The 71799-nt window shown below is 38.4% G+C and overlaps 6 protein-coding genes across 7 annotated transcripts; 3 read left to right on the forward strand and 3 right to left on the reverse strand.

The window, feature by feature from the left end:
• Nucleotides 1-2057: 2057 nt before the first annotated feature.
• LOC136763068 (vascular endothelial growth factor C) lies at nt 2058-11046 on the forward strand. Of its 2 annotated transcripts, none has more exons than XM_066716788.1 (7): nt 2058-2682; nt 5898-6075; nt 6792-6982; nt 7094-7230; nt 7526-7629; nt 7897-8233; nt 9217-11046. In XM_066716788.1, exons 1-7 carry the CDS (start codon nt 2581-2583, stop codon nt 9326-9328), a joined length of 1161 nt encoding a protein of 386 aa, XP_066572885.1. In that variant the 5' UTR covers nt 2058-2580; the 3' UTR covers nt 9329-11046. The 2 variants fall into 2 exon arrangements, with proteins under 2 accessions (XP_066572885.1, XP_066572886.1); XM_066716789.1 differs by lacking the exon at nt 2058-2682 and adding an exon at nt 5471-5551.
• A 1228-nt stretch (nt 11047-12274) lies between these two features.
• hmgxb3 (HMG box domain containing 3) lies at nt 12275-26986 on the reverse strand. The gene is made up of 21 exons (XM_066716790.1): nt 26925-26986; nt 25678-25832; nt 25375-25549; nt 24773-25273; nt 24412-24510; nt 23755-23886; nt 23034-23383; nt 22667-22794; nt 22234-22326; nt 21742-21830; nt 21400-21501; nt 20994-21134; nt 19889-20190; nt 19485-19612; nt 19000-19131; nt 18573-18757; nt 18064-18283; nt 17828-17961; nt 15840-15959; nt 14645-14854; nt 12275-14415 (listed from the first exon to the last, which is right to left on the reverse strand). Exons 2-21 carry the CDS (start codon nt 25821-25823, stop codon nt 13960-13962), a joined length of 3843 nt encoding a protein of 1280 aa, XP_066572887.1. The 5' UTR covers nt 25824-25832; nt 26925-26986; the 3' UTR covers nt 12275-13959.
• Nucleotides 26987-27231: 245 nt separating this feature from the next.
• sra1 (steroid receptor RNA activator 1) lies at nt 27232-30741 on the reverse strand. The gene is made up of 5 exons (XM_066716792.1): nt 30661-30741; nt 29947-30075; nt 29549-29775; nt 29206-29314; nt 27232-29040 (listed from the first exon to the last, which is right to left on the reverse strand). Exons 1-5 carry the CDS (start codon nt 30683-30685, stop codon nt 28868-28870), a joined length of 663 nt encoding a protein of 220 aa, XP_066572889.1. The 5' UTR covers nt 30686-30741; the 3' UTR covers nt 27232-28867.
• A 5962-nt stretch (nt 30742-36703) lies between these two features.
• Nucleotides 36704-60643, reverse strand: apbb3 (amyloid beta (A4) precursor protein-binding, family B, member 3). Its single transcript, XM_066716793.1, has 12 exons — nt 60322-60643; nt 51317-51504; nt 50903-50979; nt 46451-46511; nt 45966-46112; nt 45433-45560; nt 41561-41675; nt 40928-41015; nt 40421-40504; nt 38539-38654; nt 37992-38171; nt 36704-37800 (listed from the first exon to the last, which is right to left on the reverse strand). Exons 1-12 carry the CDS (start codon nt 60368-60370, stop codon nt 37576-37578), a joined length of 1458 nt encoding a protein of 485 aa, XP_066572890.1. The 5' UTR covers nt 60371-60643; the 3' UTR covers nt 36704-37575.
• A 6065-nt stretch (nt 60644-66708) lies between these two features.
• Nucleotides 66709-69112, forward strand: LOC136763073 (SLC35A4 upstream open reading frame protein). Its single transcript, XM_066716795.1, has 3 exons — nt 66709-67163; nt 68288-68386; nt 68689-69112. Exons 1-3 carry the CDS (start codon nt 67149-67151, stop codon nt 68884-68886), a joined length of 312 nt encoding a protein of 103 aa, XP_066572892.1. The 5' UTR covers nt 66709-67148; the 3' UTR covers nt 68887-69112.
• Nucleotides 69113-69828: 716 nt separating this feature from the next.
• Nucleotides 69829-71651, forward strand: LOC136763072 (probable UDP-sugar transporter protein SLC35A4). The gene has a single exon (XM_066716794.1). The coding sequence runs from the start codon at nt 69943-69945 to the stop codon at nt 70912-70914; it is 972 nt and encodes a 323-aa protein (XP_066572891.1). The 5' UTR covers nt 69829-69942; the 3' UTR covers nt 70915-71651.
• The last annotated feature ends 148 nt before the right edge of the window (nt 71652-71799 follow it).

The following is a 71799-nucleotide window of genomic DNA, read 5'->3' on the forward strand; positions in this document are numbered from 1 at the left end:
TCTTGGTGGTGCAACTGTCTTTCTACATTCTCATTCTTGGACAATGAGTTGCTGTTTTATCCCATCTGGATTCATTGAGGTTTACCTCAGTATTGCAACTTAGAAGTAGAGCAAAATTAACAGTACAGAGAGCCACCCTCTCCAACTCATCCACAACCCAGTGCTTGTCTGCTGAGTAATAGGCACATGCTACTCCAAATCTCGGTTCTTCAGTGGCTCCCGATCACAGCTAGCCTCGAGCTCATGATGTTACCCACCATTGTCTTGACCGGACTGCCCCCAGCCACCTCTGTGCACCCTCTTGAGACCACCCCACTATTCCCACACACCGGAACACTCACTTTTCTCCCCTGCCCACTCGTTCTTCATCCTCTCCCCCAAATGGATGTATCGGTATGGCTGATGCTTGTCACCCATAGCTTTCACTCTTCCCCACTCTCACAGAATAGCAGGGTGCATGTTTTCTATTAAATCCCATCTTGATGTCTGCAAAAGAAAGGGAGAGAATGTATCATGTCAAAAACACTTTACACAGGAGAGTTAATTATCTTTTCCACTGAACTTAATCAAGAAAACAGCCTAACTGGTACTGGATTTACAATATATATATATATATATATATATATATATATATATATATATATATATATGTATATACTGCTCTTTTATGATTGATAACAGTGTTGTAGCCAATGACAGTGAGCACCATTAACATATGGACAATAATGGTTATGACCAGTTTAAAATAGTTTACTAACACGTGTTACTTTGCACTAACCGCAGATGACAAATTGATTAACACGTTTAACATTATGTTTATCTGCTGCAACATGAAGAATATTTAAAAATTACATTAATTCCCCTACAAATTATTTTATTTTTATATTTAAACAATGGCAAGATGTTTTAAATGAACTATTAAAACTGTTAATTAAAACATATTTAAGTATCAATTTTTAAATTCTGAAACACTGAACATGTTGGTTGAAAAACAGTACATTTAAGCATCTCAAATGAGATCATTACAGAGTTCCTAAATATTTTACAGAGTATATTAAACTATCTGCATTGACAAAAAGTGATACTCTGCTACCTTCCTTTAAAGGTTTTAATAAAACAAGAACACCTATTGTAATAGCACACGTAGAGGTAAAGCACTTCTATTTTTGTGGTTTGTGTGACTTCCTTAACTTCGGGGAGGGAGTGTATCATAGATATACCGATTACTGATGAGTTCTATTTTATACCAAATTTGTCTATCTTCATAAAAATCTAAACAGGAAACTAGGTATGTAGGTCAGCTAAAAACATGTAGATGTTGAAACAAAATTCTGTGGAATCACGAAAACAGGTGAGAGGTATCTGCAATGCGTAGTACAAATGTAAACCTGAAAATAATCCAGCATTCAATATAATGCCTTATCCTTGGTGTTTTATTTCTGGGAAAATGTATGCATGTTTATGGTGAAATTCTGAAATACATTTTTATTTTGTTTCTGCTGATGATGTCCAGAAATAATTTATAATACTTTAAGAAGTTAATCTGTCGCCTTATTTTTAAAGTTAACCCAAGGACTCCAAAGTAACTATGATGTCAATTAATTACAAAGCAGTGACAATGTTTTCACAAATAATGTAATTTAAGACATAATGAGACCACATAGGGTGGGTGGTTAGATAATGACGTCAGTGTTGTTCCTTTGAAATTATTGGCAAACTTGTGTTGCAGAATAGAATAATCGGTACATTATAAGCCACCAAAGAAATCACTCACAAAGAATGCATCATAATATAGTCCCCTCCGTTATTTTGGAGTGAAGACATTTAGTGTTATTTAGTGTTTTCTAATGTTTTATTTCACCCTATTTAAAGTCAACAGTGGCCAATAGGTTAACTGATAAGAAACAGGAGTCGAGAGATAAGAAGTGCCAAAACCACTGCACTGTTTGAACATGTTCTCTGTAAGCAGGGGGGTGGGGAGACGTAATAAAGAGGATGAGAGTTTCTACACCCCCATCATTCAGTCCACCCATTTCTTTAATACTCGCAAACACACCCTTTTGAAAATGGAAAGGAGCTCCTCCCAACAACTTCTCTACCCACGCCTGAACTCAAAAGCCAAGTGCAACACTGAAAGAGAGCTCCCTGCCGCAAATCCTTTAATGCATTCAGTCTGCCTGACTTTCTTTCACTTGCTCTGTGAATGAGACTCCTGGATTTCAATTCAGCCACAGCCTGGATAAAGACATTTGGAAGAGTGAAAGCCAACCAAACTGGCAATTTTTTTTTTTTTTGGTTTCCTAACCAAAATATTTGGAAACTGCCATGGATTTGGATACAAAACTGCCAGTTTATGAGTAGGGGGGAAGAAAATAGGAGATTGTTTCTTTACATACCGGTATTGAAAGAAAAAACTAACTGAAATTTGTAAAAGTATTCCTTATTAGTATTCCTGAACAGCTGGTATTGTTTGATTTTGAACCACCCTCTGTCAGGAAGGAGGCTTCTACTGCTGGCATGACACAGCCGTCACAACTATTTCATTGATTGTTCATTACTGGTCACAGCAACCGATGCACTATGTGGATGTTTTCTGTTTTTCTATGGATTCTCAGTGTTTTGTCTCTCAGTTTTGGATATGAGCCTGACCAGGATTATTACCACGACATGGAAGAAACACAGGTAAGACACCAGTGAAACTTTCCTATTAAAGGAGTTGTGTAATCTGTTGTAAAGGAAGCTTATATTTACAGATCTTACTAGAAAATGTAGTTACAAAACTGTCTGTTAATCCACTGGAACACATTAATCAAACTTACTTTTTACATTTGTGTGTGCGTGTGCATGTGCATGCATGTGTGCGTGTGTGAAAAATTGGATCTCACTTGAACTTGAATCAAACCATTGAAGATTCCTGTTCACACAACGGTTTACTATAAGACTGGAACACATTTGATCTTTCTTCATCAAATATAATTGAATATTTAAAGGGAAACATGGCTTGACTTGAATATTGCAAATGTGGAAAATTCCTACCCATTCTAATCAAAAAGCTGTTTAAACATAAAATGTTTAAAATGGAGAAGAGTCTGGTGAGCTACAGTAATAGCTGCCCAGTAATCTTCTTGATCTTGGCAGTTGTCATTCTGAGTTCAGTTCAGTTGAGTTTTGACTATTATGTGGCTACTATTGTAATTGACAGCCAATTTAAGTTCTGCTGAGAACTGTGATGCGCTCTAGAATCTGTGTGCGTGACAGGAAGCGGAAGACGGGCAGGTGCATGGTTGATCTTAGTTCAAGATGTGGTATTCCAGCGAATCCAGCTGATTGAGCTGCCAAAATTCAACATATGTCTAGCAATATCTGCGCCAAGCAAGGCCACTAACAATGCCTGCAGAATTGGACACTGCAAACTGTTCAAATTAAGATTATGTATGGGGTCTTCTTGTAACAATTTTGGGTTTGTTAGATAAAACTATGTACTGACCTTACACATTAGTAAATCCTATACCAGCGTTGGAAAATCAACCTCAATGTTCTGTTACTCTATAAATACTAGCTTTCCAATAATAATAATAATAATAATAATAATAATAATAATAATAATAATAATAATAATGGAATAATGGGAACTAAAAGTTCAGAGACTTACAAGGTCACGTTGTCATGTGACATATACTCACTGTATTCCATATTCGAGCACAGGTTCAGCTTCTTCATTGCATAGTTTAGTAAGAGTTCAGCCCAGTTTCTGAAAGGACATAAAGGTCAGAACCTCAATGCATGTGTTAAACAGGCTGTTGTCTTGCTGCTTTCAAAAAAACTGATTAAAATTGCCTGTTAATGTTATACACTTTCAGTCAACTTGTGGCATTTCATTTTTTGTTGGGAACAGTGCATTTTCATTTCATTTCAAAATACATATCACTAGCTACTGATTACAGGCTTCCCAATGAGAGAAAGAGTTTCTAATGCAACACGTGATACCTACTGGAGCCAAATACTGAGTACGCCCTATACAGGATTAATTCATAATGAAATGTACTGCAGTCTGACTATTGCCTGTTTTCTAAAGTGGAATACCAGCCATACAGAATGTATGACCATAAGTCAACATTGCCCCCTTTTTGTGCATCTAAAATAAATGGGATATTAGTTTGTAACCCATGTCTTTATTTTATATGTTAGTAATATATGGTGAGCAGTGGCTGTCCAGAACATTTTAAATAGGGTGGCCATATGGGTCCAGTAGTTATTTTTAGGGTGGCACAATTGTCAACAAAAATACTCATCAAAAATGTGTTCAACTGCTAAAGGGAGCTATTTAATACATTACGTATGCCAATCAATGTAACCTATAATAGGGTGATTTGGAGAACAAGGTTGCACTATAGCTGGCCAAATCAATGTAGAACTGTGACTAAGTAGACAAGGATGAAAATCCCTTAAGTCCTCCCTCCATGTCCCATTACCCCCCGCCATTTTAAACATCTCATCTAAATCTGCACAGTGCACACCCCCATGTGTCACCTAATTACGGTCCCATAAACCCTCCGTTCATCAGCACAACAGGCCAACAACTGGTGGCAAAGCTCAAATATCTGCAGTGGCTGGTGGAACTAGAGGCACGGTATATAGAAAACATGACCTCTACTGTTCACGGGTCACTAAACACTCAGCTGTAGCATAACCTCCTCCTCTTATCCCATCTTTAAAAGATAATGAAAGTAGAGCGCCCTTTCATCAGAAAGGCAACCATAACTTCAAATGAGTAACATCAAATTCGTCAATCTCACATCTCAAAGTTGACCACAGTATCCCTTACTACTGCAAGTGACACAGACAAATGTACACCTTACATTCAAATTTGAATGTTGTATTTGTTTTGGGTTATTAAAGTGCAATATGACAATAGTATCACAATGCATCCCTTAAATTAAAATAGTAAACACAATACTGTTACCAAGGAAATAAATCACAAGTTTCCAACACACAACTCAGACATAAATGCAGTTATTCCATGACAGAGCACTTGCTCCTCTGTGGATTTATATTTTTAAATCACTGAGTAGAGAGCAATTTGGCTACTCTTGGGCACAATAATTGCCGCAGGTAGATCACACATCACCACACCTTGTTTCATAATGTATCCAGTGAGGGGGCAGGCAGGGAACACAAGACAATCATTTGAAGCGCTCTACCGGCACAAATATTAACAAATTCATCCAAAGTCAAGGCCTTTGACCTTCTAGACTCTACAGGCGCTAAGCTTGCACATTCATATAACACCTATACACGTGTTAGGTTCGCTTGTTTCCAGAGGTAATGGTCCTGGCCTTCTAGCGCAGCTTTCCGCAGTTCTGCGCGGCTCCACCAATGGGATCGGTGGGATTCTGCAGATCTGCGCAGAACTGCGGCAATCTGCGCTACAAGACCGTTCAGCGGCATGTCAGTGAAGCGAGTCCGTCCCCTTAAAGTGTCGTCATTCCGCTGCTGATTTTCTTTTGTTCCACTTTGTCCCGAAAATTGGGGTGACCAGCAGACCTCAATGGTGAGGTTAATTTCTACTATATATTTGCAACATAAAAAATAAATGCATGAACTACAGACTGAAATGTATTTAAAATATAGAAAAAAAAGGTAAATTATGGCACAATAAATATATATCACACATATAATAAATAATGTATATATTTTTGTTTGGTTTTGTTGTTATTTTTCCCAATGGCTGTGGCTGAAAATCTAAGGAACCTGGGATATTACCTGAGTGGGACACAAATGTATTTTCGTTTGTATCCGTGCTAATGGAGAAAGAATTGGAATTCAGTATTATGGAGATGTTTATTATAATTGTATTGGCTGGATTGAAGTTGAGCTTGCAATGTGTCTGTCTACAGAGACAGTGGGAGACAGTGTCCACTATTGAAGAGCTGTTGGACCTCATGTCCCCCGAGTATAGCCTGGTCCAACACTGCCTACGGAAGAAGGCACTGAAGGGGCCCAAGACAAAGGAAGAGGACATTTGGAGAAATCCTAGAGAGGCAGCCTTCCACACGTTTGAGGATTCATTGCACCGTAAGTCTAATTAAGTATAATTCTAATGCCCTTTATTGTTAATGTACTGAACAGGCTGAAGGATGTGTTATGCATGGAAACAGTTGGACATGAAGATAAAAAAAAAGGGTGGAAACCACAGTTAACTAAGATATAGTTAATGACATTTACGTTACTTGGTTGTTGTTTTGTTTGGTCTTTGTTCTGGCTTTTCCATATATGTGGCTACTTCAGCCAAAAAACAGCTTAAAGAAAATAAAAACGACAATTCAACTCCAAATAAGATGGTTGTAAAACCTCAGCAGTCACACTGAATAAACACGTTGCACCAGCAAAGCCCTTTTGGCAGCTGTTCTTGGCATTTAAAGAAACACAAAAAGCATTTTCGTCAACAAAAGAAGTCAGATTCCTTTAAAGGAAATTCAACCCACATGGGACAATAGGCTTAAGTCATTTTAAAAGGTCAAACAGAATAATACATTTGATTATTTCTTTAGTTTCTCATTCAAGCCTTTGATTTCTACGTTCTTTCTGAATCGTTGTGTAGGTTTCAGGATTATTTGTAATGTATGTTAAAATCAACACAAAAGTATACATTCCTACAAAAGTAGACTCAATTGTAGGCTTAAGAATTACATTAGAGTTAATTATGAGTAATCATAAGCCTAATATTAATATTAATTTTGCTGACCTTTACATTCAATCTTGCTGTTGTTAATGTTTCTTTACCTTGTCAGTTATCATAAAGGAGATGCAGAAGACCGGCTGCAGGCCAAGAGAAGTGCTTCTAGATGTCTCCAAGGAATACCCTGAAAGTACAAACACGTTTTACATGCCTCACTGTGTCTCTGTGTATCGCTGTGGGGGCTGCTGTAACAATGAGGCCTTCCACTGTGTCAACACAAGTCACACTTACATCAACAAGACCGTAAGAAACTCCTAATGAAACTCCATTGATGGCTATAATTGTTAAACCTTTGTTGAACCTTATGATCAGCTGATCTGCCGAAGCTTCACAATGTCATTTATTTTCTTGTAGTTGGTCGAGATGTACATGCCACAGACCTCATCATCAGTGATCGTGGTCAACTTCATCAACCACACAGCCTGTGAATGCCAAACTAAGCGACCGATTCACTCCATCATCAGGAGGTCGGCAGCCACTGGCCATGCTAAGTGAGTAACTGTTGACTGTGTGACCAGATTGGGAGCAACTGCAAAGCCAAAGTGTCCAGAGTTCGTTGTGCTTCTTGTGTTCGCTGTGTGTTCAGAGGAATTAAAGTTGTCCAAATTGACTGAAATTCTCAATGGTTCACAAGCAGCTCACTAGATAGGTAGATGTATGTGGCTGTCATGTCATTTTAAAAACAAGCACATTTTCCTTCAAACTATGGTTGGAGTATATGGTTTGGGTATAAGACACTGCGCATGACTCATATTTCCAGAATATTCCTTGTTTTTTGCTTTCTAGATGCGCTGCGACCGAAACTCAATGTGCTGCTGGGCTGTTAAGGAGCCCTGTCACCTGCCAGTGTGAGCCCGATGACATCAGCCGGGGGCCTCTGACCGAATACGGTACGTTTGCCTAGGGTTCTGAAACTTGGTTCCAAAGCAGTAGTGTTGACTTGGACATTTAGCTAAAGAAAATCCAGAAATCAAGACAGAAATGGATCTGTACCCAGAGAATGGGGTACTGTAAACTTCCACACAATATCGTAAGGTTAGAAACTAACCAATCTGGAGCAGTTCTTAGGGAAGGTAACTGACAAAACCCAGCAGATTCTTTCATTTTTTTTCCATGCTGTATCTGCACTTCTCCCTCTTCCACTTCACTAACCACAGACCCCCTGGCTGGTGCGCTGTCTGACTTCTGCGGTCCGAACAAAGTGTGGGACGAGGAGCACTGCGAATGCGTGTGCTACAATGGGCTGACCCACTCCGCCTGCGGGGAAGGCCGGAGACTCGACGGCGCTACCTGCGAGTGCGTGTGTGCGGAGCAGGTGGCACCCGAGTTCTGTCCACCCAAGCAGAAGTGGGACGAGGAGCTCTGTGGGTGCGTTTGCACGGCAGACTGCCCAAAGAATCAACCTCTGAATCCGGAGAACTGTCAGTGCGAGTGCAAGGAGAGTCTGGCCACCTGTATGATGCAAGGGAAGAAGTTCAACCCTGAAACCTGCAGGTAACGTCCCAGGAATCTTATTTGGATGAACTCCAAAACTCCAAAGCCATTTGAGGATATTCTGTGTATGTAACTCATTTCAGCTGAAGAGGGCAAGTTATTTTTCTGATGACCTCATCAAATATCCCACATGCTTTAAAAAGGGAAACCAACCCTGGTGTTACTGGAAAGATAATTATGTATTTTCCCATCCTGCTTGTTGTTTACTCGAAATTTACTATCCCAGTGTGACCTCCTGATAAAAAATATTACAATTTCCAGCATTACCAGAAATACAGAATATCTGTGAATCAAATTCTGAGAGCATTGCCTCATTATATGCACAGTAAATATTCAGACCTTGTGTATGTTTCTACCTGTGAAAACATTTTTTACTTGATATCATCCAACTTTTTTTGGGCAACCAGGTGCTCCATTCCTGTATTTCCAGACTAATTCGTTTTTTTTGTTTTTTTTTTTTTCAATCTGATCCACTTTTACGAACCTTAAATCTCCGAGAGTGCAACCACTGCAACCCAGGCATTGGATCTGATTTCAAATATTGCACTGACTCTTAAATAGTCACAGAACATATTCCTGTCTTTGTTGTTGCTTCCGGTCACGTTCCTCCTTTTCCAAAACACGGCTCTGACAGGCACCCGGAATGAGTTTCCTCCCAATTCTAATGCTGTGTTCATCTAATTGTCTCATTACACAACTTGGCAAATGTTTGTGGAACCATATAATGTCACAATTTAGGAATATTCCCTGTACTGGTATTAGTTTGTTACTATGCAAACAGTGCTGAAATTTAAAACACTCCATCACAAATTGCAGGAAATACTTGAAGTGGTTTGGATTGAAATTCTTTTCAGGAACCTGACCAAAAATAATGTACAGTAATGGGAAGGCCTGAACTGTCTTTTACAAGATGGCCTTTCAGTATATATATTCATTACAAAAGTGCAACCATGGATAATAAATGCATGTTTCTTTCTTTTCAGCTGTTACCGGTTCCCCTGTCGGACTCAAAGAAAATGCACATCTGGATATTATTACAGCCACTACGTCTGTCAGTGCTTACCAAATTTCATGAAGTCAGAGGAGAGGTACTGAAAAGAATAGTCACTGGAAGTTCAAACTGAAGAATCTCACAGACAGCTGGCTAGAAAGGAACAAAGACTGGAGAACAGTGTACAGATGTTCTTAATACAGATACTATACTGTAAATGAGAAAACCTGTTTCTATTTGCTCAGTAGTGAGACATCTGCATAATTCATAATTCATAATTTATCTTGAGGTGGAAGCTCAAAGAACATTTTAGTTTACTGAAGAAAAATATTCATATCTGCGTTACTTGTGCTCCCAAACTGCATTGCCATGATCCATATGCTTTCCTGAAATGTGAGGCATTCCTTATATATTCAGAGCATTTATCAATTTATGTTATATATAAAAGTGAAGATCCTTAAGCATGCTGTCTTATGCGGGTATTGCGAGATCATGTTTAAGCAGCCAGAAAATATTTGCAAAAACACAATAATATATTTTAGTAGATAAAAATACAGCAGAGGGTTTAACACATACAGTATGTTTTTCCTTTTTAAAAAATGAACGCCAGTAGAATTAATGTCACAAGTGAAATACAACCCCCAAGGCTATACACGTGGTATTGAAGCAGATTGTCAAATTAGAACCCATACATTTGCAATTCTGTAAAATTGTGTAACCGCGTTTAAACAATAAACAGCTGAAATTATGAGTGAATGAGATAAGTGTTATGGCTTTAAAGACATAAGGTAGCTCAATAACTATTGTTTACAAAATTATTTGAAACTATTTGAAATAATTTAAAGGTATTGTCGCTTTATCAAATAGCACGGCTAAACCCATGCTAATAAAGGAAGTTGCACATTTACTATTAATCCAGATATAATTTTAACAAGAATATTAAAAAAGTAATTTAACCAAATTTTCTTTTGGAGTTGTTGAATCCTGAGTGTTAATTCTAGCCACTCACATTTCTTTAAATCTCTGCATTAACAATACAAAATAGCTAATAAGCCAAAGTGTTAAGTTTCAGCTGTAATTTGAGTCCTCCAATCTCTATTGAAACGATCGGTGATATGAATTATAATTAATCCATATTTTTTACATTATGACAGGGTGTATGTGCGGGTCACAAAAATGCAAAAAGGGTGTATATTTATACATTCATAGGCTATATCCACATGCAGTGAACATAAGTTAGACCATAGATAATCTCAGGTAAGGTATTTTTTAAATAAGGGACAAACAGCTATCTGAATAACATTAGCACATTTTATTTTATAAGCAGCTGCTATTTTTTAAATAAAATGCAAATTTCCATGTGTATATACTTGCATATTTCTGTTCAAAAGCATCCTTTGTAAATTGTTTTATTTTTGATATCTTATGCTGTACAGGTACTCTTGATTTGTGTTTGTCTCCATGTATCTGAGAGAAGTTAGAGTATGTTAAATTACAAATAAAGGAAGAACAAGTGATTATCCACTAACACGAATACCATAGTTAAAACACTTACCTTTTGTTGGATTGTTTCTGTTGTTCCTCACCATTTGACAGCTATTTTGGATTGTAATTGAGAAGGAATTACTTGGGGTCTGATGTTCCATTGTGTGCAAATCACCTCCCTCATTAATTTACTGCAGAGAGGGCAGTTTACCCACAGTGGAAAATAAGGGCTTTTGTGTACAAAGCTGTGAAATTTAAGGCTACAAAGATTGTAAAACATATTTGTATTTTATATATGTAATTCACTGTTGACTATATATAAAATGTTTATTAAGTTTATTAGTTATTTGTATATTCTTGGTTGAATACCTATTTGCTTTCTATTTAAAATATAAATGTTGATGTCGAAAGCATAGTATGGAATGTGTTTTGTAATTTTCATGGTTTTGTTTCATTACCCCTACACAAAAGACACGGTCATCTCAGTACAATTCATTTGGAGGCCGACATCATCCTTCAGGACGTTGAGTTTAGTCTATAGTGTGATATCAGCACACGGGAGCCAGATGTAAACCAGAGATCCTGTATCTCAGTGCTGTTCTCACAAGGTCTAATAAAACAGTTTAGCAGAGACTATTTCCATCAAAGAACAGAAAACATTCATAGAGACACAGCTATCTACATTTTTAACCTTCTCTCATTTTCTCTGACATATTATTCAAGTAAATAACAGCTATGCATTTAGGAGAAATGTGATACATAACTTCATATCCTTGGAATGTTTATCCACAAGAAAATCAAAAGGATTGCATTTTTCCTATACAGAACTCCAATGTAATCCGAACACCTGCGCACAAGCTGTATATGTGCCCGTTTGAAGCAATGTTGAGGTTTAGTATTTTGTTTAGAAAACTAGAGAGAACCATTTTATATCCAGTGTGTGTTCATGATAGTTTGAAACAAGCAACTTATGTGACGTCCATTTGTAATTTTTCATTGCTTCACATTTTAAAGCAAGTCACATCAACAAAACACAACACGTGTAAATCAATTTCGGCAGATTAACAAATCGTGTTCAATAAATAAAGGACCTTGTAGAAGTAGACTAAACATACATTTCTGAAGTAACACTATAGCCATCTTGCTGCATATTCCATAACAGGAAATACTTTGTGTAAACCTGTAACTAAGGCAGAGAAACTGACAAGTTGTCTGGATAACTGCTCTGAAAAGGGATGTCGTTATCCAGACTCTGTAAATGTAAGCTTTCACAATACTATGGTATTACTTTTCACAGGACAGGCTGTTTACTACTGCCATCCATGCACAGAAAACTTATTTGTGTGTGTGTGCATCCAGAGTCTACCACAGTGCAGTGCTGCCTTCTGTTTCTACATGATCAGAAATTATAAATTAAATATTTGTACCAATCATTATTTTTATTGCATGAATAATAAAAATAATATTATAACAATAAAAGTGTTCCTACTATATGTTGTAGAAAATAATCACTGTATAAAGAAATGCTGTAAAAAAAAAAAAAAAAAGAAGAAAAACACAATCTGGACAGCCAAAGGGGTTTTATTTTTGACAACAGCAATCAGCTGGCCGGCAGAGTATTGTACAACAGCAGAACACTGCATTATAAGACAAATTTACACAAAACCTTCATGGAAGGCATATTTCCATTCACAAAGATCTGTGAATAAGGTCTTGTTAACAAGCCCATGCCTGACTTTGCTTGTTAATAATGTGTTATTGGATATTTTACAAAGAGTTTAATGATGGTAGGTATTCAACATCCATCGTATGATGCATACAGGGAGGGACGGTTTCAGTGTCAAAACATTATTTCCTTCCCTCTGGAACAGCAGCAGCAGCTCAAAGCTGTCCATTCCTCCAACTGCTGGGGCTAAACGCTCAGTCAATAAATAATCAACATGCACACAGACAAAACAAACAACACAAATCAAGAAATACAATGCAGAATTCTGTTGGTTTCACCAAAAACTGTCAATCCAGTTTTGCCAAGAATTAGGTCAGGAGGTATCTTTTAATTACCTGCTCAGGTTCCTATTCTCACATTCTGACATGCAAGTCTGCTCACATTTTTATTAGATTTATGTAAACTGCTGCCATTGTTCACACTGTCAAAAATAGCAAGTCTGAATAAGCCTTTCCCACTGAAGTTATAAAGAAAATGGGTTATCTGGGATATGAAAGACAACAGAAAATATAAGGGGGGTGGTGGGGGGGTGAGTAAGAAAACTGTATTATTTTGGTTGGGGGAAGGTATTGAAAGTGAAGGCAAAAGCGTAGTCAGGTTTCAATAGGTCTGATTTCCAGGAGAGACAATTTGAAGATTAAGGAACATAAATACATCAAATTGCAATTCTCTGCTGATCTAAAAGAAAGGCAGAGGAGGTCCAAAGAATAGGCAGATCTCTAACCTAGATTGAGCCAGGTAGCTGTTTCCAAGTTAATTCAGCTGACGATTGTGGGAATTGTAGTCCACTAAGCCACAGGTCTCTCAAGAATGTGAGTTTCAGTAACACGATCACTTTCTAATGTGTGGAGGTGAAGCAAACCAAGGTTCTTGCCTTACAAAAAAACTAATGCGCAAAATAATGCTACGTTGTTTCTCCATAAGGTGTGCTACAGAAGTAATCGTGACTTTAACTGACAGAGAATTTATTGATTAGTAAACTTCACAGAGTTATATCACTTAAAAATATAAATAAGATTTGAAGAGAGTATAAAAAATCACAAAGCTCTAAATGATTACTCCTGACCTAATAAGGCCCTGCTTGTGCATCACCAGCACAGGTTTTTCCATTACAGCCCAGCTTAACAGTTACTTGCAGCACCACATCAGGCTTCTTTAAATTCAGTCTTAGAATAAAGTGCAGTCCCTACCATTTTCCTGTCCTGCGATCAGTGTGCTGGCACAGTGTCTTGGACCTCCCACCACCAAGGTGTCCAAGCCCCAGAAACCCAATACTGGTTTATTTTGGGCACTGTTGCAGTACGGCAACAAGCTTGACCAGTACAATGAGTGCAGAGACCATCTTTCCCATTTCCACTTCCTTCAGTTCAGCAGCAGATGGAAGTGAACTAGAAGACACCTGCATGTCTGATCCAGAAAGATCCAGCTCTGCCACATGTCAGAAAACGGGACTATAAGAAGGGGGCTTTGAGGGCTGTAGGAAATGCAAGACTGAAGAGGAAAGAGGTGGGAGTACCTTCTCTTTCACGGCAGCACAGTCTCCTCCTCCAGCTCCACCTCTGTGTTGATCTGGGCCACACCCAGACGGTACAGCGTGTCTCGGATCACCACCTCCCCAGGCTGGCAGCTCTGCAGGATGTCGCTGATCTGCTGGTTCACGATGTCCTTGCTAGAGAGGAAGTCAATGAGCCGGTTGTAGAGGTAGTAGTACGCGGCGTTGTCGAAGGTGAAGGGTTTCCGCCGGACTGCACTGGCCTTGTCGTCCTTGATTTCATTCAGGACGGCACTGTAGGGCTCCAGCTCCTGGCACAGAGAGAGGGAGTGGTGGCGCACAGCCGGCTCCTGAGCTTCCTCAACGGCATCCCCCGAATGCACGACCCAGCGCAGTGGGGACTTTGTGATGGGGTGCACCAGGGGGTTTTCAGTCCCCGAGAGATCCATGCTGTACTGCTGGTCCTGCAGCTCAGCACAGGACACGTACTGTAAACGAATAAAAAAATAACTAATAAACAAAATGTTAGTGCCACAACATTCTTCAACAGACAGGGAAAGACAAAAACAGTGAAGAACAAAAAAAACATATAGATCTGAGAGACGAGAATAAGGATGCACAGTGAAACTCAGTCCATGGAAAGATGCGGCACTGTGGGATAGGAAAAGCACGCAGTATACCTGGCCACAGAGCATCGCAAAAAGCCTGAGAACTGACCTCTGGCTCCTCCATTGGATCTGAAAAACAGCCCTGGTTCTTCCCCCACATCTGAGCTGCCAGCTCATGGTACTGGATGTCCGTACAGAGAGACACCTGCCGGGGTATGTCTGTGACGTACACTGGGGGCCAATAACGCGAGGAGACCAGCAGATCGACGTGGTCATGGGCCGACTCTCCCCTTACAATATACTTGGAGCCACAGACAACCTGAAAGACAAATGCAGGGCAGTTTTCAGGTGGAGATACGAATTATATTCCTCATGGAGGCATAAAAGATTACCCACAGAGTTGGGGACACATAATAAGATCACATGAATATTATAAGAAGTTACAATTTTTACTCAATTTAGACATCTGGCTTGCAGTTTATTGTCTATCGACCTGTTCTAACAAAAACTTGAGATTTTTCCAATAAAACCAAGTTATCATGTTTCCAGGGCTTGAATTACTAAAACAGGAATAAAAGATGAATGTTAATGACTTGGAATAGGTTTCTTATTTAAATGTATAAATTAGATAGTGCCAAAGAGATTTTTGTATGTATTCATTGTTATGGAACTCCATTTATGACTTCTTAGGAAAACTGTTATTATAATTACATACAACTGAAAATACCAAATGAAAATGACTAGTAAATAAACCTGAAAACATGAGTACAGGTGAAGAATTCCAGCTCTCTCTTTGCAGGCAAAATGGTTTCTTTTCTTCCCTGATTAATCAGTTGAAACTCTAGCTCTGGCAAAGTGTTACAAACTAGTATCACTTTCACCTGCTCAAAAAAAAAAAAAAGCTTTTGTTCTGACTTAGAATTTCATACTGTTCTTATTAAATCAAACAATAATAACCTTCTTAAATATATTTTTCATCTACTTTTAGCGCATTACTGAGGACCAAACTGACAGCTGTTTATTATACTACAATCTTAAAAGGCTTTAACTTCAAGGCATGAATATTGTGGGTCCCACCCTAGCATTCAGTATCCTGTGCCAAATAATATTGTGCGAGTTGAAACAGTAAATCAAGACTGACAGGTTTTTGATTATCATTTTATATGAAAAGACAAAAACAAAAACACACTTTCAGTGGTACCAAGTGAATATCTTCTTACATGTCTACACTGGTCAAATAGGAATACAAACAGTCTGGTTTAAGATGCCTCGGTACTCACTAATAAAAGCAATGGCTTTATTACCTGGTGTGGACAGATCTTGTATAATTTCCCTGCTGTGAGGTGCGCAGGAGGCTGCTTGGTTGTCAGAATACCATTCTGGATGTAGGCATAGAGAGCGCAAAGTGACATCACCATTTGCTTCTAGGAAGTTAGAAAATAAGTACATGTGTTGAAGAAAACACAAAGGGGAAGAGCTCAGAAAAGTACAGTTTTGCATGCCAGCAATTTATCAGTTAGATTTGGAAACCGCTGATTGTTTTGAAAAGTTGCGAAGTTATTGGTGTTCATTCTGAATAATTTATTGGCATTTTTGTTATGCAACCCTGTGGGTATTAGTGAAACACAGTAATGCATGCTGGCTGTCAAAATGCAAGTTTCAAGAAGAAGAGGCGTGTATGAAGACTGATCTTTTCAGTTCTTTCACAAATTCATTTTAGTTTGTCTACCGCAGCAGAGCATGCACTGACTGTAGACCAGCTCTTTCCTCCCCACAGTTTAAATTTTCACCACCCTTTGGGCCACCAAATGTAAATAAGACTCACATGATCAGATGTGCAATTGTGAGATATCAGAATTGCTTATTATCTGATCAAACAAAATCTCTCATTACATTAGAGTAAGCCCATTCACATATTTTTATTCAAAACATGAGAGAGAGCAAATTGTCCAAGAGTTTATTATGAAGTGATTCTTAACCACTGAAATATGTCAAATATTTTAAAAAGAAGAGACTAAGACCATGGAAAATAATATCTTAGATTATTATGACTTGTGTTAGAATTATAAGAGGATACTTTATTCACCCATAGCATGTTTTAGTAAGCACTGTATAAATTAAGAGATGAACAAAACCACAGGGCTAAGTCTATTTTCTGTCTTCTTTTTAAACATTCACTACTTATTAAATCACTTCTCCCATTGTTTAAAAAGCGGTCTCAATTAGGCTTAATGAAATAAAAAACAATATAATTTTCTAATTGCAAAGAAAACAAAGATCAATGTTGCTCTGTCAGGTCTTAAAGAACATATTACTACCCAGCCAGCTGAAGCCAGCAGTCAATCAGTAGTGGAAGCATTCATTTCTGATCGATGCAAATGGCACAAATAATTTAGAAGAATATTCAAAGCAAATGAGTTAAGGTTGCTACTTTGAAATTAGTAGCAGCAAATGGTATTCAACTGAAAGGACTTCAGCAAAACAAACCCATTATGTATGTAATAGCTTGAATGAAAGACGGGTTACTCATTCCTTCACTATAATGCCCACTTTCCGCATGTGTTTAAACAATGCATAACATTAAAGAAAGAAAGGAGGTCTTCAGTGGAACTCATCTCATACCAATATCACTGAAGTTAAATGGACCTTGTAAGAATGTAGTGTAGTCTTGTTTATATGTAGGTTAAGATAAGGTCAGTGTGTTTGCTTTCATCCTATGTCTGAGTTAGCTGCCTTTAACAGTGGGACATCTTACTCAATTTTACAGTTTTCACTTAATCTCTTGCCTTATTAAACCTACCAGTGCCCAGCCAAACCCTAAAACATAAAAGCCTGCACACTGAGAGAGATGCAGGCAGTTTACACTTTTTTTCAAAGGGGAATGTTAAACCATGTGTGTCTCTTCAATCAATCAGTCTCAATCAGCATGTTCTTAGAAGGTATAAACAATCATAACAACATCACATTGGACTGTAAATCAAAAATAAAATAAACACTTGAAGACATACTGAACTTAGCAAGGAAATCTTTTTTCCACAGGCATGGATCTACATGATGACAGAATTAGAGCTGTTAAGCCCGAGCTGTTTCAAGTTTCACGTGTGGAGTGAAGTCCATGAAAGTCCTGTGCCAGTAATCAGGCGTGTGCGAGAACCACCTCTCGATAATGTGTTTGTCAGACTACCAAAACTAAAATGATTAAACCAAGCTAGAAGTCCATCTCTTGTATTCTATATTGATTCTCACAGGAGGCACTATCAATGAGAAACCCATCAAGACTCCCTTCTCATACCTTTGTGTCTTCCGGTTTGTTGGGGATGCCGCAGCAGTTGAGAATCTCTCTCAGCTCGTCTTTGTTATATGTATTGATGAGATCTGGTTTGAAAGTGCCTTCATGAATTAATCTCACGAGGGTTGAAATGTTGCCTGAAAGTCAAGAAGATGCCATTAACATTTAGCATACAGGCAGGGCACGAGTCCATTTCGAAATGTTTCCCCGAATGCGGTATTTATAATCTCTCCCGGTACCTATCGCTGGTTGATCGGAGAAATGTTTGTCCTTCTCTGTATTTATAATAACCGAGTTCCTCATCAGAGGAGGAAAGAAAGGGGCGATGATGGAGGCATCGAATTTGGTGATTGGGATGCTGGACGGGAACGCTGCTTGCTCTATGGCTTCACTCTCCATCGTGGACCAGAAATCATCCACATTCACTTCATCTGGAGCCTGGAAATCTGGCCACGTAAACTGGGAAAAGCAAATCAATATTCTCATTGTAAAGCTATAGTAAAGCATTTGTATTAAGCTCAGACATGATCAACAGGATGTACACTCAAGAAGATTAACCTAAATGCAACAATTTGCTTTAAATAACTTTGAATAATAGTATCCTTTTGATAAGTTTTAAACCACCTTAATCACCAATATGTGCGCACAAGTCACAAAATTAATACAATTATCAATGCTAGATTCATATTTTATGTTTTATATGTAATTCGATTCATTAAATGAAAAATAGTGACTGCTCCAGCCTTACCTCTACATTTTTCAGATGGAGAACGTTGTCTGTGTTCCTTTGTGCGATCTCTACCTTAGGAGCTATACCACAAACCCCACAGATCATGTCGTTGAAATCCCTAACAGTGAGACACTCAAAAGCCCAGTATCCACTGCACAGCAGCTCTTGAATGTGGAATAGTTCACTTGGATTCAGAGTATTGACTAGGAAAGAAACAGGAAGTCATTATTTTATTTTTCCAACATTAAGAGGTCACAGCTCTTCATGTTGGCCGTACCAGGACAACAACCTCTATAATAGGGGAACCAACGAAAGCTAATTCCATTAAAACATGTCTATGCCTGCCATCTCATACGCATGACATTCAGCGGAATAAAAAATGAAGAGAATCTCTAAATCAGAAGACTGCAGTTTCTAAAATAGTCAAACTAAATTGTGTTTTTACCTGGCTGGTTCTGGACACTGTTCAGTACCAACATCACAGCTTCTTTTGGGTTCTGCCCATGTTTGATTTGATACCGAATCTTGAACAGAAGGTCAAGGCTCACCAACAGCTTGTTGCCAACGTTAAAGAGACCTACAAACACATACCATCACCACATTACTGTACAATATAAAATAAAGAAAATAAAGGCTCAGTAACTTCAATAGTTAAATTATTGTTATATTGAGTAGAGCACATAAGCAAAGAACAAAGACCAGCCTTAGATGTTTTTTACACTCATAAAAAGACAGTTGATGCCACTGTAAATACAGATTTAGACATGGGAATGAAAGCATTCTTTAAACTTAACCTAGTGCAACAGCATTTATCACATCATTGACATTTCCTACATCCTCTGCAAAACCACACTTAATTGCTGAATGTGTTTTAAACGTAAACCATTCTGCTGTGACACATGCAGCAGTATGAGTCACGCAGTCTCTTACCTAAGTGGATGTCACTGAAGCTATGAAGGGCCAGACACTGGGGGTTCAAACAGATCTTGAGCTGAATAGTAGCAGTCTGGAGGTGGGAATCAGTCAAGAGCCAGCAGTCTTCCTGCCCAGCTACTGAACTGAAAAATCATTAAATGCATGAATACATTTTCATGCTGGACAGAGAGTGGTCTTGAGAACTCTGAATTAATAAGTTATATTTAAGAACTTGTCAGGATGTGAAGAATTTAATATACACAAATACAGGCATAGGATGCGAGACTGATTCATCAGTGTATAATATTAATCTATAAAACACATTTTCTGCAGTTTTATGTTCAGATCACTATATAAACAGTGCAATTTCACTCTTCAGATTTCAGGTCTTATATTCCCTGGTTTTAGCGAGAACTCACTTCTGACCCCCTTTGAAGAGAGGAAAGTTGCAGAGAAAGCAGTGGGAGCTGGAGGACTCATAGTAGCGTGGCCAGCCTGACTGCTCAATAGCAATAGTCTCCTCATTGGCATTGGACAGGACCACCTGTGTGCTGTTGAGCTCCTGAATGAGAACCATGGCCTCCACCAGCTCCCCTTCGCTCTCGGGGATCAGGACCGTTTTGCGCAGGAGCTGCAGGGTGGACTGCCGCTGTACCTCCTTCTGGGCGGCACTCAGGGGCTGGTAAGGGTCCAGGAGGCCCGGGGGAGAAACTGGCATGTTCTGCCCAAACAAACACAGGACGTGAGATACCAGCCTGTCCAACCTACCACACCTCCTCAACACCCTATCTATTCAGTTAGCAAATCGGTTTCAAAACCCTCGTTTGATCCTGTCAACCACTGAATTTAGGAAGCCACGTCATTGCGTCTTCTCTTTGGGTCCATATCAGAGGAAATCAACCATCAACTATTTCCCCAATGGAGCCCAATGACATCTCCATAAAACCTAGATTAATATAGAAATGTAAATGTACTTGTGACAATGATGTCAGGATGTTCCAGGATATAGGAAGTCTCTTACTGTACTTGTGTAAATTGTAAATTGGAATTTGTAAAATGTATTATTTTGAATTGCTATGTTTTAGCTAAGTTGAATTTGTAATGATTGATGCCTTGTACTTCTCTGTATTTTTGCACTTATGTTGTAAGTCGCCCTGGATAAGGGCGTCTGCCAAGAAATAAAAATAATTAAAAAATAATAATAATAATGTCAAACATGACTTTGCAGTTTGCTTGTTTTTAAGTAAAAGGACTTATGGCATATAATACGCCTCGATTTATAACACCTCACCTGTTAATGAGAGGATCCATACGAATATCTTGAGACTACATCCTGTTAGCTGAGGTAATACATGATTCACATTGAAACAGATTGAAAGCAGATGTGTTTCCTCAAGATGAGCCCTCATACATCTGGGGAAATAGCTAAGGCTTTATATCTGCTTATTGATGCTACAAACTAAAGAGGTCATAGCCACAATCAAATGGACAGAGAGTTCTACAATAGTCTCTGAGAAGACTTACAAACAATTTTGGTTTCTTGTCCTTGGTCAGGTCCCACCCACAGCTGGGGCACACATGTGGTTTGTGCCTGTTTTTGTAAACGTAATCACAGGACGGGTTCTTACACTTTCCTCGCCCCCGAGCTGTTGATAAGCCAAGATCCTGATAAAAAAAGCACAAAAAAGTGTGAATAACAAAGGCTTTTAATTACAGGTTGTATGGGTCAGTCTTCTGGGTAGAGAGGTACAGACTGGATTATAAACTCTGCTTAGTTAAATAAATAAAAACTTTACTTTCTTATAATCTTAAACAAACTTGAGGAGATAAAAAAGGTTAATCTTTCCACACATGCATTGCCATGATGCAGAAACATGTGTGTTTAGTTATATAACAATATGGAAAAGATAGGTATTAGCACAGTTCTTACAAGCATAGCAGCAGGACTTTGTTTATAGGATAACACTGACACGATCTTCAATCCTTTTTCAGCCAAGGCATGTTGATTGCTATTGACTGGACTGGGCAGGTTCTAAGAGAAATAAAAATAGCTGAGAATAAATATATCAGTTGTTGACATGACAAGCCTCTTCCAGACAAATGATAAATTAATTTGCTCTGTTCATTAAATTCATTTATGCCAAACTATTAATGTCAGAGTCAATAAATAAATATACAAACATACATATACTAGATGATAGCATATATTAGAATATATCATTTTCTCATCTAAACGTCTTTACAAGATATTCAATCAAGGAACTGATCTTACCTGATCTTCAACCACTGGCTTGACAGGATGTCCCAACTGCTTCAATGTACTGGGCTTCAGGCAAGACACCTTAACAGAGGACCTCTTTGCTATAAAACAACAAAGGCGATTATGTGTGTTATGTATTTATTTATCAAGAAAGATTAACTACATAGTGGTTCTATCATTTCAGAAGGAATATCTACAGATTGAGTCACACATCGTTTCACAAATACATAAACCAAAGATGGTTTGGATAAAATAATGCTTTTTGGTATTAATTCTCATGACTTTGTTATTAAAAAAAGAAAAATGTCAGTTTCTTCTCTTGCTTTACTAATTGAAGCAAGTGTTTAAAATGCTGCAGAAAGATCATATTCTATAAGGAACATTCCTGGAGTAGATCTGCAAATTTGAAATGCCATGATAATAGAAGCCAGAGTTCGTTTCCACAGCTGAGACACAATCACAAGGATGTCGGCTGTTTTTGATATTATATTCAAAAAGGCTTACCTGATTTATTGCTGTTTTTGGGCGTTTCGCAGTCTTTGATTTTTTCCTGAGGCACAGTTACCCACTGAACATATGTAGCCCCCGCTTCGGGACCTTTTAAGAACATCACATAAGTGAAATTACTGCAAGCAAATTAGCGCACATGAAAGCCTTCAAACGTCAAATATCTTACATCAAACAGTTTGTGTTCAATGCTGTGGTCCCTTCATAATCAACACTGTGTATTCAGGATTTATAACATAGTCCCCTTTTATCCTACTATAACATATAGTATACCATAGACAATATGGGGCTTTTCAGTATTGCTTCTTTTTAGACATTATTTTCTCTCAAGTTAACTACGATTTGTTCTCAACAAAAATAAACATTTAGAGGTAAATGACTAGGACTATTTATCATGGTTACTATGATGTACATGGTGTATTGAACTCACATGTCTGAGCAGGAGCAGGGAGGATGGCTCTGATGGGACGTTTAGGCCCAATCACTGTTGACTTCTCTCGCACTTTGCTCTTCAGAACGGGAACAGATGTCACTGCAGTGCTGCTGCAAGGCATCAAACTAGAGCGCAAACGATTAAGGAAATATATCAGACATCAAATAACCTTAAAACCTCTATATGTTTATTCTATAAAAGAGCAAAAGGCAAAATTTCCTTCATCCTGAACTGGAAGAAAACATTTATTTATCCATTGTAAGACTATTAAGGAATTAGAGAAGAATCTAAATGTTGAATCAGGAAAATACTGAAAATGTGTGACAAATGAAATAGAATTCAGAGCTGAAATATCATATCTCACATTGCAGGTTTCATCGTTGAAGAAGGGAGCATTAAGACTGGATTGGTGACACTGGTGCCCCCTGCTGTTGGTTTCTCTGTAACTTTCCTAGCCTCCTTGGGCCTCTTGCTCCCTCTGTCGCTGCCCTGAGACTTGCACTGGCTGGCACTGGTGCCCATATGAGGAGTTGACACCAGCACTTCTTTCCACTGAGGTTTAGGGTCCGTATCACATGAGGATGCCGCCACAATGAGTTGTGTCACTGACTCAGAGGACTCCAGAGATGGGCTGTTGACTTCAGCGGCACATTTCTGCTGAGGCTCTTTGCCGACTGTAGTAGCTGTTGTTGCCCTAGATTGGGACTTCTTACCCTGTCAAACAGTGCGCAAGAAATAGAGTTTCCACACACAAAAATTAAACAGTCCACAAATCACAGCTGTATGCAATTATAAGCAAAAGCAAATCACCAGCTGAGATGATCTCAAGATGTTGTATTCATTTGCACATTGTATCCTGTTCTGAAAACAAGACATTGCACTATTCTGACAGCACCTACAGATCCTGGATGGCACAATCGCACAAGCATACATATTTTAAAACTTTGCAATAACATTGAATTGTGAAGGATTTATGCATATTTCTCCTTGTTCTTTGAGATAGACAAATTACTGAGATACTGTGCTATGACACCAAAAATGAGAGTGTAATTATTGTCCAGCCAGGAGAGGAAATGTGGACTTACGCTGGGCACCCATTTCCCCCCCAGGTGTTTCCCACACCATGGGCACTGTGGGGGCTTGTGCCGTGTGACGTAGGAGAATGAACAGCCTGGGGTACGGCAGCTCCCTCGCCCCCTCCTGGTGTATTTTATTGACTGAAAAACAAAGACATAACAAACTTTTAGTCGCTTTCATGTAAATAGTTATCAGTTGTCAGCTCGAGATTAAAGTGAATAACCATTATCATGACAGACAATACTTTCTCCCACACGGTATTTCAAAGTAAAATTAACATACTTCTTAATGACTTATCTTTCAAGTCAAGGATACTCCCTAAGAGGGTCGGCACATTGTCGTTTCGATGGGAACTCAATGAACGCAATTGTCTAACAAAGCTGCCCCTATAGGGCGCCTTGAGTGTCATTCAGACTCTCCCCCTACTGCCCGATTCATCTCAACTCTTTTCTATTGAAATGCGGCTTTACCTGAGGAATGCAACTCCATAGAATATATTATAGAGAGAAGCAAAATACAATATGAGATAACTACAATATATTGAAGAGATGCATTTTCTTCATACTCACTTATTTAGTTTGTTTTGGTAAATATGACCTTTTTATTACTAAAATGTATTTAAAAATGTAAAGCTTAATACTAATTCTAAAAAAAATAACATTCACCAGTTTAAAAGAGGGTTTGGGGTTTGGGTCAACCCTAGTGTTCAAAGGAACCATAAGAAGTGGACTGGTCACCGTTGAGCCACTGTTTTCCATCAGTTCCTAGAGAGAGAGAGATGGAGATGTTCTGAATATTGCTGTAAGTTGCATTATAAACTTTATCTTTAAGAAGCTAAGATTGAAATAATGCCTTGTGAAACCACTGATATCCTACATGTCCAAATACACAAGAAAAATACTACCAACTGGAAAGTAAATAATTACAATTTGAAAACAAGTGGAGTCTTTTACTAGGAAGACCACAGTCTTGTATAATTATCGAAAGACACATGTCTCCCTTTCCCGGCAGTTGCAGGCATTTTACCTGGTTGGGAATGATCGTGACGAGGTGGGCCTCATCCTGGCTCTGCTGCACTGTGGTGTTGGTGACAGCTGTCTCTTCAATGACCACGCTGACTGCTCCATAACCTTCACCCATCTCCACGGGCTCCTCTTTCACCACAAACCCAGCTGCCGTTTTGTCCTGGCTGGCCCCAGAGTACTGGGACAGGATCTCCTGCAGCGCCCCCGACTGGCTGAGAGCAGCGGCCGTCTCGTCGCTCAGCCCCTCGATAGCGATGCACTGCTCAGACAGCTCCACCTCGCTGCCCAGGGCCATGGGAGAGAAAAGAGCCTCGTGAGAGAGGGGCTGGGAAACTGCAGCTCCCTCGGGCTGCTCCTGGGGCTCCGTCTCCAGACATATTTCCACCCGACTGCTGGTCCTCTCCTCTGTCACCGTGCTTTTGGGGAAAAATACATAATTTGCCCGGGGGAGAATTTTACGGAATCCTGGGACATCAGCTGAAGCTCCAGCTGCCTGCCTGCTCTGAAAAAAAAAATCTGTGTCAGGGCAAACATCTAATGAAAAAATGTAGTATGCTGATCAGAGGTTAACAGTTGCAGGTGTAACATTTTAAAGCAACTCACTGGATCAATGCCCTCCTTCTCCAGCTTGGCCCTCTCCAGATAATAGCCCTTGTCTGCCACATTCAGTCGTTTCCAGCTCTCACTGATCCTCTTATTGATTTCTGATTGAGGGATATCAGGATATTCCTGCTGCATGCTCTGGTGAATGTCAAAGTAGTACAAGAGGTATGCAGATCTAAAAAACAAAATAATTGAATAGTTATGTATACAGTAAAGGACTGAATCAATAGAAAAACTGGACAAGACCAGTTCAATTGAATTGAAATTGAAGAAGCAAGACTGTAGTTTGTTTGAGAGTAATACCTTGGCTTTTTAGCTTTTTCTGCATGTTCTCCATGGTTTTTACTTTTCTTTTTCTTTTTGGGTGATGAGACCTCCATAAAGGCATAGCATCCTTCTGCATCTTCTGTTATTATCTTGACTTCTGTCCCCTCATACACAGCCTCCATTACTGCAATCTACAAAATAAAACCAATATAAGGACACACTATCAGAATCTACTTATAAATATAATTGGGCAATTGTTCAGATTTCCTTAAAATAGTACAGAATAGATAGTGTTACCATAATGCACAGATACATATGAAATCGTGTTTAAAGTTGATCCATAAGTGGGCTAACGTTAAGTTAAATGTGCACAACAACAAAAAATATCACTTTCAAGGGAAAATAAGAATGTAATGTACAATATCAAATAGGTGCAGCAGCGTGCAGGTTCTCTCAAGAAACATCAAATACAAAGGCTATATTTTTAATTGAAATGAACGTTTAATTACTGCCACTTTTACTAAAAATCACTTTAATTACCCTAAAGCTATTGGTTTCTCCTTAGAGGTGACATGTGCAGATATCTATTTTACTCCCCACTCACTCAAGTATGTGTCAATTGTTAAACTAGAGTACAGTTAAAGGCAATCCACATCCCAGCCACTTAATAGTAACACCTTTAGATAAGGGAAATGCATTGTATTCATTTTGTATTGCCTTAAGTTAATAACAGACACACATGTCCAAGTCTGTTTGCCTAACGATTTCATGTACAGCCAGGGAAAGCCTTATATTAATAATTATAAATCGCTGCTCATGGGATAGTCAGAAAAGAGTGTTGTGCATGATCTGTCTCTATTCTTAACCATTCTTTAAAAACTGTATTTGATCTTTTGAATCTAACATGACTGATATATCCACATAGGGATTTCCAAACAAAAGTTAACCTATGTTGTGTTAGGATCACCCAATGCATGTTTTCAATGCATTACTGAACGCAATGCTATCGATGAAAGCACGTTTGTGTTGCGGTCTTGATGGCAGACAGCAGCAGCCCTCTCTCTCCTCCCAATGAAGGCTCGGGGTTACTCGTGAGTCTCCATACTGACTCCGGGCCCTGCGAAGTGTCCAATGAGCAGCAGGCTTATTGCAACCTTGCATCCAGCGGCACACAAACACTACAATACCCTCTAAAACCGCCCGCATCTCGTTACTATACCCTTTCACGCTGTTATAGTTTATGAAACAATGGCAAACGTAGTACTTTACAATAAATATTTTACCTGTCGTATCCATAAGACGGCCTGTTAAGAGACTTCTTTGCTCCCCCTATACCTAATCCAAGATGGCGCCGTCGTTGCTAAGGCAGCCGGCCAATCACGAAACAGAATGAATGTTCAGGAGCCAATTAGAAGAGACGTTTTAGACACGTGAATTAGGGGGTGCCGAAGACAACAACAATATAGATATTTAAAGAAACAGGAGTGCATTCTTGTAGATCCAGCACAGCGGCTGTATTTGACAGCACGTCTAGCATTGAAAAATAAGATGAAACTTTACAATTATAATAATTATTGCACAGCCCTATTGTTTTTTTAATTTAAATACGTTATTTATTTTGTAATTGTGTACATTTTACAAATAAATTAGAAGTAATAAATTAGAAGTGATCAATGTCACAAGAAAAGTATATATTTCAGGCTTCCTTATTCTACACACATATAAACGCATTCACTTCTAAGCTTCTTGTGTACCCATGACCTATTATTAAATGTATTCCATTACACTGATTTTGTTCAGTAAAGACATGAAGTTCTATAGTCATTTATAGTCCTTTATTTCAATTTTCAGTAAATAGCCTCACCTTTTCACACAGCAGTTAGCACTATACTGAATATGTGTGTTGTATCACCAGTTGGAAAATCACTAGAAGATACACACTTTCATAGAAATGCAGTGGAATCAGTTTTATTGATTCAATAGCAATTAATTGAAGTGTTAAACTGAGTTTAATTTCATCCTCCACTTCACCAAACTTGAATTATCTGGTGCCTCCAGACATATGTCAATAAGTACCACTTTTGTGTAAACCTTGACTCAGTTGTCCTTTCAATAATGTTCCTTATCTCTCCAGAATTAAAGTATATAATTTTAGCTTGTCACACTGAACACTTTCATTCAATCTATTTTAGTGTCTATTTCGTATTTTTTATTAGAAGCTCCTTAAAATAATTTTGAGCATATAAATGTTCCTGAAGAAATCTTATGCGGTTTTAAATCTATTTATTGATCGATTTTTATGTAATGACATCTGAGCAATAACCTCTAGTGTTCTGGAAGGAATCAAAATATAACAAGTACATTTTACATGCATATTTAGTATATAAACCAGCACAGGTAATTTAGCTCCTAATGTAATTACTAGCCTAATCAATTCAATTATGCTTTAAAGCTTTTATTAGATCTAAAATAATACAAAAATAATTATAGGTCAAGAAAAAGTATATTTCTCTGCAGAGATAAAATGTGTAAACAAATACAGGGAAGCCCTTTCAAAATGACATTTCAAAGTATTTCAATATTCATTGAATACAGAACAGAACACTGTAAAACAAATTTACAAGAAGAAGTAAATTTATTTTGCATGGTGTGATAGTGACTGGTTCTGGCTGAGGATTCACTCACTGATTGTTGCATTTTCATAGTTTACGCAGGGCAGAGACAAATGGGGCTGATGTTTTTCACCACAGTTGCAACCGTTGAAAAATGCCCTGGCAATCAAAAGTCAAGGTTTTGCACTTACGATGTTAGTGAGGTATACAAAAGTCTGGAGGCCTTCTGAATCCACTGTGATGAAGCGTGAGAAATATTGGAATTAGGAATGTCAGGGCTAATCAGATGATATATCACATATAGGCTATATTTATATACCCTCGAAATAAGACTTTAATCATTAGTTTAGGGTCATCTAATGATACCACAGTACAAACAAAAAAAATATGAATCTGCCCATGACTAATAATATGAAGTGCTTTCCTCAAATAGTTAGAATTTATAAAAAAGCAGCGTCAGTGGTTTCGCAGCTGTCAGAATAAGATGTTTTTACCCCCCAAAACAAATAATTGCTTGATTTGAAAAATCCACATGGAATCCACACTATTACATAGCTATAGTGTCCAGAAAGGTCCTCCAGAAAAGTCTGAATGTATGAAAACTGGTTTGGTTGTCACTCAGATCTTTGATCTTGGGACTCGGTGTTGAGAAGCTCTGGGGGCAGTTCCCTGGTTTCAGCGATTAACCGTTTGACTCCCACCATCCACTGGCTAACTTCATTAACATGGTCCACTATTAGAGAGCGGTGAATTTCATCAGCCTTATCCCACTTCAGTATTTTCATTTCTGTAAAAAACAAGAGAAACATTGTAGACTGGTGCAGCTCAATTTACAGATGGTTTCAGAAGTTTCTTAAATACTATGCTTAATATTTGCTGATTATGTTCAGGACCTATCTTAAAAAGAAGCAGCAGATTAATGTAAATTGATACTACATGATACATTTCTTACCTTTACCAAGAAGGTACATTCTTCTCTTTACAGGAAGGGAGAGCTTTCCATTTCGCCACATCTCCTCAAAAATCTTCAACCGCCTACCAACATCGTCGCAGACCTGCTTCTGTAAACATAAAAGGTCTTAAAAATAAATAGATATCTGGCATCTAAAACAGTGGATCTCTATCATGCATCTCATTCCTGTATTCCCTCTTCAGTCAATGCAAAACGGTTTCACTTTTTCTAAATGAGCGGCATTACAGTAAACACAACTGATGCACAAAAACTTTTAAAAACTTTTAAAATCTTTTTAAAATCCCCCCCCCCCAAAAAAAAAAATTGGTTATTTTATTGCTACCTTGACTGTACACCTGCAGGCTGTCAAAGCCCAGTGTAGGACAACGATGACATCATCTATGTCAGGTTCAGGTTCAGCCTCTGGCCCCGGGGTGGCGGCAGAACTTGCGCTGTCTGCGGCAGAACAAGGGCGAATTGGCGTGGCCGACCCACATGGGGGCGGGGCCAGTGGGTTCATGGGCGGGGCAGGTGACGTAACTGGGGCTGGAGTTCCACCAGGGCCAGGAACTAAGAAAATGCCATGGGGTTAGTTCTGTACGTCATCAAGAAAAAGCCAAATAAAAAGTAGATCTACCCTTAGCAGAGTAGTATTACTAATTATAATCATAATAACCACCAGTCATATGGAAGTTTAACAAGCACACTGGAGTGCAGTAGGAAAAAACACTCCAAACTAACCTTGAGAGCCATCCAGCTGAGGCGGGGGCACCCTTTTATTTAAGATATTCCGTTTGCTTCCCCCCTGAGCTTGTGTCTGCAAACTGTAGGAAAACTGGGGAGGATCATTCCATCCCCTTTCCTGGTTGCCTAGAAAGCAACAGAAAATCCACATGAAAACGATTCACAACAATAGCAGACCCAGCAGTGTCACACACTCCCCTATCAGATGATGCTGCATTACTACTGATTGACGTACGTGAAAGACACGACTGCGGCTATTGTTTTGACCTGTGGCTGTTGTCCACGTCATTGATATGGAGTTAAAGCCGGTACTGATATAACCTCAGGCTGTACTTATTGAGATCCTTTCATATTCGACACGACCCACTTTAAAGTAACGGCATCATTAAAAAGCCAAGGTGCGATTTCGCAGTAAATGACTGTCACACAGCAATCGAGTTTAAATGATAGAAGCCGTCATCCGATGATAAACCCAGCATTAACAGAAAATATATATTATTTGGTGATATATTTAGAAATACTTAAACAGTAAATAGTTCAAGAGCCTGTTCCAATAACATAACACAACTCAGATTGGATATAGATTGACACAAACAACAATATAAGATTTGTTTTTAAGTCAACAAAAGAAACTGTTCAGAAAGCTGATTCAATTAGCTGACGTTTTGTGGCTCTGTGCATTACTTATGGTTATCACACACATAATTTCACCTGGTTTAATGTACAGATCCGCCATGACGCTTCCTGCCAAATCACAGCGAGCAGCGCAACCAGAGGAAGCGGCACTTTGTTTATCTTCCGGACACGAGTTTCCGCTTTACTTAGTAGCCACATGATTGGTTGCAGAATTGAGTGACAGCTCAAAGGAAACGCCCAGCGTAGCCGCAGACCAGTCAGGGTGCCCATGCTGACCCCTGTCCACTGCCGAAAGTGCCTACAATGGGCAGGTGAGCATCAGAACTGGACCACAGAGCAATGGAAGAAGGTGGCCTGGTCTGATGAATCACAAGTTCAAGGTGTTGACTTGGCCTCCAAATTCCCCAGATCTCAATTCAATCGAGCATCTGTGGGATGTGCTGGACAAACAAGTCCAATCTATGGAGGCCCCACCTTGCAACTTACAGGACTTAAAGGATCTGCTGCTAACGTCTTGGTGCCAGATCCCACAGCACACCTTCAGAGGTCTAGTGGAGTCCATGCCTCGACGGGTCAGGGCTGTTTTGACGGCAAAAGGGGGACCTACACGATATTAGGCAGGTGGTCATAATGTTATGGCTGATCGGTGTATATAAGCAGATAACTCCTCATGTTGTTGCTGCCTGCCCAATCATATCCAGTGTGATACAGATTAGGCTAATACATTATAACACTAATACAATATTGTTATATTAAATGTTGTCCATAATATTGAAATCTCAGACCCAGTAATAGAGAGCAATATTTATAGAATTGGTGTTTTTTTAAAGTGTCTCTCTCCTTGTTGCAGAATTCACATTCATACTGTTTTTCTGATGATATAGGAAGGGGGGCAAAGGAGTATACACATCTAAACCCACCACTAGCCACAGGACTGACGCTGCTTTCACAGAAGCCACTGCCTGGACTGTGAGGATCCATCCACTACAGAGACATTAATAATCCGATACAGAGCACTCTAATTATCTGAGTTGCTACTTGACAAAAAGGTCTGTGTGGGATTATAGCAAATTTTATATGTATAGTTTGTGTGGGATGATAGTTTTTTATTTTTATTTTTTTATGAGAACTGTATATAATTTAAAGGATTACAAAAAAATATGTTATTTATAATTCAATAGGTTGTGAGTTGTATCATTTTTTTCCTTTTTCCAAATCTCTTTATTTCCTTCTAAGTCTCCAGTCAGTCAGAATTATTCACCCAGCCTGACCACAGTTTCCTTCAGACTGCACACTCTGTGCTGCTCACAATCACAGCACTGTGTCACATTTACCTTCCTTGGACCTTTGCTCCTCTTGTACTACACATACAGACTACTCCAGCAAAGGTGAGAAACTGTGCATCTCTATAAAGATATGCATAAGATTATTTATACATGAATATTAAAAAAAAAAAAACGTTTGTGGATTTAATTTGGTGGAAAATGATACACAATTTTCAAAGCACACAGACATATCCAATCCATTCGGGTATCATATACATTAAAAAACAAAAACATGGTTTAACAAAGCAATCAACTGCTTCACCACTAGATGGCCGTATCCTCAAGTACACCATTCAGACATTGTTTGTGTCTGACCAAGAGTATTTGTGCCTTCCGTTCTCTCTCCTTCCATTCCTTTAGGAGATTGCGGTGCTGGTTGTATCTGGACCCTTGACCCACCCTCATTTGCAGCAGGCTGTCCACGCCCTGTAATAAGGACACCCATTTTAATAAACAGCATTCATGCCTGAACTGATTAACAGCAAATATCAACTTACCCTCCCCAAGGGAAGCATTGAGTGTTGTAGCAAACACTGCTGGCATACAGGGGGTCTGAAATTAAAAATAGTTATTCAGTTGTGCCATCAGTATTAAACCCTCTTTAGGGTTAAGATGTGTGAGGGTTCAAACAGAGGTGGGGACATGATAATGAGTTCTGCATATTTGCAATTGCCTTATTGATGGGAAGTACAGGTTTGCCAAGACAGACTAATTAAATCAAACAAATATAAATTAATTTGGACAAAGGCCTTATGGTAACCCAGGTACAATTATATGTACATCGGTTACATTATAGTGTCCAGCATAATTTGTTAACAGCTAATGGTTCATACACTTCAATTTCCTCAAACCCAAGGTTTCAAACATATCATTGCCTACCTGAAGGCATAATTTGTGTCTCCTCTGGAATCACTAAAGTAATGTAGAGGTGGTGTAGCCATCAGTGAGTTTCATTTCGGTTCAAGAGTCCATCATTCGTTGATGGTATATACAAACTAACCAGCAACCTCAACCATCCAATCAAACACAATAAGAAAATGATAGTAATAAGGATAAGAAGAAGAAAATGAACAAAAAAATATAGATTGGTATTGTGGCAGCATCAAGACATTAACAATTTAAAATGAACTTAGATCTGAATAGCTTACAATTACATGGAGGCAAGTACACCAACCTTTAAATAATTACATGTTAATACATTATACATCAAACTAATAACAACAAGCAACATGAAAGAAACCTTAAGGAGGAAGGACAAAAAAACAACAACAATCCACCCACCATTAGTGACTGGGTGTTACATGTGATTTGTTTTATTATCAGAGCTTTCCATAAATTATTAATGGAGACAATTTAACGTTCAATCATATTGGGGGGGAAGCACCCCCCGCCCCCACAAACCTACGCCTATGGGCATTCCATAATAAACATCTACCCTTAAAATGTTCACTAATGTTGCTTTTTAATAAACAGTGTTTATTCTGTAATATAATGTTCATTGTGTCTGTAAAATACAAGACTATTGAAACGACACTGATTGCTGTGGGCGGGGCTTAATGACATCACGCACAAACACTCCAAGAATGCACATCTTTAGACCACATTAGTTTAATCATATAACAATTGCAGAATACACTTCTCTTATTGACAAATGTTCAGTGCTAAAGGAAATCTGCGTGGAGGAGATGTGTAAGAATACCATGTTTATTTTAGTGTGCTGGCAAGGAGTTACATTATTTAACAGGTTTGGATCATGTGAGACATGTTGGGAATAAAACAGGTCTCCTAAAAAGTGTGTGCAGTGTCGAGAGGCTTGTGCTATTTTCTACTATTTAAGTTTGAAGGTCATAGATGTGGAGCTTTCTCTTGAAATTTGATTATAAAGTTGTTGTTTTTTAGGAATCTGAAGTTGAGAGGGTCACTTCCATTTTGGAGAAAACCTGTAGACCTCTGGCCTCCGAGAACCAGGACTATAGACCTCTGGCTTTCTGTAAATGTAGGCTTTCACTGTAAACTTTCTTTGTGCACATATTTTATATATATATATATATTATTAAATGAGTATTATTATATTATATTATAACTTTTTATTGCAATGTCAGTAATTTAAAAATGGTATTCAAATCTGGAAGTTGTTGACTTTGGTTTTCTTTTTAACATAGGCCACATGCTGTTGCTATAATACACTCTTGCAAAATATATATATATATATATATATATATATATATACACTCACCTAAAGGATTATTAGGAACACCATACTAATACTGTGTTTGACCCCCTTTCACCTTCAGAACTGCCTTAATTCTACGTGGCATTGATTCAACAAGGTGCTGAAAGCATTCTTTAGAAATGTTGGCCCATATTGATAGGATAGCATCTTGCAGTTGATGGAGATTTGTGGGATGCTCCCGTTCCACCACATCCCAAAGATGCTCTATTGGGTTGAGATCTGGTGACTGTGGGGGCCAGTTTAGTACAGTGAACTCATTGTCATGTTCAAGAAACCAATTTGAAATGATTCGACCTTTGTGACATGGTGCATTATCCTGCTGGAAGTAGCCATCAGAGGATGGGTACATGGTGGTCATAAAGGGATGGACATGGTCAGAAACAATGCTCAGGTAGGCCGTGGCATTTAAACGATGCCCAATTGGCACTAAGGGGCCTAAAGTGTGCCAAGAAAACATCCCCCACACCATTACACCACCACCAGCAGCCTGCACAGTGGTAACAAGGCATGATGGATCCATGTTCTCATTCTGTTTACACCAAATTCTGACTCTACCATCTGAATGTCTCAACAGAAATCGAGACTCATCAGACCAGGCAACATTTTTCCAGTCTTCAACTGTCCAATTTTGGTGAGCTTGTGCAAATTGTAGCCTCTTTTTCCTATTTGTAGATGAGATGAGTGGTACCCGGTGGGGTCTTCTCCTGTTGTAGCCCATCCGCCTCAAGGTTGTACGTGTTGTGGCTTCACAAATGCTTTGCTGCATACCTCGGTTGTAACGAGTGGTTATTTCAGTCAAAGTTGCTCTTCTATCAGCTTGAATCAGTGGGCCCATTCTCCTCTGACCTCTAGCATCAACAAGGCATTTTCGCCCACAAGACTGCCGCATACTGGATGTTTTTCCCTTTTCACACCATTCTTTGTAAACCCTAGAAATGGTTGTGCGTGAAAATCCCAGTAACTGAGCAGATTGTGAAATACTCAGACCGGCCCGTCTGGCACCAACAACCATGCCACGCTCAAAATTGCTTAAATCACCTTTCTTTCCCATTCAGACATTCAGTTTGGAGTTCAGGAGATTGTCTTGACCAGGACCACACCCCTAAATGCATTGAAGCAACTGCCATGTGATTGGTTGGTTAGATAATTGCATTAATGAGAAATTGAACAGGTGTTCCTAATAATCCTTTAGGTGAGTGTATATTTAAAGTATATGAACATTTGTTTTTATTTGAATGTCTATATGTGTATTCATTAATTCTAATATGTTTGGATATCTATTTTTGTTTAAAAAATTGAGATAGATCACAACTTTTCACATTTTTATTTTTTAATGCTGGTACATCTCAATTCTGACGTAAAGGTAACCACCAGGCTCAAAGTGAGTAAAACCTGAAACAACACACACTTGAGTTTACTGTGGTAAAATATAAGTAAACGTCTGTTACACAGCGCTACCGTATCACACACAGCAAGCCACAAGGAGGTTAGTTTCAGCATTGGATTTCCAAGCAGTTTTTAGAACCAAAACAGACCATTGCTACGATCCCTCCAACACACCGAATGTGCATTGCTACTATATATATATATATATATATATATATATATATATATTAAAGGATCTATTCCACATACATTATGTTCTACTACCCTTTGTGCACTTTGTCCACTGGTAGTATAAAAAGCAAAACCACATAATGTGCTACATGAATCGTTATGATAGCATTTCAAACAAACTCTCCTTAATTAGGCATTTTAATAAACATGTTATTACATGCTAGAACGCAGTCATTACCATTCCATTTTCATATTAAGTAAGAAGGAGACCTGAGTTGTTTTTTTATAATACAGTTATGTATATGTTTTTGGAGCAAAGAGCAATTCAGTACAAAATGAAATCCATTCCCCAGAATACTGGCATTTATATCTGAACCCCCCACACTCAGTGATCTGGGTCACTAGAAAACAGCATTTTAGAGTAAGTAGGAGAAACCACATGCATCAGCATTGTCCTGTTACCCCAAAACAGCATACACTGGTTTCTTATATTTTACCACGTTCAAATGTTCATTTATCCTAATAAATTAAGTGATTACACTTTTTTGTTGGCTACAATGCTAAATGTTAATTGTTATTATGAGCATTTAAAACATTCAAGCATTTTTGCATTTCCAAGTGAAAGTGAGCATGTAGATTTGGAGTAAGACATAGGAAATGAAGGTAAACGTTAACCAGGTGTTTAGGCGCTCCTGATTTGGGGAGCTTCCCTTGAATTCCACCTGCATTACATACATTTTAATTCAAGAAAAGTAAAACAGAAAAACAAAGTAAGCGGTCCACCCCACTTTGATGAAACACATGTTCATGCATAACTCTTCAGGAGTTCAATGCCTTTAACTTGCTGTCAGACCATTTCAGGGACATCCTATATCGAATTCTCAGGATACAAATTATTACTGTGGCTTATACATTACCAATATCTATGTGAGCGATGCTATAAATGATTGAGTACATAGCATCTTCTACATTGACTGAGACATACAATAAATAAATATGTAAGTAAATAAATAAACACAGTTTAATTAAACCAATGTTACGCAAAATACAATAGTTATTACAAAATAAATCATTTTTCACAAGATCGTTTTTTTTCTGAGTAAAATTCTTCCTTATTTTCCCACTTTGAATTTTATGAACTTTCTACCACTGAATATCACAGCTTTCTTGTTTGTTTGTTTGTAAAAACAGATATCAGTTGTGCAATAATATCAGTAGACAAAGAACGACAGTTTATTCCTAGTGATATGTGATATCTTTCACCCTTCTATCACAGTAACATTTACATTGTAGAGCAAAATTTAAAAGTTAAAAAGTAATACCTGGGCTGTTAAAACAGTACTGAGTGTACAGTACTATGCAATAATGCAATAAAAAAATCTTCATCTGCAGTTTAATCTTTACTGAGCAGTTCAAACAGTTTTGCCACCAGTGATATATTTTTTTGGGGGAATAGTTCATTTTATTATGTTGTGTAGTGTCAGTCTGCTGATATACATTAAAAGTCAGGTACCCTCACCCCCTTTGTTCTTGCATTTAACGTTATATTCCAAGCCACTACAGGAGAGGTATGGAATGTGAAAAAACAGCACCTCAATTCTCATCTTAAAATTGCACCTGAAACGGGCCCTGTTAAGATATGTATATCATTACTGAGGCAATACAACTGACACCCTTAAAAACAGGGAAAATTAAACTTGTCTCAGATTCGTTGTGTATTGATTTTCTTTTTTTATGCTTACCCCTATCCCCATTAGGAAATCTAAAATCCCACACATACTGCTGAGCATTATTTGAAGGCAGACTGTCTGCATCCCTTTTCCCTCCCCATGAGATGCGCTGTCCCTCGGCCCCACGTCCCTGTCTGTGGCAGTGCTAAGGCATTGGAACCGCAGACTGTTTGTTTCTGAAGGTCTCGAAGAAAGCCAGCACCCCCTTTCTCATGCTAGAAGTCCCAAACTTGGGGGGTGAGTTTCCACGGCGGTGGGGGCTGAAGGCCGAGCTGTCCATGGAGGCGGTGCGCTTCACTTTGGTGTGGGCTCGAGACATTTTGGATTTCAAAGGTGGAGTCTGGGCCACCAAACATTTCTGGTATTGAATCTGCAGTAGAAATAAACCAGGCATGGGATCGTTCTCTTAAAGCTGAAATACACTTGACTGTATAAAGTAATCTATAATAGTTTAAAATACATAAATAAATACATTTTGAGTGTTCGGTTCGGTATTTTTCAGTATTTAATACAGCAAATCTTAGAGTGTGATAGCTTTGCGAAAATCCCAGCCGTCCTTACCATACAGGCAGCCTGCACGGCCTCGGAGACATTGCCTGCATCCGGCTCGCACCAGAACACATGGCACTCGAAGCGTTGACATCCGGCGTCCACGATCACCGCAAAGGTGTGGGTGTCCTGTCCCACGCCCAGGAAAGTCAGGTACCTCACCTGGCATTCCCAGAATGGGTCGTCACCATCCTGACCAGGACAGGGGAGAGATGTGAAACTTCACAAATAAACACTGTGAATGTTTCCGGATATTTGATATGACCAAAGTTACAACACTGACATATCATATTAAGAAGAAAAAAGGAGGCCCACAGTACTTCATACCACTAACTGCAAAAGTCATGTAAATTACATGTGAGATTAAAACAAGCAGGGACACTGACATGTACATAAAGATACAAAATTCAGTCTTCAGTTTTAAGTCTTTAAATGTTGTATGGCAGTATCCCAAGTTTTACATTTCTAATGAAGTCACTACAAAGAAATGAAATGCATTAAAGTGTGAGAAAAATGAAAAAAAAGCAATTTTAGTCAACTGCTTAATATTGATCTTTACCTCTCCTTTCCACAGTGACAAAACAGTGTCAGACACATGGATAGCAATGGGCTCCCATTCATCTCTATCAGCTGAGTCCATGACATTTTCAATTGCTCTGTTCAGCACTTCCATCCCTGCAATATAACATGGCTACACATGAGCACCTGCACCTACATAAGACAGGCTAATTTGATATCATTGTCGTATTGTAAAAAAATAAAGGCTCATTCATTCATTCATTTCTTCAATAGTTTTCTTTTTCTTCATCTGTGTGTTACAATGGGCACAGAGCTTTATAAAAGATACAAATTAAACAATAAAAAAACAAATCTGTAGAGTCATGTGTAAGGGTCAAAGTTAATATCAGGATCACAGCTTCATACACAACTTACGTCAGAGTCCGTTCCTTTTCCACCCTCGTCCCCAAGTGGTGAAACGACCTTCCTACCGAGGTCAGGATCACACAGTCCTTGACCACCTTCTGGCGATTACTCAAGACACATCTGTTCAGACTGTGCCTGTAATACAACAGCCTAATCGCCTGGGCCGTTTACCACTTTATGGTTCTGATTACTTATATATTGTTAGCACATCTATCATTTACTAGGCATGTACTCCATGAGGATAGATAGCCTTCCATGGTTATGATGCTGTTAAACATACACGCCAGAGGAGGCTGGACCATAGAGGCAGAGGAGGCTGCTCTTCCTCTATTTTTGAGAGGCAAGAGGGAGATCCAAATATAAAAAAGAGTAATTGGTTGAAATAAACCATTACCAAATCTCAGTATCATTTATAAAATAATTGTTCTCTTCTTTGGAAAAAATCCATTATTTAAATTCTGATTACAACAGTGACACTTGCAGGCAAAGGGGAAGGGCAGGCTGTGTGAGGTGGTGGTGGGGGGGGGCAGAGGAGGACGGGCTCCTGCTGTCCTCCTTAAGACGGGATCTCTTATATCAATTTAATGAACTTCATTTTTTTTCATGCTAATCTGTTATTGGCCAAAACACGTAAAATGATGCACCAAGGGAGGACGTCCTCCCTAACCAATCAACAACCAGAATACAATACTGACATCACGTTCGTCCAATGATAATTTCCAAATTTCATCTTCAGTTCTCTACTGCTGTATTGTACGTGAGTGTGATGAACTGGTGGTAAAGCAATAGATAGCGATAGATACAGCACCATATTAGACAAGAGAAATTATAAGTGCAAATTGCGAACCACTTTTAGATTTTTCAGATTTACGTTTCCCTTTTTTTTATTGAGAAGTAGCTAGTAGGCTTCTAGTGACACATTACGCACACATGAGGTTCATTCCCATCCAGAGCCGCAGTGATTCGTGTCTTTCCCTCTTTCACCTGGCCCCTTTTTTATACTCATCCTTTGTGTTGTAATATGATATATGATAATATGATATTTGTACCTTATGGAAGAGGGGATAAACTTCAGGTGCATTACCTAACCTTAGTTGTATAGTAAGTTTGCATTAGGTTGCTAGTGGGATTATTGAATAGCACTTCTTTAAAAAGAAAGGGTTTCGCGCAAGTGTTTGGTGCTAAAGTAATAGGGGCGACACACAGTGAATATCAAATACAGCTCAGTCCATCTTGTGTGTGTGTGCAGTAATTCTGTCATTTAATCACATGGTCTGTTGGAAATGAAGGGTAAACCATTGTAAGTAAGCCTTTGCTAACGGAGTGTGCAATGCATTGTGGGTCCTACTTAGTGTAATTTATATGATTTAATAATATAGTTAAAACTAGCACACTTGAAGTAAAGTAGGGACATTCGTATGGATAAATGACCCTGGATAAAGAACCATCTGTTTAGGAACATATAGACTAATTATAGATGTTGGGACAAAAGCTCAACTCCAATTCTCCACATTTACCCATGGCTCTGGCAACAGGCAGGTGTCCAATGTACTGCACTTGAAATTTCTGTTTACTCTGTCTCACTGCATCCAGGAAGTCCACTGAAAAAAGAAGAAGAGCTTGACAAAGATATGGCAACTTATTAATCCCCTACAGGAGAGCTAAACAGAAAGTAAAGCAAATATAGTGTAATAAACACTTCTCTATAATACACAACTTAAATGTATTTTGAACATTTGAAGGGGGGGAACTGAAGTATCATTTAATCCAGACTGCAGCGAATGAGCCCAATTGTGTGCTTTAACATTTTTCAAAAGCCTTTCATTAGGACATTTGTTACATGTATCTCCTTAATACCATAAGCATTCAAGCTGACCAAATATTTTGGAGCAACTGCTGTTCATACAGCCCAACTGGAGAAAGCATTAATATTGTAGTAAGGGATTGTCATAAATCCTCTGTAATCACATTACCCTCCCTCAACTATGTAACACTTAGTCTTCATAAGCCTCAAATGGCATTACCTTGCAGTGGCAAATCCTCTGGGGAAATACTCTCCATGGTGAGGGACCTGGGCATTGAGGGGTAGGTTGTTGCTCGTTCAGACATTATCTAAACAGATGGGAGACACAGAACCAGGGTCATGCTTGGAGGCAAAAATGTCCAAGCAGTAAACTGATCCCCACTTTTAATAGAAGTGACTTGAGTGTGGTTTAGGACATAGTCATTTCCTCCTAGTGCTAGAGGACTGCAGGGACTTCGGATTTTCATTCCTCTGAAGCCTTTAATGATTCAGTCGAATACATTATTGACTAAGGTACCTTCTCCCCCAGGTCTTTAGTAATTAACTATTAGAAGTTATCTTTACATCCATCAGGACTTGTTGCCCTCCAGGAAAAGAAGGAAAGTCAGTGCCAAACCAATAGACCTGAACACTATTAACTGGTTTCACAGATTAGTACGGATCTTAGAATAACATCAAATAATATTGTGTAGTCCAAGACTAGTGCTAATCTTGGTATGTGGATCCAGCCCTAAATCACATTTTAACTAACTTTTCTTTCCAGTGCATTGCCACTGCCTCGCTCTATTTAGCTCAGAGCTTGTTTTCAGGTCTAACAGATCTCCTCAGTCTGGCACAGCAGTACAGTGGTCACCTTTGAGCACATCTCATGGAGAGCAGTGGCGATGGCCTTGGCAGGAACATCACAGCGAAACACATGGCATTTCAGCATGCACGTGTCTTTGTCATTGGCTACAAAGGCAAAGTCTCTGAAGAGAAGAGAAAACATTTGTTAACGTACTTAAAGATACAGCAGTGAAACTGTAAAGCTTTGTTCCCCAACCATCCGGTTCAACTTTAGTACACAGGCAAAAGCAGGGTTTGTAGAAGGGTCTCATTTAAAAAAATCCAAGCTTTAAACTTGAATGTTTAATATATAGATAAATACTAAGATATGTCTATCCTGCAAATTCAATTGAACTGTTGAGTGCACTGTGCAATTGGCCTAGTTATGAATCGACACTTTCATTATACAGCACAGATTGTACAGAAAAGTGTGCACAGCAGGAGTAAATTACAGAGCCTTTTTGAAGTGCTAGATAGAGGTGCCTACACCAGTTTTGTGAAGCCCCTTCCCTCTAAATTACATATTGATAATTTTAATAAGTTCAATTAGGCCAATTAAGTAGCCAAGGGTAGGGGCATAGTATACTGATAATCTTAAGTCATTTACAGTGACCTAAAAGGTTAATTTGTAGATTTCTGATTGTCTGTGTATTCAGAGTCATTATTAGATTAGACTGTTTGGTCTGTAGAATACTAATAGAATACTCTGTAGAGGAGACATAAAGAGCAATCAAAACTGGGATTTTTTTTTTTTGTCATCCATACAAATACAGAACAGTGACTAATCTTCATGAACATTAAATATTTATGTTTCAAGGCCTATTTATATTTATGTTTAAATCAAGGGGAACTTTTTTCTCTGACCTTAGCCTCTGTTTTTCAGCTGTACATAATTTTCATTATGTTCACCAGAGCTTCATCTATAGGCAAATTGTAATAGTAATGTGTTGATAAGCCATGGCCTTTAAATAAAGGGACTAGTATATTCAGAAATATGATCATATAAGAAGTCAACTGGGATTTAAAGAGGGGTCTTTTCCCCCGGATTTTAAGCAGTAGCACTGATGAGTATGTACAATGCCTTTCTCTGGGTGTACACTATTTCTTGCTGACAGTGGGAGAATTTCAGTTCCCACAGCTTTTTAATTATTAAAGACTTGAATCAAAGGGAATGGGAAAATAACTTTCTTTTGGTGGCAATGGCAGAATTCTCATCTCCATTTCATTATTTACATATTAATAAAATATTCACTTTCAAATGGAATCTGCATGTAGCATGTTGAGCAATTTACTGTGTTTCGTGCAGTTTAATTGATCTCAACAGCAGAATATCTTGTCAAGAGAGACTCTTTAATGTGTAATATAATGTAACTAGGTCCTATGAGGCCCATGGAGGGATCATTATTGTATGATTTCTCTTTCTGTTATGGAATAAAGAATTCAGTGATATTTATTGTCTGCAACTATTATGACTTTTGTATACTATAAGTACTATCAGTAGTGATAGCTGTTGTAAATCTACAGAAGCAAAAGTTTTAATGAAATTGGAAGACATGCAATCTGCTTGTTTCATTTCATTTTACTAAATTTGAGCAATGCAGCAATGTAGCAAATTCAATGTGTTGACAGATGCATTTACATTAATTATATGAATTCTACCCAGAAAACTCACTCAGTCCATTCATTCTTAAAGGAGGCATTCTCAAGTGTTGCACACAACTTGCTCAATGCATTTAAATTGCAGTATATTACCTACATTACCTTAAAAAATATTCATCCCACTTTCCCATGTTAGTAATTTAGTTATATATATATATATATATATATATATATATATATATATATATATATATATACATACACACACTACTACTACTACTACTACTACTACTACTACTACTACTACTACTACTAATAATAATAATAATAATAATAATAATAAACAGTTGGAGTATCACAGCCATTATAATTCAAAACTAAACTGTTACATATTCATAACTGGAGCTATTTTTGTCTTGCTTTAGTATATTTTAGATGTAAGAAAAACATCCATAATTGGATCCAGAAGAAGACTGATACAAGGTCACATTGTCACACCGAGTAGGGGTTCTGTGTGATCCAACCTAGAACCCAGAAGAGCTGCTTAATGTGCAGTAAAGCACATCAATCATTACCCCCCTTCCCTAGAGTCTTGAAGACTGAGATAAAGCATCTGCTCAGCTAAGAGCTTTTCTTAGTCATATATTGTCATAATTGAAAGGAATGGAGGATGAATTTCATTAAACATGCATGATCCATATATGAACATGCGTTTGCAAGGTATGTTTACTGGGTATGCATTGTAGAGTTGACCTGTTTACAACAATCTCAAAGGTGGAAGGGATTATGTTCTGTATAAGAATCAATTACTCGGTTTTCTATGAAAATGATACTGTCTGAGTTCATAATGAAATGCAGGGAAACTGCTGAACCCCTTAATGAATGGGAATGTGTAAGCTTTGTGGCCTGTCATATTGAAGTCTGGCATCATGCATGCTATCGCTACAACTGTTATGTGAAAACAAAAACAAAAAACAACTAAAAACTTTGTAAACCAAAAAGTAGTTACCTGTCTCTGTTTCAAGGGTAGCAATCAAAAATGAAAGAAAAAAAAGAAAAGAAATTACAGTTAAAACTGTCCCATTCTGGCTGCAGGTTTGGCACTCTGTCTCATGTTACCAACTGTCGGGCCAAGAGGATGTACCAGGAGATTAAACTCAAGGCCAGACAAGACTTTCTTAATGCGTTTCACATCAAATACTCTGTTTCATAAGCTGGGCAGTACGCAGAAGCAATACCTGTATCTAAATGGAAATCTGCAATCTGTGGTTGTACAAGAAACTGGAGTTGTGCTTTTTTGCGTCTACTCACGTAAAATAAGACAGCTTTGACCAACTGCAGTAGCTATCTCCTCTTTAGTAGTGAGTTATTGGGCAGTAAAGCCAGCTGCACCGACTTTAGAGTCAATGTACGTATGTCTTCTGCTGCAAGTGATTTGGCAAAGATGAAGAAAGTCTTCAAACTAAACATAAAGGGGTCATATCAAACCCTTCATCAACATAATACACCTGTCACTGGGATGTTGAATTCTCTCTGCCCAAAATAGTTTATTAGGTTTTAGAATACCCCTAAGGCAGAGACTAGGATATGATTGTTTCAGCATTACATGTAGAATAAGGTAGAGCTGGTATTCTTATACAATTCTTGTGGTATTTGAGGCTCTCCGTGTGCTACATTGATTAATAGTTAAAAAGCTATTATATATTAGATGGCTATAAAAAACAATAGGACCCTTGGGGTATTAGACTATTACTTTGTCAAAACGTACTCCATCATTGACTATTATTAGAATCTGGAGTATTATTATTAGAGCAAATATACTCTAATACTTTTAATTGTGAGAATATGAAGGAATTCTTCACATGAATTGTGCATCATCATATTGTTATTATCATTATCTTCAGCATATTCCTCTGCTGGCTACTTTAAAGTAACTCCAAATAATGTGACGCCAGGGTCACATTTTGGTTGTCCCTCTGGTATATTTAGAAAACACTGCCAAAAATAGTTCTCCTCAGACGACAGAAGGCAACAATATTCAGATGACATCCCATGAACATTTCAAGGACTAACCTTATTGTTTGTTTCAAGGATCTTTGTACTCTCCACGGTAAGTTGAATTATCCTAATAGTTATCATAGTAACACCCCTTACAGTTGTTCATTGCTTTGTACATGTGCGTAGAATAGCAATGGGGGATGAATGTGTTTTGCAACTTCACTAGACTTGCCCGATCAAATAAAATCCCCTTCAGATGTTTTTGCTCTAGCCTCCTATAGCCCCAGCTAAATGAAGGCTCACCTGCCATTGTTGCAGCCTACACCCCACACTCGGATGTTAATGATGGGCTGACAGTGGATCAAGCTGTGGTCTACTGGGTCAACCAAACTAAGAGTGTCCTTCTTCAGAATCATCACCATGTCCTGGCCCTAAAGAGTGAAACCAGAGCTTGTACCTTATGGCACACAACCCATCTTTTTCTCATAAAGAGGTTTCATGTGGTTTGACATCATACCTTGGACATTTAAAAACCAGAGGCACTGTGACCTCATTTTCCAGCAGACTAAAATATTTTGGCTTTCAATATTTTGTATTTTATATGTCTGGTAGTTACATATTCCCAGAATACCTACATATATAATTAAGACGAATATAAGAAACAAAACACAATTTGGTTGTAATGGTTAAAGATGAATTAGTTCATAGTGAGAGAAAGGGAATAAACCTGTATCAAAGATCTAGTGTGGAACATTTACATTTATACGCGTTCCATTGATTGTGGTCAGTATGATCTGAGCACACAAGTAGTGCTCCCTTGTCGAGGTTTTACTCACCTCCCCCCAGGCTCCCATGGCGTCTCGGCCCTCACACTTACTGTGCGACAGCTGCTGGATGCAGTTATTGACAGCAATGCTGCTCTTGCCTGGAGTAAGTTCCTCTTCTGGGATCTCCACCCAACCCAGAGAGCGCACAGCGAAGCACTATCACAGGGACACACACAGAGTCAGCTGGGGGATGTCTGGGCACCGGGTACGAAGCACATGCAAAACACAGGGCCATGAACTAGAGGCGCTCCTGTTCATGACATTAAGGTGTTTATTTTTTTCTTTACCTTATTAGTTTCTTAACAATACATATGATGACTTCCACTTGCTGCATGGGCTTTAAGGATGCAAAGAGTAGCAGTTTGGTGGTCTGAGCTCCACCCTAGATATGCTTTTTTGTATGTTTGATTTGTATATTGTATATACCAAGGGTTCAATTAACATGTTTACCAATGTGTTGCAAAGGTTCAATGAGACTCGGCTGTAAACAGTACCTTGGAGTCAGGGTCAGTGTTGGTGCAGAAATAGTCTTCTTCCTGCCAGGGAAGTGAGCTCCTGCAAGACAGCATCAGGATTGTCAACATAATGGATCACAAGACAGCAAACTGTATTTTGTGAGCTCTTTTGGAAAGTGGTCGAGTGAAGACGAACTGCTCTCAGTGTCACTGGACTTTATATGTGTGTGTATGTGTGTGAGGGTTCTTGATTTCTATGCTGCATCGCTCAAGAAATTCTTCTGGTGTGGGTGACCTTCGGTGAGTAAAGTCTCCAATGACTCTTGCTGAATGCCGTGTTTCCATTCTTGTCTGACCTCACAGAGGCAAGGCTATTTTTATAACACAGTGTACACTCTTTAGATTGACTTTTCAGATATTTGTTAAGGCTCACCAGGACAAGCAGTTTTGAAAATGGATAGATGGATGGATATTTGTTAAGGTTTTAGCATCTCAAAGTCAGGTGATCATATTTGCCCTTGTTCAAAGTTTTTTATCTCATAGTAATCGATAGTCCCATAATATTATATTTCAATGTCCATTTTGTGATTACAGAAAGTAAAAGACACTTAAAAGTAAAACAAAACTCATGAACAATTAATACAGTTTAACAGTTTAACATTCTAAAATCTGAAAGGAATTATGCTGGAGTCTTAATAACCTGAATATATTTTCTGGTTTCACCTCACTGGACAAATGTAATTATCCTTTCCAGAGATGAGTCCACAAAATAGTGAAAAGCATTCAGTTGCTGGGGTAGCTAATGATAATATACAGAGGCACATACTAGAGTTCTGCCAATGCACAACCACGTTTAAATAGTTGTCATTTTCAATTAATATTTTAATTAAATCAAACTAATTACTGATGTAATCAAATAGTATATCTCAATAATGAACTGCTTGTCAGTACAGTTAAGACGTTTCAGTGTCACATAAAATAAATGTGCTCTGATACATTATATTTTCACATGCCGCATAATGCAATTAAATCTAATAACCATCAACATATCCAAAGTAGGGACAGATAAAGTATTTGATTAGATTCCATCTTTATATTGTTAACAAATGTCCTACTTGAGGCCACACTTAATCATGAAGGATGGACTTGAACTTGTTACCTCCAAGTACAGCAATCTTACTCTTATTTTGCACCAGTGAATAAAAATGCAAACAATGCATTTTTAATATCACAGCTACATTTATATTCTTTTTCAATGAGGTTAACGATGGAAAATATTCTCCTCTCCTGAGTGGAAAGCCGGCAATATGATCGGTAGACTTTCCTCTTAGAAACTGATAGGGATGTGAGCTCGGTCTGACTGGTGTTCTCAATGAAAGGCAGGGACTGAAAGATTCTCAGATCTCCTTCAATCTACCAAATGTCATCTGCAGTGTCACCATGAAGGAGAATTATTTATGACAGGAGCACTCTCATTTAGGGAGCTCAGGAGCTTTGCTGGTGTAGTTACATATTCATTTTAAAGCAGCTTTGCATAATGTCAATCGATCAGCACAGAATACCAATGCCCTGTCATATGAAACTGTTATAAACCTCCCCATTCCATACTCAGAAATAGACTGAAGCAGCTTTGGACTGAATCTAGGATTCTTATTTAATTCCTTTAATTCCAATAAAAGCATTCTTAATAAAAACCCATAAATGCATCATTGTAGTACAGTATCCAATGGCTGAGATTCACATCAAATGTTGCTTCTGTAATTTGATCAATGAAAAAGTGCACATGAAACATTTTCTTTCTGTATGTTTTATGCTGATAATCTTAGGAGACCACAGCCTATTCTTAAATTCCAGTAACAGGCCTGCTTACATTTATTTAATTGTTCCTTGTTTTCCTGTACCTTGATTTCATTGACTTTTGCTTACTCCCAACCTCCTGCTTCTAAAGGTCTGCATATAACAAGGCACACAAACACTGCTACAATGCCATCTCTACTGAATAATAGAGCTCGTTATTGTTAATAGTGCTATTTTGACTCAATATGCATTTCTTCTGAGCAACACCTGTTCAGGATGGGTTGCTATACCTCTTTCAATACCAATATACCAATATACCAATTTTTCCACCTCCAGTGAAAAAAAGAATTTTTAATATGCATTTATTGTTACACTGACTGTAAGCCTGTCCCAAACACCCAAGTTTGATTCGTTACCATTGAGGATATCGCAGAGCAGGACTGCCAGAGACAGATACGTCTCCTTTAACAGATTTGAGTGATTTGACTGAACTCAGAGGAGCACAGGTGCACACTTCAAAGGGATTAAATGAAGAAAAGAATAAAAGAGGGAAGACTTCAAAAGCCTGTTTTCCCCCCCAGAGTGAAAGATACATCAAGTTTATGTGAATGTTACATTTTCCTATGTGTCAAACTTCAGTATTCTGCAACATGAAATATATATATATCCCAGACTGAAACAATGGAAGAAAAAAATAATTATGGGTTTTTTGGTTCATTATGCAAGAAACACAATTCCCCCCACTCGATCTGTATCCCCCAGTGACAGTCTTTGCTAGAAAGATCTGAATTTGATTTTCAGTTGAGCTTGCTAAAAATATAATGTTAAGGAGAAGAAGCTTTTTCAATTTTCGTTGCAGGATGTCCTGGTATAACAGATTTTGTATTGCTTCGACTCCCTGGATTTCTGCTTCTGGAAACAGAATATGCCTAAGGATGGTATACTTTCAGGTCCCAACCATCTTTGTACAGTTACTAAAATTGATCGTTTTGAAGCCGCCTGCAGTGGATGTTCTTTTGATGTTGTGCAGATGCAGTTCCTATTTATATCACTCAAGGGGAAGTATATACCACATCAACATGGATACTGATGAGGCATTTATATGCATTTCTCATTTTTAACTAAATCCTGAGGGCCCTATATAACCAGAGAACCTTACTAATACAAGTTCACCTTGACCTACATGAATGATTACATGGAGCTAAAAACAACACAATATTTCCCTGAAAAAGATTAAGCATAATATTGACGGAATGTAACTATGGCTTTTTTGAAGGAAAAAACGACACAGGTTATGAATGACTTAACTCCCTCACTTGAATCCTCACAAAGGTTTCTGCCAATGGCAGCTATATTATTTTATATTTACAAAAACAACAATTCCAGTAAAGAAGTTTACTTTGATACATCTCTGTTTGCTTTGATTATATTTCATATTTAGGATAAAATAACACAGACAGTTACTTGTCCCAGGAAAACAAATATTTTTCAAAAGTCAGGGTATGATGGGAGAAGATGATCTATACCAGGGGTTACCAAAGTGCGGCCCGGGGGCCAAATGCAGCCCTCTAGGATGTTTGGTGCGGCCCCCCCAGAGTCAGCCTTCAACCACTCCTTTTCTGAACCTTTACTATATTTTTACACTTAAAAAAAATATATCACAAAATGCACATGTAATTTGGGGGCAAATAATAAAACAACAATTCAAGTTCATAAATGTTCCCTAACAGAGATACAAATGTATGATTTGGGACATATTTAGTTTTCATTGGTGGTTAATTTTCTACTGTGGCCCCCCATCCCATGGAACCTCCGGAAATTGGCCCTCCATCACCAGACATTGGGAACCCTTGATCAATACAATACCAAGACCCAGGCCCTACCTGTTTCAGTGTGTGTGTGTGTGTGTGCTGTTGGAAGCTGTAAAATGCAGCTTGTATAGTGCAGTGGGTTTCTGGCATGGAGGCAGTTACTGGAATGTCAAAGTCAGCAATAATGTGCGAGTGTGCTGAGCATGGCCATAAAGAGCACTTTACAACACTGACTGAAGCATGAAAGACAAGGAAAGAAAGAAAACAAAAAAAACATAGCCGTCATGGCAAGCTTGAACAAGAATACATATAATAATAATAATGTATATTTATTTATGCATATATTTGCTTTATTTATTTATTTAATCTGGTTTAATAATGATGTATCATTGATAATTAACTTGAAATAGCCTGGCTTGAGTCTTACAGATGAATTATTTAATCTGTAAGAGTAAATAAAGCCAAAAATGAATTCAGTTGGTAATTAATAGCAATCAGATGCTGCAGACTGCTGACTAGGGTACCGCTGTGACAAATAACAAGTCTTCATTAATGCCTGGATATTTCATAATCTGTGAACATTTAGAGTAAATTACCCCATCATAGTCTTCCAGACCAAGTGTTATGTGTTTAGGTTTGCTATCTCTGAGAGATGATAGAAATGTGGGCAGACAATTCCATAAGAACTTCAAAGCTCAAACCTAAACTGGTTAGCCTAAGCAGCACTTTAATGTGAATCGTAACCCATGTATTGTAGTGCCAGGCCAAAGTGAACCCCAGCAGGGCTGAACTCAGGGGCGAGTCACCCCAGGGCTGCCCCAGGTCCTCAACCCAGGATTAGATGGTGTCGTGTGAAAGCAGCTGAAATAGACTGAGATAGTACCTGTCATTTATTGAAGCAACAGGGCTCTCAATTTGCCTTCCCCTTGATACCTGTCTGCCTCCATCAGAATGGAAAGCCTGGAGTGAGAGGAGAAAAATCATCTTGTTTCAACATCACAAACCATTCATAAAAGTCAAGCACTATGTAGAGGAGTCTAACGGGCCTTAAATGACACAGTCTGGTGGAATAATCAGGGCAGATACAAAAAGCTTCTCTTCCTACCCTGCAGACATTCAGTTTTGCTTTGTAAATCCACGGCTGTGAGGTCGCCAGCTTTGCATCACAATGGTTAAGGATGTTGTAAACGTTCACATGAAGGGTCTCTGTAAAAGCTCCCATCTATTCTTCTGCAGACAATTGAAGATATGCCGCTGTAAAATGAACTCATTCGCATTTAACCTGCATTACCATTACCTTGTAGTCTGCAGTGGAAAATCCATTGACTGCTGCCTGGTCTCCATCAGAGCTGTACGCAGGGTGCTGCCATTGGGTCGTGCCCGTGGGAACATGCCAGTAGTAGGTGCCAGTGCTGTCCCGGATGGTCCTCCAGCCAGGTGGGAGGTCAGAGTCTGGCTCCAGGTTCTGGTCATTCCAGAGGTTATCTAAACATACATGGAGACCACTGTTTTTGGATGGAGACTACAAATTCAAGTATGTTTTTAGGACAAATTATAAAAAAAAATATATATATATATATATATATATATATATATATATATTTGCTTACATTTGTTTTATCTTATAAGGAAATAATTCAGTAATATAAAAGATTCCCTAATTACTGTGTATTTCCATGTACTCAGCAACTACATCTGTAGGTACTCTTAAGAACAGTGTAATTATGCATTATCACAATGTACTTAATGTGTGAAATGGTTTATGGTATATGTAATTACACAATTGTAACTAAGTTTGTAATTTAGTTTTTTGTTCAATGCACATGTGAACATATAAACCTGGTCCCAATTTTCGAGCCTCGAGATCTCTGCCCATTGCCGGGGAGGCATGGCCCACTGATACTTATTTCTCAGCAGATACCCTTACTGAGGCTGACCCAGGAAACACTGGAAGGATTGTATGTATATATACTTACATATACGTTAATAATTTTTACACATTAAGTACATTGTAATAATGCATAATTACACTGTTCTCATGAGTAACTACAAATGTACTGAGTACCTACTATGTAAATACACTGTAACTAGGGAGACATTGTAAAGTGTTACCAATTAACTAATATCAAAATCATAATTATTTGTATTATTTTGTTTTTGTTGTTTTGGTATGTTACATGTTATATTTTTGAATAGAATATAGCATGAGAAGAAAATTACAAACTATAAAGAGCAAGATTTTCTGCTTTTCTTCCACAGACAAAAGGCAGTTAAGCTTCAACACTGAACTGGAATAACAACAGTGCAAAGTTCAGGAAGCATCATGATGCTACTAGTTATCCTGAAGTGGCGTAAAAAAAAGTGGGTCAGTAGTGACATGGGACTGCGCTTGCACGGGCAATGAGGAAGCTACAACCTGGCTGGCTTTACCACAACAACAAGCCTCTGGGCTGTTATCATATTCAGCACTTCTCTGTGTCTTTCAGATAGCATGCAATACCATTACATAGACTTGTTGTCTTGTATCTCTTAAGGATTTTTTGGTTGCAATTATTTCACCTTTGTTCTTTCATTACACACTGATTACTGGATATTGTTTAGATTCGTAATGCCTTCAAACATCTTGTTTTACAAGCTGCCTACAGATATTGGATCCAATGAAAGCCAGCTTAGCCTCTTATCACCTTAGCTAAAGCTGAGCTATTGTTTTTTTTTAGACAACATAGTAATTCAAAATCTAAGCACAGAGTATTTTGTAGGCATGACTTAAAAAAGCATGCACATTAATTGATCTATCATGTCCACAAATTGGTAAACCATGCACACATATGATTATTTGTTTAGTGGTTATCTCTGGGACTCTGTTTTGTTTTTGGTGTTCTTTTTGTGTTCTGGTTTCCTTATTATTATTTAAAGTTATTCCTGCCAGACTAATTGTCTACATCCTCAATTGAGGACTAACTGGAGTCTAAGTTTTTTGATATAAAATGTTTTGACCGTATATACATACAGACATATGCACAAACACATACAAATACAAAGACTCCTATTACACAGCTCAACCATTCAAAAGTTGCGATTCTCTCAGGATGTACAATATAAAGCTTATTCGTCCTTTCCTGCATGTCTGCCTGGCTGTATTAAATCGATGTTACAGGAGGATGAACAACTATGTCTGAAAACAGCCAAATATCTTAATTTGTTTGAGGCTTGAACGCAAGGTCTGGGCCCATCCTTCAGACCACAGTGGGCAGGGATTAGACAGATTCAAACAGCTCCCGCTACAGCATCCACACCAAAGCCACAAGCACATAACCCATGGGACGGTCTTATCGACACTGGATTAATTAGGCTGCAAATGCTTTTGAAGAAACAGAGCAAATGTATAAACAAAATGTTGATTTTAAACCATCTCTTATTCAGCTTTCTTCAAAATGGATAAAATTTTCTACAATTTTCTAAAATATTAACTGTGAATAAAAAAAAACTAAAAACAGACAAACTAGGCCTGCAAAGTAGAATTAATCAGGTTTAATTACCACAACACCTATTTGCTTTCCTTGGCGTCTGTCAACTTCACTTTCAGATACTCACTGATCAATGAGTTAATGGTTAGTAGTGGCCAAGTGGATTTGAGCCAGAACTGTATTTTTTAGCAACCTAGGCAAGAACTATGTATAACTTTAATGTATTGATTGCCTTAAGTCAAAGAATGTGTACATATTATACTTTATGTTCCTTGTAGCTATAACCCTTGATCCTGCATGACAAATTTCCAAGCTGTGTACAATATGCTGTATCTTCAAAAATGATCCTAGATCAATACGATACAAGCCAGATGAATGACCTTCTGCTGATTATAACTTTTCTGATATATATATATATATATATATATATATATATATATATATATATATATATATATACACACACACACACACACGTATTGTCTATTTAAATCTATTATACAGATTTAGAGCAGTTGATTAAAAGCAACGATCATTGTAATTTGGTAAATAGACGCAGTGAGAGAGATTAATTTATTTTCCTTTGAATCTGGGGTCAATGACATTATGCTTAAAAGCTGTAGTAAGATTTAGTATCCATGCTGCACAGATTACATTAACCGCAGAAGTGAATTGTTTTGTAAGAACCATGGGAATGTGTCAATCATCTGTGTAGCCAATGGATTAGGCTTTGTCAAATCACAGATTCTGGGCTGGCTAGTATCAATAGGCTAAGTGTACAATTAATACAACCTGACCATAACAATATTAACCATATTAACCTGGACCTGCTCTTTCTTTACATTTGTCCCTATACATTTCCTTTAAAATGTCCTGTGGAACCTTGCTCCATCCATTAGTTAATTGTGTTGTGCTCACAGCTGTACTATGCTTTATTTAAAGCTTCTGTTAATATACATATTTTAAGGCAGGTTTGTGAAACTCCAACCTCGAGTCATTTCATTTGAAAAGATATGAACAATCAATGGCTGTTTTTATAACCAAGATTCCCACATGTCGATTAAACCATTTCATAACAGATGGTTCATCCTGGTGTGAGGATTTCTGCGATGGAGGCAGCTCAGTCGCCGGGCTCTTCATTCTGAGATCTGTTTTAATGTATTGAAGTGATAGTTATATATTTAATTAGCCCATCTTGCAAACAGGACCAAGCAATAATGGAAAAAACACTAATTACACAGCAGTGGAATTACAGTGAATAAATGCTCCTTTTTAAATATCCCAAGGCAATGTGTCAAGGTTACATTATGGGTATATCATTATCACCTTTTACTAAGAAACCCCATGGAAAGTTATGAATTTAATCCTTATGACGGGGGTTCTAGTCTGAAACCATCGAGTACGACAGTGAAGATTACAAATACCCTCAGTACCTGCTTATGTATAGTTTTCTCTTAGCATGGTATCATACAGCTTCACTTTAATTTCAGAAAATCAGACTAATCGGACTAATTAAAAGAACAGATGTTCCAAACACATTTCTATTCACACCTGTACAAGTGAGAACATTGACTAAAATTGCACACTGCTTGTGTTTGGCACAATTTCCAGGTTTATCTACAGACACCCATGAGGGTCTCTAAGGACTCTCAGAATAGCACTGCAGTCCAGTGTGGGATCACAGCAATCAATGCTAAATTTCATCTGCGTGTGGTTCGCAATGTAGCAACACATCACATTCTTAAAATATCTCTGCTAGGAGTGCCTCACATCTTTCACACATTCGGATTCAGTCTGAGTACCCATGTTTCAACAAAGATTTTAAAAGAATATGGAGTATTCTTCTGACTGTTTACACAGATATTAGAAGCCCCATTCATTTCCATCCGGGCTGCTTAGAAAATGTATTCTGCAGCAATTTTACATAATAAGTCACATGTGTCATGAGCATTAATCCCTGTATTAATGAGACAGAATCCAGTGGTAACCTATGTATTTATGAATCGTGGCCTACATAATCACATTTGCTCACAATACTAGTGAGTGACATAAATCCCTCTGTACTATTGCAAAGCACCACTAAATGTTGTGTTCTGAAGTAAACTAATAAAGATAATTTTAATACAATATAAAACCACTTGTTCATGAGGTGATTTGTAATAACTTGACTATATTTTGCAAATGATTAAAGTTAAAGTTTATTATGAAGTCTTCTTCCCCTTGATAATGTATTACCAGTCATTTATTCTAGGTTTATTTATTAATGCTTAATAAACTATATACTTTAACAGCTAACAAACTGAGAGCTAATGAAAAGGTTGGTGGAGGTGCTGATGTGTAATATTGGAGAAATGCAATTGAAATGTAGCTACTACAGGATTGTGGCAGAACTAGGTCATTAGGAAAACTCTCTCCAATCTGTGAAAGCATTTTGTTTGCAATGTTTTTTAACTGGGATTTTGGCTCCTGTTATAATAGAGTAGTAAAATATGCCCTGGAGTAAAATACTTTGATAAAATTTGGAACTGTAATCCATTCCTTCCAAAGGTGTTTTTGTGTATAAAACAAAAATGGAGAATAACTCAAAACCCATCCACATACTAGGAAACATCTAATTATAATAGGAGCATGATTTTTACCTCAAGATGTTTTTGTGTAAGAATAATTCTATACTCAAATATTATTGACAGCCTAGGATATAAGAATATGTTATTGAATGTTATAAGTATTGTGCTGCATACAAACAATTTAATTAATTATACAGACATATATGAAATCATGCATGTGTATAGAAGTGTGAATAATTATGTCTTCTATACAGGGATTAACAGTCTCCTATTTAATTGAATGTGCCTTTGCAGAAATCCCATTTAACCTCAAACATGACAACAGCCCAGAAAATCTGCATCTGTTCTTGACATGTACGTGCTTCCATTACTGCAGTTTCAGAAAGGTTGATGGTTACAGGTAATTAATGAACCTCATATCCCTGTGCTCAAACCACATCATGACAGCCGTGCTCCTTGAGATGAATTTTCCCAGCATTCAAATTATTCTAAAGGAAGAGAAGCAGGAGGAAATAGCTTTCTTCCTACTTTTGCTCAATGTAAAAAGATTTTGTATAAACATTGTGTCAGAAATGTGTCCTTGCACAGACCAAGAGCTGATAAAAAAATATAATAGGAATCTATGCTTTATATATATATAGCATATATAGACAGACCAGAAAAGCAATTACCTTTTTGTTTAGTAATGCTGAAGGAGAGCATTTGTAATTACATCACTAAAGCTGTGTTCAAAATTTAAGACCACCAATCCCAGATTGTTTGCATCACTATAACAGATCCTAAAGTCCTAATACTTATCCTCTATAGTCTGCACCTCTACTCTTCAATAGTAGCCTTTTAAGACACAATGTATGTTAAAAGTATGATGAAAGTTACATCACTAAAGTTTATATATTGGTACAGGTATTTGAAGTGTGCAGTACGAAGATAAAACAACAACAGAGAACTGCAAGACAGGTTATTCCCTTTATCTCCAAAAAAAAAAAAAGACAATTCAGGAAACTCTACAGATTCACAGTAATATAGAAAGGAACCAATCTGCCCACACTGCAGTGACCATCAACAGTAAGTGCATTGACAGCTTATCACTTCCTGTTTGATTTATTTTGTCGTTCTTAAGATAACTGTACAAAATGGAAGCATTCTAGGGATTCAGGAGTCATGCTATTCCTGAGGTTTCCCAAACTTTACACTATCAGCATGATTATCCAAAGGTTTTAAATAAGAAATGGATTGCACAGTGATTTCTAAAACCTCATTCAGACCAATACACGTAGCTCCTTTATGTAAAGTGTATCACGTGCTTTCTGCACTTTATGCACAAAAATGTACATTCAATGTTTTGCCATAATCCATATTACATTCAACTTTAAAAATCACTTTGTGACCAAATTCCCCCTTTCGAAAGTCTGAGTTTGATTTTATTACCATTTTCGCCAACCTTCTCTTTCTGGTACTCTATATTCATATTTAACAGAGCACCTCATACAATCAAATGTGTGTGTGTGTGTTTTTGTGTGCGTTTTATTCGTTGATTTAATGTATTTATATTTTTTTCACAAGATTAAAAAACTTCACTGAAAGATATGTGTTGCTTTTTACTGATTTCTATTCTCTATAAGAAAGACCTTACACTCTGCCCAGGCCCTCTCGCTGGGGAACTGAGGGAGGGGAGCCCTGTTTTATTCACTAATGAATTTCACTGTACATCTGGCATGGTGTAATCCCAGCGGAGGAGCCTTGCGTTTTAATACAAGGTCAAAATTCCCTACGTAGCAAAGGATTAAAGTTAGAGTGGATCAAAACATCAATCTAGGATTCTGCAGAAGCCAGGGCTTGGGCTACTGTTGCTGGCCTGAATCAATACTGTCAAGCAGCCTGGCTACCTGGGATACTTACAGGCCATTTTATACATTGATTATAAATTGTATACAAGTGTGTACACATTATTTCAGAGCCCATCTCGTTTCATTCCTCATTTTCTTGTCTTACAAGTGAGAAAACATTGACTTACATCTTTTACCTAAACACACACAGATATAGAAAGATAGAGAGTAAGAAATATATAGATATATGTTCTTAGCTTGAAAGTGTGCAGTGGCAGCTGTGTGAGAGGTTATTTTGAGAATGGTGACGTGCAGTAAACGCACTCTGTCTGGTAACAGAAGAAAGACTGCCTTTTTTCAGCACTCACTGATAATGAGCAGACGAGCAGTTAGGAGGTGCAAACAATGTCATGGGCTGGGGGGAAAAAAGGAAATGGATACAGTCCAAGATAGAGAAATGAAAGCCAAGCAGGCAGACGAGTGGAGAGCAACAGAACTTTGTGGACTATATATCGTCACAGCACGATGCTCTGTGAATACAAAATAGCACATCTGAAGGCCCTGAAGTACAAATTCAATATTCTGATGCATGTAAACATGGTGCTGTTACAGGAATACAGCATAATGGCTAATACATACTCAGACCTCTTGATAGAAGGGTGATGAGTATGGAATTGAAGCTAACAATATGCAATTACAAACCTTACTTCCTATAAGATTTGATTTTGTATGGGTTTCAGGTGTTATATATTTTAATATGATTTGAACTCCATTTAAAGATTATGAAGCTAATGATATGCTACAGTAAACTGTAAGGTATGTCTAGACCTGGCAAAAATCTAAACCCAGGGCTCTGACTGTTGTCATATTACAACTGTTCTGAACAAAGTCCCTGCTGGAGCTGCTTTTGTTATCAAGGTAACAAAGGCACATGGTGAGAAATAGATGAATCACATAAAAAAACCAAAAAACATATAGGCACGTAAAAATATAAAGTTATTTTCTGTGTTCCAGACAACAGCTGGTACCAAACATCTCCCACCTCAGACATGCCGTGCTATCTAATGTCTTTAAATATTAATTAATCTGCAGTGAGACAGTGAATAGCAAGCAAAGAAACTAAATAGCCATTCAAAAAAAAAGTAAACAGCAAATTAAAGCTTTCTCAAACTAATTCTAGCTTCCCTTAATGTAAATTTTAAAATAGCTAATATCAAATGGATTATCTTCACTAAAACCCTGAACTGCCTTCCTGAAAAATAGACTTAGATGCACACACCTGCGACCCCACCCTCTACTCACACATATTTCTGCTTTGTTATCCTGGAAAGCATACATATCAGCGTGTCACAGGCTTTCATTTCCTAGTGAACATAAAAAACTGTCATCACCACTGAATAACCAATATCAAAGTTGGAGCAATTTGGTCATCTTTGAGGAAAATCAACACCCTGCTTCACAAGTGCTATTCCAAATATACTGAATTTAGCTGCTGGAACCAGGAGATTGAATCCACTAGCATTTATCAATTACTAGAGCTCTACTGGACCATGCATCAAACTTGGTCTGCACCAGCTGCTTTAATGTTGTGCGACAAACAACAACTTCATATTTTTTATACTATTGTCTGGTTCCATCAATGTAAACGACAATTCGACAAAATGTCTGCAGCATGGCAACTGCAGACACACATTTATCTGCATAACTTCCCAGACAAGAGAAACTTCATCCATGATTTTCTCTTTGGATGAATTCAAACAACAACAAAAGCAAAATGGACTCTAATTATTAAAAAACAAAACAAAACAAAACAAAACAAAAACAGCAGGAATTAATGGATTTCATCAATTGTGGACACACGCAGTTCTGGATACTTACTATTGTATTTTTCAACCACTATTTTCTGCCTTATACTGAAATGAAAACAACTGATATTCAGTACAGTCCCTGTCTGCTAAAGAACATGGATGTTTACCTGGGCTGCATTTAAGACAGGATGGCTGAGACAATGATCAAACGCCTTTGCCTGGTACTGTAGCAAGGCTGATTTTGTCATAAACAACAGAACCTCGATACCAATGGAGAAAGGTGTTTAAACAAAACAAATGTAAAAGATGTTGTGGAATGAACCACATTGCTGTAGTTTATAATTGATTGAGGAAAAGACAAATTAAAGTTATATTTCTATCAAACACCAGCCTGTCCTCCTGAGTGCCTGTGTGCAGTGCAGAGGTAAGCAGTGCTGTGGATGCTACATCCGCAGTAGTGCAAACTCCAAAGCAAGCCACTGGAGAGATGTCACACAGTAGCATTCTGCGCACCTAACACAGGGACAACACTAACTAGAGTTCTTTTCAGCATTTCAAAGTTAAAACACAGGAAGCTTTGTAAAAAATAAAATACAAAATAACTGACAGACAATAAAAAAGCTCCACTACTCACCATCATAGTTGACTATGATGATAGCCAGCATGTAGTCTTTCCCGAGCATGTTGGAGCCCAGAGGTGAGTAGTTTTCCAGCCTAAATTCAGTTAACTGCAGTACATCTCACTGCCTCCCAACTGCTGCCAAGACAACTCTGCCCAGCACACTTTTGCAAACAGCGAGAGAGGATCTAGCATGCCAAGGGGAATACAATGACACACCCTGCAACCTGTGCAGCTGAAGCGAGAGCAATTAACACAAGCCCATTTCTGAGAAGCTGCTGCTGCTGCTGCTGGGTCGATGCGTCCGCACTTGTGAAGCCGTTCCACGTCTCCTCGGGTAGTCTGTGTTTAATACGGCTGCAGCTCCCGCTTTGTCACTCCCCCCCACTCCCCTCCCTCTCCCGTCCTCCCATGGCTGCCTTAAGGACGCCTGCAACACAAGCATGTTGACATACAGGTCAATGATAAGCCATAATTGCACAGGATGCCTAACTCTCTTTGTTGCCAATAATAGTGCTTCGGAGGACAAAAATGTCTCCACACAACAAAGGAACTAAAAAACATAGCTTGATTGCCATATTTAGGCCAGAATTATGAAGAGTGATGATGCTAATAGGATTTAATTTAATTTGGAGCTTAAAGCCGAGCATCTGCAGCAATAGTATGACCATGAGCTTAATGACACGGATCAAGTTCATACAAAAGCACAGGCAGCTTTCATAGTTGCATAACAGCTTTTCACAGCTGCACCACAAAGGGAGGGCAACTTCATACTACCTTCAGAGCTGCAATAGCATTAGCATTTAGAGGCTTATTGTAAGCCCCATGCATTTATCTGATTATTTTATAGTTTTTAGCAGCATTGTGAATTGAGCAGCGGAAGAAAAGATCATGGTTATAAAGAGACTTAGGGCTGGTTTCAGAGACTCCGATTAGCATGTCGTATTTCAATATTTTCCCACATTAACAACATTGCACAGATACTGTAACCCCCACTCATCAGTCTCCAACGACACTAGTGAATAGCCCAGATTTTGTTTTGTATTACAATTGTAAAGTAAACAAACTGCATTAAGGACCAAGAACATTGTTAACAGTGCATAGTTATTTTCTGTGTACAGATAAATATCCATACTTTTATACTTAAACATAAGTTTATACTTCATGAAATAAAGGAGAATAGAATTATAATTAGTTGATTTGTGGTATTAATTTGCATAATATAAAGTAATCTGATGTGAGAATTTTATGTTCACATTTTTCAATAACATATAATAATTCCATTAAATAAAGGAATTGATCAAACTGAATTGGACTGAGTGTTGACTTCACAGATTCATGGATATATTTTTTTTAAATGTACATCAATAATACATGTATCAATAATAATGAGAGTAACAATATAAATATTTTTGTAAACCAGTTAACAGATTTCTCTAAGATAATTTTTCTGAATCAGGTTGGCAAGTCAAATTGTCCTTGAGAATGATCACTTAGCTATTCCTTACAGGACTAACAGCACTTTGCTAATGATATACTGGTGACTACAATGGACCAAGTGTACCATCAATCTCTGCTGTCTCAGAGGAAATTGATAACAATAAAACCCAAGTAAACTTTAATTCAGCTTATGAAAGTGGAACCTGGTAGTAAAAATAAATATGATGCAAGAAAGCAAAAACACAAAATGCACTTCAGTACAAATCAACTAGATCCCTTTTCCAATAATGAGAAACAGTGCTTATACAGTGCCTACAGTGCCTTAAGGTCATACATACTAAGTACAGTGCCTACATCTGTACTTCCATCAGTTTTATACCCTCAAAAAACATATAAAACATTACGGCCCTTTAAGAAGTCATTCAGATCTTATTATAAAAGAATATGATGGTATTTAAATGCACCTGACATGATTCCAGCAGCTCCACCTTAACAGAAGGCCGGCTTTGGGAGTCTCTCACATCCCGTCATCGCCCTAGTCAGTCTGCAGCTGCCGCCAGCATCCTTCCCTCACCTCCATCTGTTCCCATAGCAACTAAGGACCTAGCATCCAGCCCGCACCAGGGGTCACCAAGGATGACAGAGGATTAGAGTTAAACCATTCTCTGTGCACAACACCAGCATGGATTTAACAACAAAAGCACTTTTCCTCAGAAGACAAAAAATATATATACAATTACCTGCTCCCATATAAACTTTTCAAGATTAATGGTATGTTCTTGTTGAATTCTTTTGGAAAAAACATTAATAGCTAAGTTTAATGGATTGAATAAAAAGCTCAAATTGAAAGACTGTGTGTAATGTGGTATGTCATTTTGTTCCATAGATCTGGTTGTTGTAAATTCTATGAATAAATGTTTTAAAGTGATTTGAACTCTTGCATACATAAATTAAATCATGAAAACATTATAACTCGAGTGTCTGTCCCGTATTGCATTACTTTGTAGTAGTGGGTGCAGAACAAAATACTGTACTACTTTGAAGGATTTTCATGTTTGGGTAGAAGCAGTGTACCAAGTAAAATCCCCACTACAGGCAATTCTTCTCTGATTGGAGAGGTTTACCGAGATGCCAGAGATGCCGTCTCAGTCCAGTGAGCATCGTAGTCTCAGCTGGGGCTGGGCTTATCCAAAAAGCTCCAGTTTCAGCAATGCAGCTACAACTACTCTTCAGATTATAGTTGCAACGTGTTTTCAGCCAGCCTGAATGTTTTGGGCCACAGGACACTGGTACGACATGACATCCAGATTAACAACCCAACGATTAAACAGCCATCTAGACGCTTAGCTATGGACAAACATATGGATTCGGACAGAGCGATAGAGGAGAGCTTACAGACTGGTTTGGCTGGTGCGAGAAACAGCACCTGGGCTACCCCTATAGTTATGGTCCACAAATACAAGCAGTCATTGAGAGTGTTCTTAGATCATTGAGCTCTGAATGATAGAACTGTTAAAAGATGCATATCCACTGACACTTTTAAGACACTTTGGACACACAGTCATTAGCAACATGGTTTTTAATTTACACTTGGAATCGGGGGACTGGCAGATAGAGCTGACAACTAGGGCTAGCTTCCTATTATAGGAGGTTCATTAAGGATTTTGCCTCAGTGGCTGAACCTCTGAATGCACACTTTAGGTGGACTGAGTCCAGTCCTGTTTTTTTATCTTCTGCTCGGCTACCTTAAAGAGGCGGGATCTATGATACTGGACACCGATGCCAGTAACACCGGCATGGGGACCGTCCTGTCGAAAGTCCAGGAGGCTCAGAAAGGTCCGGGCGTATTCCAGCCGAGGTCTGTCTGCAACAGAGCACAATTACAGCATCACCCATAAATAACTATTAGTCATTCTGGTTTTGTGTCATGCTTTCGACAATATGTGTTGGGCAGGCCATTCACAATCAGAATAGATCACAGCAGTCTACTTTGGCTACTCCGTATGAAAGACCCCGAGGGCCGAGTTGAAAGCACTGGGGGTTGGTAGTCTGAGATGGGAGGAGATCACACACCTCAGCCCTGTAAAGCTTTCTGGAGCCAGTGGAATAAGCTGGAGGTTCAAGATGGTGTCCTAATCCACCTTTTCTTCACCATGGACTCACAAAACGGTCCCCCAAATTATATTGCTTAGGTATCTGTGTCAGAGGGTGATGGAACATATGCATGATGGACCAGAGGAGGGTTACTTTGAAGTCCAGACCAGATCCTATTGGTCAAAAATGACAAAGGTGTGGCCTTTCTTTGGGCAACAGCCTAAACTCCTTTACCAAACCATGAGAAACAAACTCACAGCATCACACTGAAACCTCCAAAATGAGCAGTCGGGCCCCACAAAGAAAAGTGTCTTCTGAGTCCCCTACACCCAGACTGTCCCAGCCGAAGCAAACTGTGTATCAGGACTCTTCAGCAGGTGTCTTGCAGGGTCTGTGCCTCCTTTTTCATGGTCTCAGAATCAATGGAGGTATTTGTGTATTTCATGTGGTTAGTGGCTTGTCTGTCTGCATTTCCATAAAATAGTTTACAGAACCCCCCAAGTACAGTGGACAATTAAAATTACCCCTTTTGTGACTCCTAATGGAAGCAGATACATTAACAGACTTCATAGAGCACATATAGGGAAATACACTGAACCAAAATATTAATGCAACAATTTCAAAGATTTTAATGAGTTACAGTTCATACAAGGAAATCAGTCAATTGAAATAAATTAATTCAGCCCTAATCTATGGATTTCAAGTTGCAATTAGCTCACTGACTGAAGGAATGTCCACCAGAGCTCAAACTTGAGACATCTGTGGCATTGTGTTGTGTGACAAAACTGTACATTTTCAAGTGGTCTTTTATTGTCCCCAGCACAAGGTGCACCTGTGTAATAATGACCATGCTGTTTAATCAGCTTCTAGATATGCGACACCTGTCAGGTGGATGGATTATCTTGGCAAAGGAAAAATGCTCACTAACAGGGATATAAACAAATTTGTGCACATCATGTGTGAGAAATATATTTTTTGTGCGTATGGAAAATTTCTTAAATTTCAGCTCAAACACAAACACTTTACATGTTGTATTTATATTTCTGTATAATATGGACTATCAGAATATGACCAATGGATTTGAACTTTGATCTTTCCATCTAGGTCAAATGCACTATGAGAGTTAAAAATGTCCTGATTTAATCTAGAAGAGAGACTCAAAGCTGCTTTCTGACTTCAGAATCTGAAAAAAGAATCATAGCTTTATGGACTTGTTGTTTATTAATTGCATTTGCTGGTGTTTAAGAGATTTTAAGGTGGTATCATAACATAACATAACAAGACTTAACCAAATGACATACACAATGGAAAATAATTTCAAGTTTCAAATGTTTTATTAATTCTATATTGATTTAAAAAAATGTAAAATATGAAAATAAATACAACTTTGTTTTCATAAAACATTATAATTTAAGTGTTTCAAATGGTAGTGCACCAGTAAATCAGTATAACATATGCTAATCAGACATTGCTGAAATACACTGATCAGCCATAACATTATGACCACCTGCCTAATATTGTGTAGGTCCCCCTTTTGCAGCCAAAACAGCCATGGACTCCACTAGACCTCTGAAGGTGTGCTGTGGTATCTAGCATCAAGACGTTAGCAGCAGATCCTTTAAGTCCTGTAAGTTGCGAGGTGGGGCCTCCATGGATCGGACTTGTTTGTCCAGCACATCCCACAGATGCTCGATTGGATTGAGATCTGGGGAATTTGGAGGCCAAGTCAACAACTTGAACTTGTGATTCATCAGACCAGTCCACCTTCTTCCACGTGCCCATTGTAGGCGCTTTCGGCAGTGGACAGGGCTCAGCATGGGCACCCTGACTGGTCTGCGGCTACGCAGCCCCATACGCAACAAACTGCGATGCACTGTGTGTTCTGACACCTTTCTATCAGAACCAGCATTACCTTTTTCAGCAATTTGAGCTACAGTAGCTCGTCTGTTGGATCGGACCCCACGGGCCAGCCTTCGCTCCCCACGTGCATCAATGAGCCTTGGCTGCCCATGACCCTGTCACCAGTTCACCGCTTTTCCTTCCTTGGACCACTTTTGATAGGTACTGACCACTGCAGACCGGGAACACCCCACAAGAGCTGCAGTTTTGGAGATGCTCTGACACAGTCGTCTAGCCATCACAATTTGGCCCTTGTCAAAGTCGCTCAGATCCTTACACTTGCCCATTTTTCCTGCTTCTAACACATCAACTTTGAGGACAAAATGTTCACTTGCTGCCTAATATATCCCACCCACTGACAGGTGCCATGATAACGAGATTATCAGTGTTATTCACTTCACCTGTCAGTGGTCATAATGTTATGGCTGATCGGTGTATACATTTAAATCTAGTATGATTCCGAAAAACACATGCTCTGCAATGTTACGATGCAACACAAAATAAATTCAAATCATCCCTCATCTCAACCTACCATGCGGACAAAAAAGGTGGGACAACTGTGAGCGACAGGTTCATTAGACCAATCAAATCTTTCTGCATTCAAGTAGCGTTCAAACAGGGCTGGAACAAAAGGCAGAAGTCCAGGCTAGAATACAGAATCATTCCCGACCATTTTATGAAATATAGATACAAATAATTAATATAATAAACTTTTCAGAATAATCTTACACCAGAAATCCTGACCAGAGAAAAGAAAACATTATTTCCTAAGTCACTTGCATCTAACTAACACTTCCCTCCAAGACAAATCGCTTGACGGCAATAGTTCATATTACCAATCAAAACGTCCCGATGTGAAAGGGGCGGGGCAACACCCTCAGTAACATTCCAAATCCGAGGCGTAAATTACAGCAAATAGTCGTAAATTGTTGCAAAATCGCACAGCGTGCATATTTCTTCCATATAATAGCCAACACATACATATCTAGAGCTGTGGTCCAAGCGAAAGCACCGATTCATTTTCTGCGGTCATGTTTGTTTGCGAGTCTAATATTTGAGCATCTTTATTTAATTATGTCACTTATGCAATACACTGATTTTATCATGAATGTTTATTTCAGTGCTACATTTGCTTTCAAGGAACACATCGTAGCCATCGACAAGATATCAAATATCATAAATAGACACCGTAACAATAAGAAAATATATTCAAAATAACTTACTGCATATTTTAAAGCGGCATACTACGTATCAATGCATTTACTGAAGGCTTCAACCTGTCCTGGTATAAATAAATCACTACAAGGATCATTCATCGAAGCCAGATTGTAACCTCCAGACCAGACTAGTGTCCCCAGATAAGGAGATGCCTCTGGCCAATCGCACAGCTCGCATTTCGTGAAATCAACATGGCGGGTGACAAGGTGAGTGATCATTTCAATGCAAAGACCCCATGACTTGTAATATTAAAGCCTGTTTGATAGTAATTAAATGGACAGGCGAGATTTCAGCAGGACGGCTGTGTTAGATGTTTTGCTCTGTTTTCACTGGTCATGTGGGAAGCGGAGTTTAGTAGCTGATATAACGTGTTAATTGTACTGCAGCCAAGTGAGATGGCATTGCACAGGACCGGACTGTGGGCGCTGTGAACCTAATGTGAAGTTTCTGTTCAGCCCATCTGCTGACACATTGGCTCCTAAAAGTTACAACACATGCAGGGCCGGTGATATGATACAGCACTGCCATTATATTCGTGTTTCTTACTGGTGCTGGAGAATTGCCAGTACTTCTATGCTATGCGTCAGATAAACAGTATATGCATTTTATTGTTCTGTTACAGCTGTATTGATTAAAGTAGTGACACATTGAAATCCAGCTCGCATGAAGCCAACAGTATCTGTTCTGTATTCAGTATGTAGATACTAATGGCGAATGGGAAGTTGTATTTATGTAAAAATCAACTAAAAAGTGGTCTTGATGAGCCACGCCCGATGACTCACATAATTTAAGTTTCCACCCTGAGCATCAGTGTGCATTTTGCATGCTTCCTATTTACAAGTACACAGAGTATTTGTGGGGCATGTCGTGTCCTTTTATTACAGTGATTACAGCCAAAACTAATACAATATCATTTAAATACTTTAAGTAATAGTGTCTGTAGTTTGCATAAGACCTGTCTCATTTTACAGTCTATTTTAGCAGAGCTGAGCTCAATTCTGGTTACAGTCATTCTCAGCAGTGAAAAAATGTAATGTCCTTGAACTGATCTTTTGAAAGTCCTCATTGAAGTGGCTAGCAAACATGTTTCTTTTAATTGATTTGTTTAGTTTATCAGAAAAAAATAAATAAAAAAAAATTGGAAGCTCTTTGGTTTACAATATTGGAGGAAATCAATGAATTACAATTTTTCCAATTTATCATTTTACAGATATGGTCCTTATGTTTTAATTGGGAACTTAGAAGTGAATATGAACAAGGAGTCTGCCATAATTGTAGGACGATTTAACTTTGCATTGAATCTTACCTGGATGATGTGTTTTTGTTTCAGGATCCTCTCTCGAAGCTAAAGGACCTTGCACAGCTAAAAGACCAGTTGGAGGACATCCAGAAACGAGTCGAAAACGAAGTGCAAGCGGGAATACCGCAGGTGATGTTTATGTCCGTTATGCCCCCAGTCCGTTTCCCAGTTCAACCACAACAGGGATTCGCTAGATCCTGAGACAACTAAGACTTACATTTTGAAGCACTTTTTCCAGTCTGGTAATCAATATCAAATTTGGGAGTTTAAGAAAAAAAACTGATAGGAATGATTGAAACATAATTTTCATTAATTATATTCACAGTAATAATACTTGAGCATTTCCGAACCCAGTGTTTAAACCAGATTCTATGACCCGGTGTTCTGGGTTTCCTCCTCTGACATAAAGACACTGTTGTGTTCCTTTTCAGGGGGGGAGTCTGTTGGCCTCCCCGTTCCTGAAGGGGTTCCTGGCTGGCTATGTGGTGGCGAGGCTGCGCTCCTCAGCTGTGCTGGGGGTGGTAGTGGGGACCTGCACAGGCATATATGCGGCACAGAACTTTGACGTTCCCAACATAGAAAAATCTGTCAAGGACTATTACAACTCCATGAAGAAACGGCCTAATTAACTAGGAGAGAAGCTTCCCCAGAGAGTCGGGAAACTCTATGCCTTTTCCTGTACTCCAGAAACTGTCCCAAACCAAAGCTATCTCTTGGGGGGTGCTGATTTTCTCTGTCCTTTTAAACTGGAGACTGCTTTATAATTTAAAGGGGGTAGTGTAGTCCATTTTGGGACAACGTGCAAAGAATTTATTGGCTAATGCATGATAGAAAAAAAAAAATCATGGGTCCAATGTATCTTCATAACAAGATATCTATATATAGTTTGCAATAAGAACAATAATACTTTTGTGTACTTCTTTTCAAGTTCATCCTATGTGCTATCCAGATATACCAATCACAGGCTCTGGCTTTGTGGGTTTGTTTACTTGCCTTACTTGATAATGTTTACTTGTTCTGTGTATCTTAATTTATCTTGAATCTAGAACAGAACATTTAAGTAATAGTAGTTTGTTTCCATAATCACTGAAAAACAGATGCTGGTGCTGGTTTGTGGGTTACGAAGGAGCAGCTACTTTAAATAAAACAAACCAACAAATTAAAAAAACATGAATATTCAGAGTGAACACATTTTCCCAATTCATGTATCAGACTACAATTTATCAAACCTGTTTTATGACATCATGACGAATTCAGTTCTGTAATATTAGTTATAGTTTGAGGTGAGGGTTCTGCTTTGTACTTTTCCTACAGAGCGTCCACAGTTCGCTGAACTACTAAGTTTCTGTTTTTCTGACATTCAGTAACTAAGAAAAAGCTCAATATAAAACGTCTGAACAAAATTGTTAGTATTTTATTTCTGTTGTAAAGTCCTTATTGAACACTTCTGTTTTGGATCTGGATTTTTTAAGGTCCTAAATCTAAGATAGCAACCTAAAAATAATTTAGCCAAACAGCTGTGTCATGGTGTTGGTGCTATTATAGAGAACCTAATCTTCAAGAATATTGGTATGGCCCTTCTGCAAAGAGACGTGGAAGTAAAAACATTGGTTAGTGAGGGAACCAACTTAGATTTTTTGTTTTGTTTTTGTTTTTGATCTGGATTTTTATGTTGTTCTGTAAACATGATTGTGATTGAAAACATGGACACTACAGATCCTACTCAGAAGAGACTATGGTCCACCCAAGCTGGCTGGAGTCTCCTCCTTGCTGCCTCTGTCCTTATATATGGCTCTCACGCCCCTCTCATCACGCTTTGTAAAGTGGATGGTAAGGTGCCTTTCAGCTCCTCATCTTGTGTGGTTCTGATCGAGTTGACCAAGCTCCTGGTCTCCTTGTGGCTGCTCCTGGTCTGGGACCTGCACTCCCTGCGAGGTGCTCTTTCCTGGCGCCATGTGCTTCCCTACGCCATCCCAGCTCTCCTGTACGCAGTCAATAACAATTTGGTGGTGTACATGCAAGTTCACATGGACCCCAGCACCTTCCAAGTCCTGAGTAACCTGAAAATCGTCTCCACTGCCCTGCTGTATAGTGCCTTCCTGCGTAAACGACTGCAGCCTGTTCAGTGGCTGGCAATATGTTTGCTCATGATGGCTGGAGTGTGCCACACTTACAGCAGCCTTGACAACACGGAGCAGGAGAAGGACCAAGCAGTAGTAGGAACTCACTTCCACATTAGTGGCCCAGGTCTGCTGTTGGTCCTCACTTATACCCTTGTGTCAGGCCTGGCCGCCGTCTACACGGAGCGCATTCTGAAGACCCAGCGGCTGCCCCTGAACTTGCAGAACTTCTTCCTGTACGTGTTTGGGGTGCTGGTGAACTTCAGCATACACTTTACTCACACCAGCCCAGGCTTCTTTGAGGGCTTCTCCCCCCTGGTGTGGGCCATCGTGGCCAGCCAGGCTCTGAACGGCTTGCTCATGTCCGTGGTGATGAAGCACAGCAGCAACATCACGCGCCTCTTTGTCATCTCCTGCTCCATGCTGGTGAACGCGGCTCTGTCCGTCTGGCTGTTTGGCCTGCAGCTCACGCCTCTGTTCTTTGTTGCTGTTCTACTGATTGGTCTGGCCATTCACTTGTACTATCATGTGTCATGAAGTTGGATTCCCTTTCTAAATTTAAAGTATGAAAAGTATAATTTTGTAACTTTAAGTAATTCAATCACTGTTGTGCAACAAAAGCATTGATCATCTCTAATGTGATTACAAGTCATACATTTTTGTTCTTTATAAGGTGTCCCAAGTTTCAGCAGTGTGTCCAGTGTTTTAGGTACACTCATGTACACTTCTTGTTGATTTAGTCTAACAGTGGCACCTTTAACAACCTCAGCTGCTTTAAAGCACTTTAGGAAAACGTTTTTAAAGTTTATATTGCTGCAGATTGTGTTGTCCAAAGCCATAATAATAATAAACTATGCTTGTTGCAAACTTTTTAAATTTGAATTGATTATGGTTTAGCAATACTGATACCTTCAGCTTCACTGCTGCCCGCCTTTAAGCAGATTGCTATTGACTCTGCGGTTACATGTCATTCTCACCATGATTTGTAACCATATACAGATTTCATGACTTATGTTTATTTCATTGACATATCTTGTTTGTTGTTTTGCTTTGTATTCTTTAAACAACGTGTTTAAAACATATTTGTATTGCTCTCTAAATAAACAGCTAGTAACTCTGTGCACCTTTTAACTTTCAGTAGCTTATAGAAGAGATTCCCCAAAACATAAAATAGATGCAGATATTCAGCACCGTTATTGCCAAGGAATAGAAGTATAAATTAATATGGTAATGTAAAATCAGAAATAAACAATACTGTTTAAATGTTTAGTTAACTACTTTGAGTTTATGTAATTGTTTTTCTTGTTCACCTGAAATGTAACATTGTTACTAATATAAACCATTCTCTCCCCTCACTTTGAGTTTAAGGTCACTGGTACTGTTATGTCAATTCTAAACCCAGGTGTTCATAGTCATTAAAGG

Source organism: Amia ocellicauda, chromosome 11, assembly GCF_036373705.1.
Source record: "Amia ocellicauda isolate fAmiCal2 chromosome 11, fAmiCal2.hap1, whole genome shotgun sequence".
Classification (NCBI taxonomy): Eukaryota; Metazoa; Chordata; class Actinopteri; order Amiiformes; family Amiidae; genus Amia; species Amia ocellicauda.

Bases quoted from the DNA above. Each gene is read 5' to 3' on its own strand.
- hmgxb3 (XM_066716790.1), bottom strand. From the start codon at position 25,823: ATGGAGGCTGTGTATGAGGGGACAGAAGTCAAGATAATAACAGAAGAT. The intron at 25,274-25,374 runs GTGAGTTGCTTT...TTTTTTTTTCAG, and splicing joins AGAAGGAGGGCATTGATCCA to AGCAGGCAGGCAGCTGGAGC. The intron at 19,132-19,484 runs GTAAGAGACTGC...ATGTGTTTGTAG, and splicing joins CTTCAGTGACATCCACTTAG to GTCTCTTTAACGTTGGCAAC.
- sra1 (XM_066716792.1), bottom strand. From the start codon at position 30,685: ATGGCGGATCTGTACATTAAACCAG. The intron at 30,076-30,660 runs GTGAAATTATGT...GTTGCTTTCTAG, and splicing joins GGATCTGTACATTAAACCAG to GCAACCAGGAAAGGGGATGG. The intron at 29,315-29,548 runs GTAGCAATAAAA...TTATGTTTACAG, and splicing joins CCTGCAGGTGTACAGTCAAG to AAGCAGGTCTGCGACGATGT.
- LOC136763068 (XM_066716788.1), top strand. From the start codon at position 2,581: ATGTGGATGTTTTCTGTTTTTCTATGGATTCTCAGTGTTTTGTCTCTC. The intron at 7,630-7,896 runs GTACGTTTGCCT...CACTAACCACAG, and splicing joins GGGGCCTCTGACCGAATACG to ACCCCCTGGCTGGTGCGCTG. The intron at 8,234-9,216 runs GTAACGTCCCAG...CTTTCTTTTCAG, and splicing joins TTCAACCCTGAAACCTGCAG to CTGTTACCGGTTCCCCTGTC.
- LOC136763073 (XM_066716795.1), top strand. The intron at 68,387-68,688 runs GTGATGTTTATG...GTTCCTTTTCAG, and splicing joins TGCAAGCGGGAATACCGCAG to GGGGGGAGTCTGTTGGCCTC.
- LOC136763072 (XM_066716794.1), top strand. From the start codon at position 69,943: ATGATTGTGATTGAAAACATGGACACTACAGATCCTACTCAGAAGAGA.
- apbb3 (XM_066716793.1), bottom strand. From the start codon at position 60,370: ATGCTCGGGAAAGACTACATGCTGGCTATCATCATAGTCAACTATGAT. The intron at 50,980-51,316 runs GTAATGGTAATG...CTCTCACTCCAG, and splicing joins TTTCCACTGCAGACTACAAG to GCTTTCCATTCTGATGGAGG. The intron at 38,172-38,538 runs GTAAAGATCAAT...TGTCCTGGTCAG, and splicing joins TGTCACTGTGGAAAGGAGAG to GATGGTGACGACCCATTCTG.